Source organism: Sciurus vulgaris (assembly GCF_902686455.1).
Source record: "Sciurus vulgaris genome assembly, chromosome: 9".
Lineage (NCBI taxonomy): Eukaryota > Metazoa > Chordata > Mammalia > Rodentia > Sciuridae > Sciurus > Sciurus vulgaris.
The window spans coordinates 143,119,709-143,187,642 of NC_136469.1; the positions used below are offsets into that span (position 1 = coordinate 143,119,709).

General features: G+C 63.5%; 2 protein-coding genes across 8 annotated transcripts in view; both read left to right on the forward strand.

The window, feature by feature from the left end:
* The first annotated feature begins 2,815 nt into the window (after positions 1 to 2,815).
* On the forward strand, positions 2,816 to 46,075 carry SH3TC1 (SH3 domain and tetratricopeptide repeats 1). 6 transcript variants are annotated; one of them, XM_079154388.1, is made up of 17 exons: positions 2,816 to 2,976; positions 18,390 to 18,607; positions 24,465 to 24,592; positions 25,395 to 25,500; positions 26,052 to 26,198; positions 26,749 to 26,944; positions 27,851 to 27,927; positions 28,706 to 28,901; positions 30,704 to 30,837; positions 32,422 to 32,463; positions 34,131 to 35,819; positions 39,464 to 39,644; positions 40,643 to 40,793; positions 41,855 to 41,977; positions 42,483 to 42,633; positions 43,416 to 43,612; positions 44,393 to 46,075. In XM_079154388.1, the coding sequence occupies exons 2-17, from the start codon at positions 18,436 to 18,438 to the stop codon at positions 44,648 to 44,650; spliced, it is 3,948 nt and encodes a 1,315-aa protein (XP_079010514.1). In that variant the 5' UTR covers positions 2,816 to 2,976; positions 18,390 to 18,435; the 3' UTR covers positions 44,651 to 46,075. The 6 variants fall into 6 exon arrangements, with proteins under 6 accessions (XP_079010514.1, XP_079010515.1, XP_079010517.1 ...); XM_079154389.1 differs by lacking the exon at positions 2,816 to 2,976 and adding an exon at positions 3,557 to 3,692; XM_079154391.1 differs by lacking the exon at positions 2,816 to 2,976 and adding an exon at positions 10,696 to 13,115 and having other exon boundaries at positions 43,528 to 43,612; positions 44,393 to 44,531.
* Positions 46,076 to 64,446: 18,371 nt separating this feature from the next.
* The window catches only part of HTRA3 (HtrA serine peptidase 3), a 23,394-nt gene continuing 19,906 nt past the window's right edge, over positions 64,447 to 67,934 (forward strand). For both annotated transcript variants that reach the window (XM_079153798.1, XM_079153799.1), the window contains exon 1: positions 64,447 to 64,936. In XM_079153798.1, coding sequence (XP_079009924.1) covers positions 64,552 to 64,936 — 385 coding nt within the window. In that variant the 5' untranslated portion in view covers positions 64,447 to 64,551. The remainder of the gene's footprint in view (positions 64,937 to 67,934) is intronic.

Consider the following 67,934-nt stretch of genomic DNA (forward strand, 5'->3'; position numbering starts at 1 on the left):
GGCGCTGGGCTCAGCAGCTGGCCAGGCTGCTGAGGAACGTCCTTGGTGGTCAGGTGAAGGCCCTCCCGGCCATGACTGCTGGCTCCATGTCCTCTTGACAGATTCCCAGCGGGCTCCTTTGCCTCTGTTCCCGTTTCACAAGTGACCTGCCTCCCTTTGCTTTCTCCTCTCCTTAGGAAGTGTTTAAAGAAGGACCCTGAAGTCATTTGAAGAGCTCAGTGACCACCCCGGCCTGTCAGTGCCCAAGGCTAGCTACTACCTGACCCACCCGAAGGTAGTAGGCTGGGTCCAGCTGGGGCATGGCAGGCCCAGCCCTGTGGGAGCCCAGGATGTGGTGGGCCCCTGCCAAGTCACAAGGGCTGAGTTCAGGTCCTGGGTGGCCCTGAGCATCCCTCAGCCCAGGACGTGAAGCTGCAGTTCTCAGATTGGTCTACCTGTCCCTCCCTGCCCACTGTCCCACGCTTTTTGGGTCTTGCTCTGGCCTCAGGGAACATGCTCACCCTGGAGGCCACAGAGGGGGCCCCAGCCATCCACTGGGGCTCTTGCTCCCCCTGCCCGGGGCCTCGGCTTCTTGCGGGTTCATGACCTGGGATCGCCCAGCCTCTCCTGGGTGACTCATCACTCGGGTGGACAGGTCTGACCCTCGGGCCACCTTTTGCCTCCCACCACCTTGCTGGCCCGCCTCACAGGCCCTCAGTGGCCTGATACTCCTCGGGGACAAGGCTGCCAGAGGAAGCCATGCTTGGCTTGCCTTGCTAAACAAGGTCTCTAAAAGGGTCTTTAAAAGGCGCCATGATGACCTCGCCCTGCGGTGATTCCTGGCTTTGCCCTCTGTCCCCGCGGTGCTGGGGTTGAGCCGGGGCTGTACCGCTGAGTTGCATCTCATTTTTTATTTTGAGACAGGGTCTCACTGAGTTGCTGCAGCTGGCCCTGAACTTGCCATCCTCCTGTCTCAGCCTCCCGAGTTGCTGAGGTGACAGGAGGATCTGTGTGTTTTAAGTGAATTCTGAGCTCCACGGTGCCAGTCCCCACTGGGACACGGAGATGAAGCCCTCATTTTCTCTGTGAGTTCTGGGCCCAGAAAAACTAAATTAAGCTAAATTAAGGCGTGAGGCTGCAGCGTCAGAGCTGCTATCACTGGCCCAGTGAGCGTCCTGGGAAGGAGAGACCCTGGCTCACCTGCTCGCGGGCCCTCAGTGCCCTGCGGGGAGGACAATGCTGTCCCAGCCTGGCCAGCAGGGAGGCGTCTGCCCCTGTGCCTGAGCTGGTCCTGTCTGGAGGGCTGCCCAGTTGGCAGAGGGGAACCTGAGACCCAGAGGGCTGTCTCCGTCGCCCTGGAACTGGGGTGGAAGCCGCAGGCTGCCCACGGGCTGGGCCCAGGAGAGGCCCTGCCAGGCAAGGAGCGGGCAGAGGACAGAACGCGAGCTTGGGTCAAAAGAGTTTCTGGTCTCTGGAGTGCTTCTTCTGAGCCATGGGGCATCCTTGGGGGTGTGGCCTGGGTGCAGACCCCAGCTCCAGGACTTCCAGGTGGCCTCCCAGCCAGCTGCAGGGCTGCCGGGGCTGCAGGCCCTGTAGGCCTGTGCGTCCAGGACCGGCCTCCCCTGCTCTGGTGACGGAGTGGCTCCAGGGCCACCAGGTGGGTGGTTCTGAAGGTCGGCCCGGGGCTGAGTCAAGCCTGCCGAGCTCACCTGAGGGAGGGCGCGGTGGGGCCCCTGGCATCCCAGGCGCTGGGTGGCCTGGGGGGCAGTGCCTCAGGGCCTCTGTGACAGCACTGTGGTCCCTTGAAGCAGCAGCTGGCCTCAGCTCCTGCCCGGAGGCAGGGTGGGAAAGCCACCTCGGGAGCCGATAAGGAGGAAGGGCCTGGGCTTTCAAGACCAGCCAGATGTCTGGCCTTGTGAAATCTCCACTCTCTGAAGGCACCGCAGCCGAGGCCGGGGCGGCCCCAGGCCCTGGTCCCAAATCAGCGCCAGAGCCTCGGACGTGTGGTGAGGAATCCTGCGGGAAGGAGGCCCGCGTCCCCAGACCACGGGGGCCTGCAGGACCCTGTGGTCATCGCAGCAGGCACCGACGAGCAGGCTCTGTGGGCGACACGAGGCTCTCAGAAGCAGAGGGCAAGTGAGGCAGTGCCACCTAGCCACACAGCCACCCTGAGACGCTGCCCACCCGCTGCTGCGGCTTGGGACGGAGTGGGCCCCAGGTCCCTTCACAGACCCCAGGTAACTGCCCACCTGGGGTATCTGAAGGTACAGAGCCATTTGGAAGGAAAGTCCCTCGACCTGCCCGATGACAGGATCATTCGATGAGTCCTTACAGGTTTCTGGGCCCACCCTGGGACAGGCTGCCCAGTAGGGGGAGAACTAGTGACCTCTGACTCCAGGGACATCCCCCGTGACTCTCACCTCTAGCAGAGTAAGGCTAAGGCACCAGTCTCTCTGGACACCACCTGAGACACCCTGCTCATCCTTGCTGGCCGTACTGGAGGCCTGGACACACACAGCACATGCTCAGTAGATGTGTGCTGAACTTTCTAGGCAGCTACCCCGAGGCCTGGGGAGGGTCAGGTCCTGGCTGCAGAATCCAGGCCCTGGCCACAGAGGCCAAGCCATGCACGTCCCAGCTAAGAGGTGGCCCTGGAGTTGTCCCACAGACTGGGCCTCTTTCCTCTATGAAGGTAGGTGTGCCCATCCAGGTCCGGCCCCCTCCCCAGCCCAGCCCCTGAAAGCCCAGATAAACCAGGTGGGGCTGGAAGCTCCACTCGGCTGGGGCTGCTTCTCCCCGCCCTGCTCTGGAATGCTGGCCCAGCTGATAAGGAGGAAGGTCAGGAGGCTGGCCCTGCTCAGCAGGCGGGCCTTGACCACCTGCTCCAGCCACCTGATGGGCACCTGGAGCCCCAGCAGGGTGCTGCCCCCACCACCATCCAGAGGGCTGGGAGAGCAGCAGGGGTCCTGGGCCTGGGCAGCTACGGTCCGGTGGCAGGTAAGTCCCAACCCTGGGCTGAGACTCTGTGCTGGGCTTCAGAGTCTGACATCCAGGTTCACCTGTGTGGACAGGTGAGGCCAGGGACAGTGGGCACAAGTCGGGGGGGCAGCTGAAACCACTGGAAGGGCAGGATCTCTCTCGGGTGACCACAGAAGGGCAGCCTGGTGTCCCCGACTGAGAAGTGACGGGCCGTGTGCTGTGGGGCGGGCTGCCATCTCCCTGGAGCTGACACCGGCCAGCAGGGCCTGCTGGAAAGGGGAGTCTGGAGGCCTCTTTCCTGGCCGAGTGCCTCGGGCGGCGGCTCCTCCAGAGCCTGGGTTTCCTGTATATGAGGTGGGAGCATCTGGGGTGTTCGCAGCTGTGTCCCCGGGGCTGCAGATGACGGTGCAGTGCTGGTGGCCCTCCGAGGATCGGGAGCCCTGGTCTGTGGCAGGGTCGTGTCCCCTTCGCGGCTGCCCTGCCTCCCTGGAGCAGCTCCAGGGGCTCCGGGATTCCAGAGCTCCTTCCTCCCCATCCCCCACGCAGCCGTCCCCTGCCCTGAGGCCAAAGTCCCTGCCAGTAGCTGGGGGGCCTTAGAGTGGCAGGGGCTGGCCAGGTGAGCAGAGGGGCCTGACCTGAGCAGCAGAGGGGCGGCTGCCCCTGTCCCCTGGCCCCAGGGATTCTGAGGCCGGCCCTAGCAGGGGAGTGTAGACTTTGTGCAGGAGACCCTGCGGGTGAGTAGGCAGCAGGACAGGCCGTGGACATCTCTGAGCCTGTTTCTCCATTCTCGCAGTGAGCCTGGGGCCCAGGGATTGGCCTGGGCAGGGGTGGACCTTGGTCTGGATCTGGGTCAGGACTGCGTGGGTCCAGGGGCAGTTCAGCTTACCATGAGGGAGTGGGCCCTCCTCCCCAGGGCAGGGGTGGCCCGGGGGTCTGGCACCTCAGGCAGGCAGCTGCTGGAGGTGGGGTGCTGCTCCAAAGACCTGCCTCAGTCTCCTTGTCCTGCTGGACAGTACGGAGAAACCAGGTTCACCACGGAAGCAGAGGGGGCGCCGGGACTCCTGGGTCATTCCCAGGCTGGGAACGAAGGTGGCCTGGGATGTCAGCCCTGCGCTGAGCTCCAGCCCGGCTCCCACCCACAGCGTGTGTCCTTGGGCCTTAATGGTTTGCCCTCCAGACATCCAGCTTCTTCTGCCTGCTCAGTTCTCATTACTATTATCATTTGTTGTTGTTATTATTATTATTATTATTATATCGTCATTATTATTTTGCAGTGCTGGAGGTTGAACCCGGTGCTCTACCACTCAGCCACACCCCAGTCCCGTGTGTTTTATTTAGAGACGGGTGGGGTCGGCCGAGTTGCCTAGGCCTCACTAAGTTACTGAGGCTGTTCGGACTTGCGATCCTCCTGCCTCAGCCTTGGGACCTGCTGGGATCCCAGGGGCTGGGCCTTTTCTGCAGTTTTGTCGGGGGCGTGCACTAGGTGTGCAAGGGGCGTGCACTAGGCGTGTGAGGCAGGGGAGCGGGCGGGCGCAGAGTTCTCACACCTGCTGGGGCAGCTCGCGAAGCAGCAGGAAGTGTGTGCTAACTGCCGTCCACACTCTGTCAGGACCCCTGCTTCCCACCCGTCGGGTTCCTCCTTTCCTGTCCCCTCTGATGGGTCGTCCCACACATCGGGAACGCAGGCCACCAGCTGCCTTGTCACCCTGTACCTCCTGGGGCGCTGCCCACTCCAGCTGTTCCTCTGGACTTTCCCTGTGCCCTAGGGGTCAGGGTCTTTGGAGAGACACTTGGTGCCACGGGTCTGCCCTCACCACATGATCCAGAAAGTTCCACAGCCGCCCAGTCCCCGGTGGTTGCTGGCCCCTGCCCGGGCTGGGGTGGGTGCTGTCCCTGGTCTCTTTCACCCTGAGGCCCTGAGAGGAGGCTGTGGCCGGTGCCCCTTCTTTGGCTCCGTGTGCTGCAGAGGTCTTTCCCTGCTGGCACACGGGGCAGGTCCTCCCTTTCTGCTGCATGGGGCAGAGCTGGGGAGATGCCCCGACACCTCGGTGGCCCTAGGGTGTTGGCCTTATCAACAGACCTATCGCAACCTCACACACAGGCAGCAGAGAAGCCGGGAGAGGTGCTGGTCAAAGGGTGAACACAGTTGTGGTTTTCAAGGTGTTGATTACCTGCCTGCAGGTGGCCTGACAGCACCTTGCTCCCTGCAGCCTGCCCAGGGTGTGCGAGAGATGCAGGGTGAGCAGGATCTGCGCCGCCAGCCCAGCCCTCCCTCCCCACGGAGGGTGGGGACCCGGCCCTGTGAGGCACGCGGCAAGGGGCCCAATCAGGAAGTGACCACTTAGTTCACACTACTAAGACTGAGTCTCGTTTCATGTATCTCAAGACAATAGACGGGAACTGGAGCGTCCCCATGCTGGGCACTGCTGGCCACACGTCCCCTGGCTGGGTCCCTCCTGCAGCCCCATTCCTTCCCCTCTGCCCACCCTCCTCCCTGCTACCCCGTCCAGTCTGGGCCTTTCCCAGGGCTCCAACCTCCCCTCCTGCTGGACACCTGTCCGTGTGCCAGCCCTGCTCAGGAGTCTCTCCTCCAGGAAGAGCCTTCCCTGGCTGCCAAGCAGAGTTCATGTCCTCAATTGTCCCCAAGCCACCCGGCCACACCTGTCCTCACACAACGGGTTTGGGGAGGAAGCCAGGGTGAGGTGGCATCCCTGCCACAGGTGTCAAGGTCACAGGCTGCGCAGGACTCTCCCACTGGTGGTTCACCTGGGAGGCGTGCCTGTCTGGTGGCCGCAAGCTGGCCTCTGCCCCGCACGCCGCACCCGCCCACTGTGAGCCACAGGGCAGCTGCCCGCCTCAGGCCCCGCAGCCCCCTGGCTCCTCTGGAGCCTGCGTGGAGCTGGGCTTCTCCCCCTCCCTAGGTCATCCAGCCACCTACACAAACCAGTGTGGGCTTGGGGACATTCATGCTGCACGTGGGGCTGGGATCTAATACTGCGTTATGTCGTTATTCCAGCCATCCTGGCTGAGCCCATTGGGAGCCTCCGTTTGTTTGTTTGGAGGTGCTGGGGATGGAACCCAGGGTCCCACACATGGGCGGGAGGTGCCCTACCACTGAGCTACACCCCCAGTTCCTTATATTATTTCACTTATTTTGCAGACCTGGGAATGGAATCCACGGACTGGAGCATGCTAGGCTAGTGATCTACCACTAAGCCACCTCCCCAGCCCTTTTTAAAAAATTTATTCTGAGATGTGGTCTCCCAAAGTGACCCAGTCTGGCCTCAAATCTCCAATCCTCCCGCCTCCCCGTCCTGAGGAGCTGGGACTACAGGCATGTGCCCCACCCTGGGTATCCGGAGCTCTCTCAGTAGCTCCTACGTCCTCAGAAAGACACAGTCTCATCACTTTAGGGTACAGTTGGTCTATCATCAATCTTCCATCCATCCGTCAACCAGCCGGCCAGCAGCCGGCCCCCGGCGTAGCCTGTCCGTCATGCTTCTTTCTTCCTGCACTGCGGAATGCTCCAGGTCCCTCCTATGTGCCTCCTCCTGGGGACTGTGTCCCACAAGTCCTTCATGCTCCAAGGCTGGCTCACAGTGCCTGCCTGCTGGGAGCTCCGGAAGGCAGGGCATCTGCTTCAGCCGTGTCCCAGGGCTTAGTGCTGGGCTTGGGCTGGGTGAGGCCACCTGCCAACCCTGTCCCTGTTGAAGACCAAGGACAATGTGAGCCTTCCTTGGTGGAGCCCCTTTCTCTGTGTGGGCGGGTGTGGGGCCGGGCAGACAGCCAAGGCAGAGCAGGGGAGCCACCGCCCGGGGATTCCAGTCTGGCAGCTGTTCCAGAATTTGCTTCACCACACACCTGGGTGCCGAGCCAGCCGGTGGAGGTGTACCCAGGTGCAGACCCGCCATCTCTGGCCGCCAGCCACACTGTCCTCTGTGCACTGAGGGGCTGGAGGGTATGCACCCTCCTGGGCAGTGAGGGGAGCCCTGGAGGCCCATTCCTGGCCTGGCATCAAAGCAGTGCCCTTGGGCCATACCCTGTGATGTCACCTGGGAAACATCACAGCTGGGCGCCAGGGCGTGCAGGTGTGGGTGTGCCCGCCCAGGGTGTGCAGCTCAGAGTCTGCTGGGAGGGCCTGCCAATGAGGACCACCCTGTCCCTCTCTCCAGAGACCCCATGGGAGCTGCAGGGGGCTGGGGCCAGATGCTGCCCAGCACCGTCCACTGGCCTCATCCCGGGCCTCACGCAGGCTCCCCCTGCCTCATGAGCCCCCACACCTGGCTCCAAGTGACTCCCTCACAGCTGCCCCCGAGGAGCAGGAAGGATGTGCATGGAAGGGGCATGTCCGGCACCACTGGCCTGGCATGCCCACTGCCCGGGAGCCGCCGAGCCATCCAGAGAACATGGGCCATCTGCTGTCATCAGCGTGGTGGCCTTTGTGCGCAGACATGGCCAGTCCCCCTTGCTGGCAACTCTGCTTGTTAGTCATTCCCTTAACCCTTGCAGAGTGCTGTGCTGTGCCAGGCTGGGGCAGCGGGTGCGGACCCTGCCAGCACACTCCCTGGAGGGCCATGAGGGGCGTTAGGCATGTGCGGGCGGTCGGAGGGCCTGGCCACCACACAGAAGACGGGCCTCCAGGCTGCGATCACTGGCTGGCCTGGTGTTAGGGAGTCTGGAGAAGTGAGGCAGGTGTGGAGGACGCTGTGGGACAGAGGGCTGAGGGTGGCCGGGGGCTGGACAGATCTGCGTGGGGAGGTGAGGGTCCTGCGCTGGGTGCCTCCTGGTGCTGGGGGCCTTGCTCCATTCTGGCTGCAAGACACCTGTCTGGGGAAGCCCAGGAGGTGCGGCCTCCAGCTTTCGGTCTGAGTCAGAGCCCTGGCAAAGCCAGCAGGGTGGGTAGAAGGTTCTAGAAGTGCCTGCCTCTGTGCACTCACCCCCAAGGAGCAAGGACCCTAGAAGGTGACTCTGTGGTCTAGAGGAGAAGGTATACAGCAGGGGCTGTGGTTGGCAGGGTGGACCCTTGAGAGGCAGGTACATGGTCAGGCAGGAGCGTCAGGCTGTGGCAGCGTGGACAGTGCTGGTGACTGAGGCAAGATCGTTCTGAGGCACGGGGGTGGGTGGTTGACTCGAGCTGGCAAGGGTCACAGCCCTGGCCAGAGTGGACAGCAGCTGAGGGAGTGGAATGGGCAGTACCCCACACATGCCAAGGTTGCCTGGGATGCCCAGCAGCTCTGCCCACACTTCCTGTAGCCTGAGGTGGGCTGAGGATGCAGTCTGCAGAAGTCCTGCCCAGAGCTCCTGCCCACCTGGCAGGTAGTGGACTGGCTGGGAGCCTCAGCTCCAGGGAGAGGTGCCTGGCCTGGGAGGACTTCGCTCCCCACAGAGGGGTCTGGGTGGCCAGTGCTGGGGTCAGGTTAATGTTTGCACAAGGCAAAGTCAAGATCAACAGGGATGACTGGGCTGCGGGACTGTCAGGAATTCCAGTCGAACTCCCACCCCGACTCAGGAATATTGGAGTCCTGGGGAGTGAGAGCCCTTGGGATTGGGGCGTCAGGGTCTTGTCTATGATCTGGGCCCCTTTCACATGTTCTTGGGGAGAATGGCAGCCATGAAGCACCCACTGTGGCCCCCGTCTGGGGCCTCCTACTCCTGCCTCCTCTGGGCCCCCGCAGCCCGCAGTCAGGTGGCCCTCCCAGCACTGTGGGCTGCAAGCCTGGCCCTCGCTTCTCCATGTCCTGAAGAGGCTGTGGCATTGCCTGGGTGCACAGCCCGGCCTCTCCTCTGCAGGCAGAGGGGCCTTTCTGCTCACCCTCCTCCGGCGGCCACAGCTCTGTGTTTGGGGCGTGAGGAGTCCATGTCCCTCTTCTAAGAGCCCTGCCTATGGAGCGGCCCACCTTCCCGTCACCCCCGAGGAGAAGCTCTGTTCTGGCCGTGCTTGTCCAGGGAGGTGCAGAACCTGCTGGGCTGTGGAGTCTGACTTCCCAGGCTGGAGGGCCACCCCTGCCCTGACAGCTGGCACGCCCTGGTCCTGCGGTGCTCAGGGTTAGGCCAGACGGCGGAGGGCGCCCTAGCTGCAGGCGGAGGCGCGGGAAGTGCCGGCTGCTTCCTGTAGGCACGGAGCCCGCGCCCAGCCACTCATCCGGGGCCAGGGGCCAGTAGTCATCTGGGAAGCCTTCAGCCTTGTCTTGCAAACCGCAGTTCCTGAAATCGTGGTGCTGGGTGCGTGTTTTTGCTGGTTTCAGTGCTAAGCACAGAAATCACTAACGGACCAAGTGCCGCCCACGGGGCCTGTTCCGTCCTCTCTGTGGACCAGCAGTGGACGCCCACTCTTCTGGTGCCAGCCTGATGCTGGTCCAGCTGGAGGCTTCCAGCACTGTCCCTGGGGTGCGAGCCTGGGAAGGAACCTCAGGGCGGGTTTCTCCTCTGTCCTTAGGTCTGCAGGGCTTGCTTGGAGTCACGTGTGCCAGGCGTCTTTGCCATTTGGGGGACACCTCGTTCAGAATCTGGCCAGGGGCTGGTGCCTTAGAGTCACTTGAAGTGAAAGCCCCGTGTAGACCCCAGGGGCTCCCCTCCCAGCACATGTGGGTGAAGGTCTTTCTGAGCCTCTGTCTCCCCGTTTGTTGGTGGGGGCGTCCTCACTGAGCCCGTCTCCACTTCTGAGACAGGGACTCGACTGCTGTGCTGTCTGCTCGGTTCTCAGCAGGGTGGAGCAGAGTTGGGAGGCAGTTACACGTCACACCTGCAGCCTGCTCTGCGGCCAGAGAGCTGAGGCCGCCCACTCCATGCTCCTCCAGGGACCGTGGCCCTGGCCCTGCCTGGTGGCTGGGCTCTTCACTTCCAGCTCTGTGTGACCAAGGCCAGTGACTCCGGGCTCTCGAGGTGCGAGCCACTGGCCCCTCACCTGCCGTGGTCCAGAGCTGCCTCCCCATCACCTGCAGCCCCTCCCTGGCCTGCAGCCAGGTCCACAACCACATCTGTGGGCCCAACCCAGACCCTGCTTCCTAAAGTCGCCCTGGTGGCCACCTGGCCTGCCCATTGACTCCTGTCTGCCTGCCTTCTCGCTAGGACGGCAGAGCCGTGAGCAAGCGTCAGCCCTACATTGAGGGTCACCATGTTTTAGAACAACCAGGGGCTCTGGCAGGCCGTGTCTGGCCTGGAAGGCCCATGGGGAGGCCTCGGCTGCTGGAGCCATCTGGGGCCTCTGCAGTCCTGGGGTGGGTGTTGATGGCCTGCTGCAGACCGGCCCTGGGGCCAGGGTGCCAGGCCTCTGTCCTGATGCCTGAGTGGCGGTGGAGGCTCTGGCTGTGCGTGTCTGGGCACAGCTGTCTGAGCTGTGCCGGGCTGCATGCTCTCCTGAGCCTCCCTGTCCCTGGCTGCCCTGTACCCTCCCTCTTCGCCTGGTATTTCCCTCTAAGTTTATCCAAGAGCCTCCACTTCCAGGAAGACTTCCGGGACCTCGCCCTCCCCTCCCTCCCTGGCTTCCTGTGCCCTCTTGTCCATGAGACCTGGCGGGACTAGGAGGAAGGCTGGGGCAGTGCGGCTGCCATCACGCCAGGCTGGGCAGCTCCAACCCCAGAGCTACCTGGAGGTGGGGATGGGCCCGCCGTGCAGGGGACCCCGGCATGCTTGTGGGGGGCTGAACCCCTTTCCAGCAGGACCCTCCACAGGGTGCAGCTCACAGCTTCATAGCTGTCCCAGAGACCTGCTCTCAAAGAACACCATCAGAAAGGCCATTTGTCTTTATTTGATGGCAGTGATCACCGTTTTCCCTACTGGACTAGAAAACACGGAGACAAGAGCCGTCAGTCAGCAGGAGGTGGAAGGCCGGGGCCCCCTCCCTTGGAGCCCCAGGGTGCTCGGCCACCAAGCAGGCCTCCAAAGGGCTTGGGGACTTGGAGGCCATACTGGGTGCTGGTGCGTGGGATGGGACTTCCTCAGGATGGACTAGGGACAGGTTTAGGCCCTTCCCAGTGCCTCCGGGCTGGCACATTTGGGCATGTTCCACGTGGACGGTGTGGGGGGCGGCAGGGGCAGCAGTGTGCGTTGGAGGAGGCCTGGCCCAAAGCCCGGTCGCCCTGAGGAGGTGGAGCTGGCGCAGCCTCCGCCTGGGTCTTCCCAGAGCCTCTGCTCCTGTGGCACTTGGAGCCACCTTCCCAGGTGAGCTGTCTCCTGTCCTGGGTGTGCCCTGCCCTTGCGTTTAGTCTCAGGAGAAGCCCTGGGCACTGTGGCTCCTGCGTTGGCTGGGCGAGGCGCCCTCTAGCCTGGAGTGCCAGCCTCTGCAGCCTCCATGCTGGGCAGGAGCTTCTCCTGGCGCATGCTTGCTCCTCGCAGGGAGCCCACCCTCGGGGCTGTCGCTTCCCACCCAGCTCCACCAGAGCCTCCTGGGTCCTGCCTGCAGGTCACTGGCTGGCAGGCCTGGTAGAGTCAATGGCACCAGCTGGACTCTGTGACGAGGGAAAAGGGACAGAGTGGTCTTTGCTTTGGGGTTTGGTGCTTGAAGGCATGGGTGCTTGGTCACTGGTGCTCTGGGCAGGGACAGCCTCCTGGGCTCCTGGGTGGGCAGGTCAGGCTATAGGTCAGGCACCGAGAGCCTGGGACAGTGAGGAGGCGGGCAACAGGGACTCGGGCATCTGCTCAGCTGTGCAACAGTCACGAGCATGTTCACACTGGCCAGGCTGCTGTGGAGACCCACAGGACGAGGACCACCTCAAGGGTCTTCCTTACAAGTCAACTTGAGCTCACTACTGCCACGTCTGGGGCAGAACCACTGAGCTGGGAGGCACTTAGAGAGCTCCGTGCCCAGAGCTGCCACCTGCAAGGGGGCACACTGAGCTCCGGAAAGGGACAGGTGGTCACAGAAATGCTAGCTGTGCAGGGCTGTAGGCAGCCCCTGACGGGCAGGGCCCTGAGCTTCTGCCCTGCGTCCAGCAGCCCCAGGAGAGACCCGGATGGAAAGCCCTGGACCCAGAACACCTGCTCCTTTGTCAGGAGGGCCACAGAGCTGGGAGGAGGCAGGTGCCCACACACAGTCAGAGAGGCTCCCGGAAAATCCCCCGGGCTGTGGCCAGAGCCCAGCTGTAGACAAACAGGATACTGGATCTTGGGCTGCAGCATGGGACAATGGCCGGGAGAGGAAATGCCTCCAGACCCTGTGTGGACAGGGAGCCCATCCGGGACCTCTTCCAGCTCAGCTTCCAGAAACATAGGCCTCAGGGAAGGTCAGCACGCCTGGGGTCTTCACCCTCCAGAGATGGGCAGAGTGTGGTTGGCATGCATGCCAGTGCGTGGTCCCTCAGAGAGGGAGACAGGAGTGAGGAGGAGGATGCTCCCAGGCCTGTGGCCAGGGCATGGCACAGCCAGCCCCAGCCGGAGGGACGTGCACAGAGAGGGCAAGGGGCAGGAGGCTGACCCACGTTCAGTTCCTGCTTCTTCCTGAGCTCCCAGGGAGAGGACCAGGGGTTCTGTCACAGCCCCAGCCTTGGCCAGCTAGGAAGGTTCCTGCTCCCAAGCCCCCAGGGCTGCCCCCAGAAGGCAGGTAAAGAGATGGACCACTGGGCCAGTCCCCCCAGCGGGGGACGCTGGCTAGCTGAGGAGCACGATGTCCCCTCTCCTCTCAGAACGTTCCTATGACCTGGCGCAGGAGTGAGGAGCTGTAAATGTCTGTGTGCCCACGTCTGCCCTGCCACGTGGTCTCTGTGTCCTTATGCCCACACACGTCTGGGCATGCACACGTGTGTATCCACGTGTGCAGAAGTGGAAGGGGAACAGAGAGCAGAGCCGGCAGTGCTGAGGGCCACTAGCTAGTGGACTTCCCCAATCCCAGCACCAGATGGGAGCCTGGGAGCCCCTGGCCTCTACCCCAGAACCCGGGGCTGGTAGTGGGCAGGCAGAGATAGGGCCTGGCACCCGCCCAGGAAGGGGCTAATGATCAATCGCAGCCAGCGGCTGCGCCTGCCTCTCCTCACTGGCCCCAGGCCCTGGAGGAAGTGGGGCAGGAAGCAGGGGCGGTGGCGGCTGCTCGCAGTCAGTCTGCTGTGGACTGCCCCGGCCAGCTGTGGACAGCCTTGTGGCCCGCCAGCAGTAAGCAGAGCCGGGACAGGCCCCCTGCGTCCTTGGCCTGGTGGGCTGAGAGGTGTCTGTGGAGCAGAGCTCAGGTACAGCGGGCCCGGGCAGGGAGGCGGTGGACCCGCCGGCAGCTTTGATGGCGGAGACACAGTGGCCGTCGTGTCCAGGAACAGCTTCCCACCGTCCACTTTCTGGGAAGCTCTTCAGACTTGTCTGGGAGGGGCGGGGCAAGGGAGGCAGTCACAGAGACCCCCAGGGTGCTGCTGGACCCTCTCAGGGATTCTCACACTATGACTTTGTTTGACAAGCCCCTCGGGCGACCTCGCGATCACACTGACCCTCAGGGGTTGTGCCCCAGGGTCTGGGTGGGACGTGGGAACAGAGCCAGGAGCAAGGGATTCTGGGGCCAGTGGGTCCCCAGCGTGCCCTGGCCCTGGGTCATCGCAGGTCACCCTGGCATAAGTGCTAGCGTGGCACCTCCACACCACCAAAGTGCCACTGTGGTGTGATCAGGCCACTCCGAAGGCACCCTGGGTCTTTTCACATCAACAAACAGGTTGAGTGTCTCGACCAGGGCCTCCAGCCAAGAATTCCTGGGGAGACCTGGGCCCAGGTCCACCCCCACCTCCCGCCGGGACATGCGCTTGTATGCCCTACTGAGACCTCTGCAGGCCTAGGGTGACGTCCCCAGGGGCCAGGACCCCACCCTGTCTGAGCTCAGGTGAGACAATGGCCAGGCAGAGTCAGGGGAGTTGGGGGGCCGGGGTTGATGGGCTGAGGCCCCCTTGCTGGGCCCTGTGCCAGCATGTCATGTGAGAAGTCACTGACTCCCCACCAACGCCATGACGTGGGTACCCGCAGCCCCACTTTGCAGAGAGAAAGGGATGGGGTTGGTCCTGTCCCTCAGCTGCCCTAACACGTCGTGACCCTCTGGTGACTCCCAGCAACACAAAGTGCCCTCAGGGTCCTGGAGTCCAGAAGGTGGAGACAGGAAGCAGCAGGGCCAGGCGGCACCCGGAGGCCCTGCAGAGGGTCCTGCTCTCCCTGCTTCTGGAGACCGGGCTGCTGGGCCTGTGGCCGACCACCCAGGCTCCGGCTCTGTGGGCACGTGATCTCCTCTGTGTGTCCACCTCTTTGCCAGGCACCGGGTTGAGGGCCACCTTTGTCCAGCATTAACTTAGCTCAGCTGAAGATGAGCTGCAAGTGAGGGCTGTCTGAGGTCCCAGTGGGCATGAATTTGGGGTCATGCACTTTCTCCTGTCACTCCAGTGTGCAGGGTGACCAGGCCTCCCTCTGGCTGCTTCCTGGTGAAGGGGACAGGGCTGGAGGGTCCCTCAGAGTATGTGTTCAGTCCAAGCCCAGCGATAGCTCTGGCCAGGCCTCCCGAGTCAGTCAGGGCCAGCGGGCGGCATCTCCTCCCGGGTCCAGCCCAGGCTGGCTGAGCTCCAGGAACCAGCATGCCCTCTGCTCAGTCCACATGATCCCTCGTGGGCATTTTCATTCTCATCTGGGTGGGTAAACTGAGGCACAGAGCATCCTCCTCTCCCAAAATTGAACCTAGGTCTCTATGTTCTGGCAGCAAATTCTGGGGTTGGATGCTGGACAAGGCCTGGGGCCAAGGCTTTGCTGCCCAGGCCTGGGGTTGTGTCTCTGAGGAACCGAGAGGAGTATGGCAAAAGCCAGGAGGAGGCAGTCCCTGCAGACTGTCACTGAAACTCAGCAGCCAACCCCAGGGAGAGCGAGCTCCTGCTCCAGGCCTCCCTCTGGGGTGCCTCTGCTATGGTGAGCAGCAGCCAGAAGGCCTGCGGCCAGGGGAGGCTGCTTCGTGCAGCCCCAGGGCAGGGAACCGTCCTGCAGAGATTGAGCCCACTTCCTCCTCTGCGTAGGAGCCTCATGTGTGTGTTGACTGCTCCGCTTCCCTCGCCTAGCAGGCAGGAAGTTCCCTGAGCCTGGGGAGCCTTCCCTTTTTCTCGGGAAACTGTCCCTGAGCACCAGCTTTGTGCCAAGCCCGTGAGGCCCTGGGCCCTCCTGGAATGGGCCACTTCCTGACCGGGGGAGGCAGGCAGCCTGGCATCGGAAGGTGGTGCCAACACCTCCTGGGTTGCCGGGACACCAGCTCTGCCTGCAGCAAGGGCATTCACCTGGCTTTTGAAGGGAGATGTGGCAGCGGCCCGGGACCCCAGCAGGGTGGGGTCAGAAGCTACAGGCCCTGTACACATCAAAAGGCTGCAGTCAGGGACTGGGCACAGTGGCAGAGCGCTCGCCTGGCATGTGGGAGGCACTGGGCTCCATTCTTAGCACCACATATAATACATAAATAAAATAAAGGTCCACGGAAAACAAGAAATATTTAAAAAAAAAAAAAAGAGGCTGCAGTCAGGCTCTGTGGAGGTGCCTCTGCCGGCTTCTGCCCGGAGGACAGCGGACAGCCTGGCCTCCAGTCGTGAAGACCTGGGCCCACAGTGGGCGTCACCACGGTTGGAGCCAGCGTGGCAGCTGGGCAAAGTGGGCAGGGGAAGAAAGCAAAGCTTGAGGCTTGGGCTGGACTCAGGGCTGGGGGAGGTGGCCAGGGCGTCGGGCTAAATCCTAAAGGGTGCCGAGGAGCCCCTCAGGCATGCCCAGGAGAGGGTGGCTTCCAGCAGGGGGCTTGTCCTGGTGGACACAAACTGTCCAGCGGCCCATCACCTCCATGGCACTCTGTGCTCCCAGGGTCCAGATCCGCTGGCCTCTTGGCTCTGTAGTGGGCCTGTTCTCAGGCCTTCACTGGCCTCTCAGGGCTAAGCAGCTCCCCAAAGGGGGCAAGGGGTTTCTGCAGGCATGAGGGACCCCACCCTTGTGTGCCCTTTGATTTGATGTCCCCTTTCCATCTACCCACCCCAGTCCCCATCCCTGCCCTTCAGAGATGGCTGGGGACAAGAAGGACTTGGGGACAAGAAGGACTTGGCCACAAGCCGACCATCAGGTTTCACACAGGACTGGCAGGCAGGAGACAGCTGGGCAGGTTGGGAGCTCGCGGAGGCCACCTCCCAGCCTCGGGTCTTCTGTAGGCCTTGCCAGCACCTGGCCACCCTGGACCAAGGCCCTTCACCACGAGCGCCTCCTCCAGAGAGCCTTCCCTGACTACCCAATACCCTTCCCTCCATCTCTGGGGCTAGGTGACCCTCAGTTCCCATTGTAGAACCTGCTACCTGGAACCATCCAGGGCTAAGGATGGGGACATGGTCTGTAAGTACCTGATGTGGGATGGCATCCATGCTGCATCTAGAGTGGACTCAGCTGCCTCTGCTTCGTGACAATTCGAGGTGGGCAAAGGCAAGCCCCCAACAGCCGCACCTCCACAGGAACTCTTGAATACATTCCTTTCTGCAGTGTTAGGAATGGAACCCATAGGCATTCTGCCACCAAGCCACGCCCCCAGCCCTTTTTAACTAGTTTGAGACAGGGTCTCACTGAATCGCCCAGGCTGACCCTGAACTTGAGATTCGCTTGCCTCAGCCTCCTGAGTTACTGGGATCACAGGTGTGTACCACTGCAGCCAGCATCTCTGGTACAGACACTAAAACAAACTTTCAGACATTCAGAATCGAGCCCCTTACTACTGGTTAAAGGCTTTGGTGGCCCTCTCTGCCCTTAGGGGCACACTGTGCCTCATTTGTTGCAGCCTGTGTCCTGCATACTGGGCCCCAGTCCCCAAGTGCCTCTGCAGTGGCCCTGCCTGCTCCTTCTCTGTCCTCTGCTGAGTTCCTGGCCTGGGACCAGGGTAGAGACTGGAGACTGCAGTGCAGCTAGCTGTCCCTGACTGGGGCCGAAGCACGTCTGAGCCCAAACCCCGTGCAGCTGGCCCTGACATGATCCAGGTCTGTCTCCCACATCTACCAAGAAAGGGGCAGGTCACAGGAGGCAGACTTGCACTTTGGTCTGTAGAGGAGTCATGGTGGAGTTACCTCGGCGCCCGGGGACCACTATGCACCACCAGGGCTGAAAGTCCTGGCTCACAGTCAGCAAACGGTCAGGCTCGAAATGTGCCAGGCCTCAGGGCTGGGCGTGCCAAGCCAGGTCTTCCCAGCCTTCCCTGTGGGGGAGGATGGCCATCAGTCACCTGCTGCCCTCCCTGAGTGATACAGCTGACCAAGTCCCAGTAGCCACAGTTAGGGGTCTGCCTGGGTGGCAGGGCTAAGTGTCTCCTATGCCCAAGTTTGAAGCACGAAAGGAGACAGTGTGTCCTAAGATGAGTGACAAAGCCACAGACCTGGGAGCAGGGACTGCCTGGCTATAAAGCCCTTGCTCAGCCTGACCCCAGGAACGCGTGAGGCATAATGACCAGCTCCTGACCAGGTGTCCCACCTCACCTGCCTTCCCAGGGCACCTGTGTCCTGGGCTCTCTGACTAATGGGAGCCTCAAAGTTGGAGGGGCTCCAGGGACCACCGAGCAGATTGCATGGACCTCTGTTGGTGGGAGAGACTGAGCCCCCTGGGGCCAGCTCCAGTAGGGAGGGGCTGTCATTAGAAGCATGGTGATCCCAGGCCAGATTCCCGGTGCAGCTGAGTCCCAGACCAGAACTGCAGGCTGGGCCAAGGTCCCCTTCCCAGGGGCAGGTGGGTGTTTGGAAACAGACGGATGGAGAACACTCATAGAGAACTCCAAACTTGATTCTATGTGGCGGCCCAGAGGAAAAACTCCAAAATCTGAGCCCTGGTCCACAGTGTCTGGCAACATTTACAGGTTATTCGGCATCTTCTTAGGCCCGTCCCGTCCTTGGGGATCTTTTCCTCTTTTAAAGAGATTCCTAATCTGCAAGGCCTCAGGCCTCAGGTGGGGTCTCTAACCTGAAGCAGCTCACAGAACAGGTGAGAAGAAGCGGCCCTGGGGCTGTGGCTCAGTGGCAGAGCACGTGTGAGGCCCTGGGTTCCTTCCTCAGCACCACATACAGTAAACAAACAACATAAAGCTATTGTGTCCATCCACAACTAAAAAATACTTTAAAAAGGAGCTGCGGCTCTGCTCTCAGGCTCGTTACTTTCAAGAGGGAGTCGTCAGACCCCTGGGGCAGTTACCTACAATCCAGAGGGCGGGGACCACGGCCAGTTGGCTCCCTGGAAAAAGGCTGCGGGTGGGGCACGGACCCTCCCAGGCCCTGGGCTCTTACTGTATGTTTTTATGACTTCATTTCACAACCAGCTCAGCTTCGTCCTCACAGGACAACCCGCGCACCGTGCTGGGGACCCTGTTAGGCCTTGGAGGTGCCGGACACTCTGCAGTATGGGCTCTGTCCTCCTACAGTGACCCTGGCAGAGACGTCCAGGTGGGTCTTGGCAGCCTGACTCTCGAGGGCCTCTGCTGATGTCTACTGCTCTCTCCACAGGCCGGCTGGGCATGCTGGGCCCTCAGCACTGGGGCTGGGGCTGGTCATGAAAAGCCCCAAGGAGGTGACCACTGGGCAGCCAACCAAGATGGGCTGGGAGCCTGCAGGGCCCTCTGGAGGCTGTGGCAGCGGGCGCAAGGTCCAGAGTGAGGCCGTGAGCTCACCCTGCAGCCGAGAGCCAGCCAGGCCTCAGGAGGCCCCTGCGACGGCGAGAGGCGGTGAGTGCGGCTTTGGGACACACACCCAGCGTACCCTCACCCACCCTGCCTCCTGCAGGCCACAGCACCGGGGCCATCACGCGGGCTCCTCATTTCCTGGTGTGTTAGGAGACTAGCCGGCCCGGCGAGTCATTCTCCTGTTGAGAACCAGCTCCTGTCTCTTGGGGGCACGTCAGTGATGGCTGCTGGGGAAGGACCCAGAGGCTGACCACTCTCCAGAGACTTCCTGGAGGCTCCTGGTGGCCAGCCTTTGCCACCTGCCTTGTTTTCATACCCTCTGCAGGACAAGGTGTCCCTTGCTCCTCCTCAGGGGGCAAACCAAGGCCCAGAGCATGAATGACTTCCATTTACCCTCCCAGTGAGAACACTCTCTCCAAGACCCAGAGACAGGAAGACACTGGCCAAGCCACAAGGGGACAGTGGCTACTCCAGGACTAGGATCTCCTGAGGCCCAGACAGAGACACCTTCTATGTGAGGGATGTGAGGAACGGTGGTGGGCAGCCAGGCTGGCCGCACCCAGAAGACCTGGCTCCAATCCTGATGGTCAGTGGGCCATTGTTTGACCTGGGCCTATTTCCCCACTTGGAAATCTGAGGGGCAGCCTCAGTGACCATCAGGAGCCCTCCCTCCCCTCCTGGGAGAGGCGTGAGGACAGGCAGGCATAAATTGCCCAGGGCCCCTCCTTCCAGGCTCCCTCCTCTCCCTGCCAGGGGTCTCCAGGGATTGGCACGTGGTAGAGGCTCAAAGGCTATTGGAGGAGCCAATGGATGAATGACAGACTGGGAATGTGCAGTGGAGACCTGGGCTCCTGAAGGGTCCACACCCGTTATCTTGGTCCTTCCGCATGTGGGTGGAGATGGGGAGGGATGGGGTGGCCTTTGCACACGGATTCCCAAGGGATAATGGTCCTGCCCAGAGGGTGGTCTAGAGAGCTGGGGGCGGGGCCTAGCAGCCAACCCTGCCGCCGTCATCCTACTCCTGCCGTGGACCCTGTGCCTTGGGGGACAGGAGGGCCTGGGTCCTGCCTAGGCCCACAGAGTGCACAGAGGGGCAGGGAAATCCGGACTTACGTGTGCCAGAGCAGCAAGCAGAAGGGCCACCCCACCCAAGGAGTGGCTTCGAATCTCAGAGGGCGTGATGCTGTCCCCAGCCCTGCGGCTGCCAGGGCTTCCCCTGCAGGCTGTGCAGACTCGCTGCCCTCAGTGTCCAAATTTTGTCTCTGAGCCCAGCTGGAGGAGTCCGTGGACTTCCACCTCAGGAGGCTCAACCGGCAGCCCACAGCAGGGCCAGCTCGGTGGAGAGGACTCCCCACGGGCTCCCCACCTCCTGGTGTCCCTCGGACAATTCCAAGTCATAAGAAACAGCATGAATGATTCCCATTTACCCTCCCAGGGAGGACACTCTCCGTTTGCTTTACCAACCCTCCACCCATCCGGCTCCTGCCTACTTGCACTTACTGTTTTCTGATCTGTTCAAGAGCAAACATGACACCCTCGCCCAAAGCGTCCAGGTTTCCTAAAGCAGGACGCTGCCCTCTGGAACTGCAGTCGGGTATTTGGCGGCGGCTTTCAGGTTTTAATGACACTGTCTTCTGGTCTCCAGAGCTCATTCAGAGCTGGCTGGTAGGCACAGGACAGTCCCCTGTAGCACATGGACATCCTGGTCACAATTTGCATGTCACCGCCACCTCTTGGTGACCTTTTGATCCAGAGGTTTTTCACTTTGAAGGATGCGGTCTGTTGCCTGAGAATGTCCTTGGCCGGCTGCTGTTTGCCCTCGCCCTCTGGGTTTGCCGCTCCTCCCCAGACTCATTTTTCTGTGTGGCTGGTAGACCTTTAACCCAGTCTCTGGACGTGGGTTGTCTCTGTTCATTTGGTTGGTCAGAGGGCCTTCAAGTTGTCCCCATCCCAGGCGTCCCCACTGGGCCGTGAGCATGCCCTAGTCTTCTGGGACTGCACATGTCCATCTTGTGCTGGCCCCGCCCTGCCCTGCCATTCAGCCTGGACACCTGGCCTCTGAATTGGAGGTTGGTGGTTAGAATCTGCCACCTGGGTGCCACGTGTCTTTTGACTTGACGGCCACTCCTGAGCCCTGCTGTGTGCCCGGTTCCAGGCTTGGCCTTGGGGATGTAGAGTGGAGTCTGTAAAGGGGTCTGATGACAGTGGGCCACGGGACACTGCCACCGGGATCAGCAGATGCTGTGTGAAATGAGCACCGTGGTGCTGAAGAGCCATGGCCAATGTGGCCAGGCTGCACCACACCCATGGCTCCAAGCGAGACGTCCCCAGGGCCACAAGGACAGGCACGGGCTTGCAGGGTGGCAGGGGAGGGAGCTGGCTTCAGACATGGAACCCAGACCCAAAGAGTTGAAACCTGGGGTCTACGTCTGGCTGAGGCTCGGGCAGATGTGAGGCTGAGCCCCTCCTCTGACCCCTTACTTCTGGGCTCTCATTTTTCTTCAACCAGCCTGTGATCCCCATGCCCCAGCCTCATGGGATGGAGCGGGGGCACATGGGTGTTGCTGCAGACCCACCAGGAAGCAGTGCTCTCTGTCCTAGGCCCCAAACAAGGCCGCCAGCCACTCCCGTGGTTGGCAGAACAGTGGTCCCCAGAGTGTCCATGCCCTAATGGCTAGCACCTGTGACCACATGACCTCCTATGGCAAAAGGTCTTTGCAGATGGGATTAAGTTAAGGATTCTGAGATGGAGAAATATCCCGGATTATTTGTGAAGGGGCTTTCCAGGGGACACAGAACACAGGTGGTGTCAGAGTCCCAGGGTTGAAAGTAGAGGGTGGCCCCTTGTGGAGGAGGCCAGGCTTGGTCCTGCACTGGGGCTTCCAGATGGAACTGCCTGGCCACGCCTTGACCGGCCATGTTCAATTCCAGGCCAGATGACGCAGTTGTGCTGAAGCCACTGGTTTTGGGGGCAATTTGTTACAGCCGCCCTCCTTGCTGGGCTAAGAGACCTGGGGAAGGAGGCCCAAGGCAAAGGAGGCTGGGCAGGTACCAGTCCCCTTTTCCACCGGGGAGCCCTGGGTGCTGGGAGAGGAACTTGGAGAGAAGCTGGTCCCCCTGAGCACAGTCTCACGCTGTGTTGCAGCTGAGGCTCTGCCCCTGGCATGCCCGGGCCAGCTGCTGAGACCCTCACTGGGCAGCTGGTGCCGCATCCCACAGGCGAGCCTCCGGGGCCCTGTGCTGGGCCCTGCGCTGCAGCCCCGTCAAACACGAGTGCTGCCAGTTAACTTTCCACCACAGGAGGCACCCTGTAACTCCAGACTCAGGAGGCCAAGGCAGGAGGGTTGTGTTCAAGGCCAGCCTCCGCAACATAGTGAAACCCTGTCTCAAAAAACGAAAGGGAAAAAAAGCCCGGGATGTGGCTCAGTGTGACGCTCCCTGGGCTCGACTCACAGAACCAGAGCCGCAGAGCGAAGCTGCTCCGGAGACAGTGGGCTTATGAAGCAGGCTCATCTTGCTCACAGGCTCAGGGCCAGTGTGTGCTGGCCGGTCCCACAGCCAGAGCAGGTGGCGGAGCCAAGTTGCTCACCCCACCAGCAGGGATCAGGCGGGAAGAGGAGGGGATGGGCCGCACAGTCCCCTTCACGGGCGCATCCCCAGTGGCGGAGCCCCCATTAGTCTCCACCTCCTAAAGGTCCCGCTCCTCCCGCAGCACCACAGGCTGGGGACAAGGCCGTCACCACAGAGGCCGGTGGGGCCGCCCCAGGTCCACACCACAGCAAGGGTGAGGCTCTGCACATTGTGGGATGCCCGTCCCGGGCTCCTCCTCCACAGGCTGTTGACGCAGCGGCTCAGGCCCCAGCCCAGAGCTTCTGGCTCTGGACTCCCCCCATCGCCCTGCTACCTGCCTGCCCTCTGCCATTTTGGGTGGGAGCCCTCTCGAGTGGGAAGGGGATTTGGGAGCTTCCCAGGATGTTGGGAAGTGCTGGGCAGGTGCTTCGCCTTGGGGCGGGGCCCATTCCAGATTCCAGAAGTCTCCACACTGCTCAGCACTGGCCGGGCCTGGGGTGGAGGTGTAGCTCCTGGGTCCTCAGGCAGAGCTGGAGGCAGGTGCTCCAGGCTTAGCCCAAGGGTGTGGGGAACCTCCACCCTCCTCCCCCGCCCCTCCCTCTCTGAGCAGCCCCACTCTGTAGAGGACTGAGGACCACTGCCAGCGGTCTCTAGCTGGCCTTGACCTTGAGGGATAGAGAGGGCAGATTTTCTTAACATTCAGCACCTGATGGGTGAAGCAGCTGCCCGGGGCCAGGGTAGCAAAAAAAGGCCACTGCTGCAGGGTCCCTGTCAGCTGAGCACAGCCGGAGCAGGGCCCCGGGGTCAGGCTCCAGCTTCTCAGCGTCCAAAGCCAAGAACAAGCTGGACCCAAAGCCTGGGGGCCAGGCAGAGGTGTGCTGGAAGGGAAAGTGACTCCGGGAGCAGAGGGCGGCGCTGAGGAGGGCGCCTCCGTCTGCAGGGGCTGTGGCGGGCAGTGAGAATCCTCCCCTGGGTGGCTAGGGTCCACTGATGCTGATTGACAGCTGAACCTCACAGGCTTTCTTTTATTGCCCATACCTGACGTCCCTCCCCCCGAAAATGCACGGGGGAGGGGTGGGGGGAGCAAGCTGCACTGCTAGTGACAGTCACTAGCAGGAGTTAACCTCAGGGGTCTCTGGAGCCACTGCAGCACACCCAGGCCTGGGGCTCTTCCTCCAGGGTCTCCAAATCCCCTGCTTGGTGGAGATGAGCACCCTAAGGGGTGGTCCCTTCCCGTGCTGGTCTCCTGCTAGCATTAGGGCTGGGGTGTGTCTGAGCTGGGTGCTGTTCAGGGCAGCAGCCGCCAAGGCTGGCTTGGAAGCCTGGGCAGACAGGCCCTGGGAGGTGAAGGCCTGCGGTGGGGCTGTGCTGCCTGCTGTCCTGGGCAGCAGAGAACAACAGGCCAGGGCCGGGAACCTGCACTTTACTCTATCTGGGATGGGAGGCCACTGCTGCTGCTGCCCATAGGCAGCCCTGGCCACCCGTGGAGACCTGCCTTCAGGTTTGTCTTCTTGGTGAGTGTGAACTAGGCAGAAGGGCGGGTTCCACGGTGGCTCATTCATGCTCACTAAGAACCTTCGGATCAACCTTCCCCCTCGCCTGCCACCACATTTCACAGAAATGGCGGGGAAATCCCACCCGTACTTTGCACGGACCAGCTCTCCAGAGCTCTGCAGGCCCCTCGGCTGCTGGTCTTTACGTGGAACAGTGCGGACAGAGGCTATGTCCACCTGCGGAAAGTTCCACTGGTCGGTGCTGCCCCAGAGGGTCCAGAGCCTGGCCAGGTCAGAGTGTGCTGTCACAGGGTGACTGGCCCTCTGTAGACCAGAGGACCAAATGGGGCAGGGCCAGGACAGGCAGCTGGCCCATTCGGACCGGGGCTTAGGCTGTGCTGAGCAGTGGGTGGGCGCTGAGGGTGGAGCCAGCAGCACAGGCTGGTGGGCCCATGCCTGGTGGGCCTAGGCTGGTGACGAGAGAGGGTAGAGTGGGCAGGTGACGAGGAGTCAGGTGGAAATGAAAAGCCCTGATGCCCCTGGGGTGTCGCAGGAGGTTGGAAACCACATCTGGAGACGGACTTCGGGAGAGGTGGGGGCCGAGGTGGCGGGGCCCTGCTGGATGACTGCCCGAGCTGGCCTGTTCTGGGTGGGATGGAAGTCCACGTTCCCATCCTCTGCAGGCGTGGTGGGTGTTTGGTTTGGACTTTGACCTGGGCTCTGGGATTCGGGCTTGGCAATGCTGGCCCAGGCCTCCAGCGAGGCTGGTGGGAGGGGAGCACCCCAGAGCCAGGTCTGGGCCGGCAGACCACCTGACCTCCATCTGCACCTTCCAGACCTGGCCTTGCAGCTGCGGGCCGTGCGGAGGAAGAGCGGGCTGCCAGATCCCTGCCTTCAGCAGGCCCTGCGGGGCCGGCTGCGTCTGCTGGAGAACGAGAGCCAGGAGTTGGCCCATGTGCTGGGGGTGAGTGCGGCCCGGGCGCCTGCGGGAGGTGGAAGGTGTCCGTGGAGTAAAGCTGGGGGCACCAGGCCTGAGGAGGAACGTCGCAGAGATGCAGACAGCTCAGGGGACGGGGCTGGGCATCAGCAGGGGCTGCGATGGGTGTTGCCAGCAGAGACTTGGGGTCAGACTGGCCTGACCGGGGCCCCTAGGGCCCCTAGCCTGTGTGAAGCCACATTGGAGACGCTTAGAGGTGAGGTCAATACCTCACTGGGTGGCCAGCAGTGCCCAGCCCATAGCGATTGCTCAACAAACAGGGCTCTGCCTGGGATCTGGGCCACAGGGGAGGGCCCGAGGGCTCTGGGCCCTGAGTCTGAGCCCCGGTCAGTCAGGTCTTGCTTTTGCTCCGTCAGACGGAGATGGTGCTGGCGTCCCCTGCTTCAGTCGAAAGCGCTCTCCGTGTGGTTGTTCCCAACACCCGTCACCGTGGCTTCAGAGGGAAGGGGGCAGGAGGCAGCTGGGCTCAGCCGCAGTGGGTGCTGCGGGTGCCCAGGAGGCAGGGCCGCCCTTGGGCCTGAGGGCAGAGGTGTGCAGGGTGGAGGACGCTGCTGGTGGCAGGGATTAAGAGAGGAGCAGCGGCCAGGGGGAGGCTCAGGACGGGAGAGCAGAGCAGGGAGGCCTCGTGCGCTCTGCAGCTTGGACTCGGTTCTGCAGCGCGGGGGCCACCGGAGTAGGAGGGAAGAGCCCAGGGCTGGGCAGGGATCTGCTCTGTGTGCGACACCCAAGTCTCTGGGAACGTCTCTAAACTTTATTTCTTTCCTTTAAGGAATTGTCAGCCAGGCTGCTGTCCATCCACAGCGACCAGGACCGGATCATGGTGACGTTTAAGACTTTTGAAGAGATCTGGAAGTTTTCCACCTACCACACCCTTGGTAATGTGCCACGCTCCCAGGGCTGATCATGGCTTCCCTGGGGGACCCCTGACCCGCCCCGCGTCCACGGCACTGATTGGTGCTGTAGAGTAAGGTGGTGTCACAGCAGCTCTCCAGAGAAATAGTGAGACTGGCACTGCCTGCTGCTGAGGCTGTGGGTGCCCACCCAGCACCCTGAAGACAAAGCGCTGTCTCCGTGGGAGTGGACACAGCTGGCACTGGCTGGCAATGCCAGGCCAGGACTTCCTGCCTGTTCTGTGTCCATCTTACTGATGTTCAACATGGCCCTGTGACGGCCTTGTGGTCTCTGACTTAAGAATGCAAACACAGAGACTCAGAGAGGCCAGTTAACTTGACCATGGTTGTGGTGGGTAGGTGAGGGGCTGGGCATGGCCACTGGCAGCCAGGCCAGTGCTCAGACCAGTGGACCACGGAATGTGGAGGCAGCATGAGCTACCAGTACAGGGCGGCTTCACGGGGGGCCAAGGCTGGGACCTCGTGGGCCTCCCTGCCCCTTCCAGAGCCTGCTGCTGACCAGGCCTGGTCCTCAGGTTTCACTCATCACTGCTTGGAAAACCTGCTCGTGGACCAGGCCTTCTGGCTGCTCTCGCCAGGCGAGGAGGAGGAGACGGCCATCCGGGTGCACGTGGAGGAGGGTGCCTTGAAGCTGACGTACCAGAGCCTGCTGGCCCAGGAAGGTAGGTGCTGTGCGTGGCACCAGCAACCTTCGCTAGGTCCAGGCCGGGCTGGGGCCCCTGGGGCTGTGGCGGCAGGCAGCGCTGGAGGTAGAGGTGAGGTATCTGGGAGGGAACGGAAGAGGCTGTCCGGTGCACGCCAGCCCGTCCTGACCCTGGCTGTGCAGTGGGGCCCTGATTCTGCGGAGGGAGTGTAAAGCTGCCCTTTCCCCCTGGTCTCCGGGCTGGGAGGTGCCTAACGGGACTGGCAGTCCATGCAGAAAGTGCAGGTACACCTGTCTGGCCCTGGATGGTACAGGTGGGGAAACTCAGGCCCAGAGGGAGTCTGAGGCTAGTGGAGGCAGAGCTGGGACACCCCAGGTCACTGGCCTCTTGTCTGGGCTCCTTGGGCTTCCAGAATCTGCCAACTGGTTCCTGGGGTGGAAGTGGCTGAGGTGGGGTCTCCTACTGGGCTGCCTTCACTGTGGGTCCTGTGGGGGTGGAGGTGGTCCTGCCTGGCAGAGTTCAGATGCCCTGGTCAAGCCATTTGGATGACCACCTTTGTCCTTTAAAGGGCCTTTCTTCGTCCTGTGTCCCGACCACCATGTGAAACTGACACCTGGCCCGTGGAGTATGAGGAAAGGCCCCCGGGTTCTCAGGAAGGCTTCGGGGGGCCCCCTGGAGGATATGGCTCTGGAAGTGGACTCGCCCACTACATCTGAGGAGGTGGCAGCTGCGGTCACCCTTGAGCCCCTGATTCCATTCCATCAGTAGGTACCGAAATCTGCACTGTCCCTATGGCTCTGGGTGGTGCTGGACCTTGAAAGTCCCTGGGCCTGGCCCATCTGCAGCCCAGTGGGCTGGGAAAGGTGCCTCTTCTGCTGCCTCCTCTTGGGGTCTCGGGCAGCTGCCTGCATGGGGGACCAGTGTCTTCTCCTGGCAGGGCTGTCCCGGGACTGGCAGGCACGGGAGTGTGCAGCGCACAGCTCTGGTCGCACTTGCTCTGAAAGCCTTAGAGGGAGGTTCAGAACCTGGTGCCCGTGGAAGGGAGCCACGTGGGGTTTGACAGATGCAAACTGAGCTGGAAGGCCAGGGGCGTGAGGATGGCTGACATGCAGGCGCTCCCGTCTGCTCGCTGAATGGACCACAGACTTGGCTGCGAGTTTCTGGAAGCCAAAACCAAGAGAGAAGCAACCTGCTGACTGACAGTGATGGTGTGGCGGCAGGCGGGGGCTGATGGTCTCTCCCTACGGAGGCCAGAGGAGCTTCCAGTGACGTCCTGGTGGGGCACAGAGCTTGTTCGTGGGCCATCTCCGTGTCAGGTTCCTGATGTCAGGTGGCAGGGAAGGCTGTCAGTTTCCCATCCAGAAATCCAGTGCTCCCATCTTCTGTCTGAAGGAGAGAGGCCCAGAGGCCCAGAGAGAGGGATGGTGGGGTCAGGGCTACCGCCAGGCCCCTGCAGCCCCACTGTGCCGAGCTGTCCTGGGAAGCGGTGGGGCCGGGGCCTTGGGCGGGAGTCTGCGGGGATCCAGAACAGTGATGATGTCCCCAGACCCCAGCAGCTACAGGCGACAGGGAGGGGGGTCTGCTCAGGTTGCTGGGGGCTGGACACCTGCCCAAAAGATGCCTGTCCCTGGCGGAGGTCCCACAGCACAGACCTCCTCTCCCCGCTCTAGGTGGGTCCTTAAGGCGCCCTGGGACCCCACTGATGACTCCGTGGGTGGACCTGTGACACCTGGAGTTTCACAGATGGGTAAGAGCTTCCTCTGGCCTTTCTTTCCTGGGGGAAGTTGGTCCATGACTTGGTGGGCACTGGCATTCTGGAATTTTCTGCATTTGCCCTGAACCCCCCTTGCCAAGTCGGAAGACAAGGCGAGAGTCCCCTCCTGCCTGCAAGATGGAGGCTGAGGCTCAGAGAGGTCCAGGGGTGAGCCAGACTTCACAGCTCTTGGGAAAGTGAACTGGCGTCCTGATTGCTGTCCTCAAGAGCCTGAAATGTGGCTTCCCAGACACCTCAATGACACGCCCCAGGTCTCTACTCTCTCGGGGGCTCCACAGGGAACACCTTGGGAGACCCTGGGATGAGGTGGGCTGGGCCTGGCTGAGTCTGTGATGGGTACTGAAGCCCACCTGAGGCTGGGGTCTCGGCCTGGCTCTGTCCTGGTCTTTGTGACAAACTGGTGCCACAGCACCCTGGGCCAGGGGAGGGGCCAGAGCTTTTTGCTGGGCACCAAGCCAGCTGGTGTTGGGTGGCCTCCTGTACCTGCTATGTGGACATAAGGCCCTAGGGGCAGGAGGGGGCATAGCTGCCTCGAGGCTGACGGCCAGGCTGTCAGTCAAAGTCTCCGCCCGTTTTCCATGTTTAGTTTAGGATAAAAATGCCCCCCTCTGGGGTCCACTTAGATGTCCAGGCTCCATGCTGCAGGGACCAAACTTCCCTTCAAACCCCTGATGGGTGCAAGACAACTTTCTGCCAGAAGCACCAGCCTCTGCCCACCGCCCAGCACTGTCGGTTCGGTCTCCGTCCACAGGGCTTGGCCTGGCCTCGGCGGTGGCCGACTTCCAGGGCTCGGGGCCTGAAGAGATGTCCTTCCATGCTGGCGACCTCATTGAGATTCTGGGTGCCCAGGTGCCCAGCCTGCCCTGGTGCGTGGGCCGGCATGTGGTCTCAGGCCAGGTGGGCTTCGTGCGGACCAGCCTCATCAGCGTGCAGGGCCCCGTGTCTGAGTGAGTGGATGAGCCCCTCTTTCCTAAGCCGGTCCCCACCACTCCCAGGGACCCTCACCGTCTGCCCAGCTTCCCAGGTGACAAACCTGGATGCTGCCTGGAAGCCCTTCTCCCTATCTCTGTCCCCGTGCTCCTCTCTTCCTGGGCTGCCAGGAGGGCATCCTCTGAGATACGATTTGCCCGCGCAGGTCATCTCCCTGGGTGCTTGTCCATGGGCAGCTGGCTCACAGTCCTGGAGCCAGGGGCAGAGGGCAAGGTGTGGGCAGCCCCACGCTCCCTGCAGGTCCGGGGACCCTCTGCCGGCTGAGCTTGGGCTGCTCCCTGCAGCCCAGCCGGTGCCCATGGCCTCCTCCTCTGTGCCTGCAACTATTTTCTCTAATAAGGACGCTTCTCTCACATCACCCCCACATGCGTGGTCTCACCTTAACCATTGCACCTGCAAAGTCCTCATGTCCAGAAAGTTACCTTCCCGGGTTCTCCAAGCTTTGAGTTTTGAGGGACACTATGTGACTCAGCACCCCAGGCCAGCCCTTCACGTAGGCCTTCCACGTTTCCGGCCTGGACCTGAGGCTGCTCAGCCCCGCTGCCTCCCGTATTGAGGGCCCCCACTGGGAGTCCAGCTGCGTGGGGCGGCTGGCTCCAGCTTCCCTGGCTCGCTCAGGTCCTGTGTCCTATCTGTGACGGGGGATGCCCTTCCTGTCCCCTAGCCCCCACCCCAGCTGAGGGACTCCCAGGGAAAGACGCTGGTCGCTTCTGTCACAGCTGCCCAGCCCTGGCCATAGCAGGGGTCCTTAGGGAGTGGTCAGTGGGCACAGCTGTGCCTGTCCTGCAGAATCTGTTCGCTGGGTTTGGCCGGATTGTTAGAACCTGGCCTGGAGCCTGGAGAAGTGTCCCTTCCTCAGGCCCCGTCCCCTCCTCTGTGGGCCTCACCTCCCACACCCACAGGTGAGACTCACGTCTTTGGTGGCCCTGCTCTGAGTTGGGGGCTGTGGCTGACCAATAGGATACATTCCCAAGTCTCATGTCCTGCTGGCAGTTTAGTCCTATAGGTGAAAATCGCCCTTCCTCCCTCCTCCCTCCCTCTTCCCTGCCCCTTCCCTCCCCCCTCCTTTCCAGTGTCCTCTGCTGGCTTGGTGGGCTGCAGGCAGCCCTGTCTCTGGGACACATTGCAGAGGCTGTGTGAGGATCAGTGTGGTTGGCACGGCAACTGCAGGGGACGTTGGAAGTGGGGCTCTGGAGGCTGCAGGACCTTCCCGACCTCAGCCTCAGGGCAGAGGCTCTGTCTGCACTCCCGGCCTCTCTGCAGCCTGGGGATGCTCATAAGCAGGAGGAGCAACGCTTCTTACTGCGAAGTGTTTCCGCCAAAGACACGATCACAACACATTCAGCTGTAGATCCAATTGGCCGTGTCCCAGAGTCACGTGTCAGGCAGCTGCCTTTGTGCAGAGCAGGACTGGTGTCCGGCGGGGGGCGGGGGGGCAGGTTGTGAGCAGGACTAGGGAACAGCAGGCAGGCCGAGCCTTCAGTTAGTGCAGGTCCCCACAGGCTACCGTTCTGTAAGGGTAAGGCAGAGGGCCTGCGTCCTCATCCTGCCCCTAAAACCAGCGCGTTGGAGAGGTGGCCCTCTCGCCTGCTTCCCCAGAGGTCAGAGGAGCACCAGTCCCAGCATGGTGACCCGGAACCTTTGTGCCCAGGGCCTTTAGGTAAAGTCTTTGGGCCACTGCCGAGCCGCCCAGGTCAGTGGCCTCCTGTTGATTGACACCTGGGAAATGCGTGATTGTAGACGAGACTTGACTTCCCAGGTTGGACCGCGTGGTCTTCCTCGACCAGGAGGAAAGGGCGTTCTTCAGCAACGAGGGGCACTTTTCGGAGGATGACGCCAAGCAGTTGCTGTGCAGGATGGCGGGCACCGAGGTCTGCTGCGTGCACAGTCTGGGTAGGTGTGGGGCCAGTGAGGACGCCCCTGCCCTGCTCCCCCTGCTCCCTGCAGGGACGTCTCAGCCGGCACTGAGTCCACTGTCTCTCCCACCCTGTGGGCACTGGGTTCACGTTTTCACCAGTGAGTCCTCAACAGGGCAGAAGTTTCTGCTCCACCCACCTTTCCCAGCGGCCCCAGGTGCCCGCTCTTCACCCCTTCATCTGTGGGCAGTGAAGGCCAAGCCCTGGGTGTCCAAAAGGGAGTAGGTAGATAGATGGTGGCTGCCACCAGGCACGTGGGAGCACAGACAAGCCAGGCACAGAGAGAAGAGGGGGTGAGATCTGGGGCCTTGGGAGGTGCCTGCGGCCCCTGCTGCCCAAGGTCACGAGGAAGTGTCTCCTCCACGGGGCCCAGGTCCCACCCAAGGCATGAGCACCCTCAGCCTCTGCTGGGCCCCGGGGAGTGTGGCCTGGCTCTGGCTGGACCAGCCCCTGTGGGGTCCTGCCCTGGCAGCCCCGGCACCCTGCCACCCCCTGCAGAGATGGAGCCCAAGCTCTGCACCCTGGAGGGTCACCCCAGCGGCAGGCGGAATCCCAGGCGGCCACCTGCAATGCCGAGCCTCCTCCACCTGCCCCATCACCTCGTGGGAAAGCTGTGTGGGCACGGGCAGCAGCCGTCCACAGCAAGAGCAGCCTGGCTGAGCCAGGGACGTGGGCACACTGCGGTGGGCCAGGCCTGCTGCTCTGCACCTCCCACTCACACATGCACCCACACGTGCACACTCACATGCATACACACACTCGCGCATGCACACGGGCTACAGCTGTACATGCAGACACACTTGTACACGCCCACACGTACACATGCGTAGCATGGGCACACACACAGAGACATTTTTACACACATTTTTCTTCCTGCTCAGGGACGTGCATCAAAAGACTTTTTCCTGCCAGTATTAGATTTAAGCATTTTAGACCCTACAAAAGAATGTCCCTTTCTAAGTGGACAGCCTGGCCTATCCAGGTTCCAGCCCACCCTGACATGTGCCTGACTTTCCTGGGGGCAGAGCGGGCCTCTTCTGCAGGACGCAGTGGGCTGGGGCACTGCAGGGGCCCTCTGTGACCCTTGCCTGGCGCCCAGAGCACATGCCTGCCTGTGTGGTGTCCGCAGCGCCTCATGCCCACATGGTACTCTGGGGTTCCAGCAAGCCGAGCAGCAGCCCCTTCTCGGGAGTGGCAGCTGATTGGGGTGCCTGCCCCGTCTGAGCAGGGACGGTGCTCACAGTGTGTGGGTCCAGTGGCTCCGTCCACCCTGCTCCTAGTGGAGCTCATGGGGCTAGGGCACCCCTCTGCAGTCACCGTCTTCTGCTCCGGAGGGCAGGCTGCAGTCCTGCCAGGCATGGGGAAGGGCAGGGACAGACCCCTGTGCTGTCCTGGTCTGTAGGGCCTGGGGGACGTGGACTCCCTGGCCCCCGAGCCACACCTCCACCTCACGAGTGCTGGCGTCAGAAGGCCCCTGCCCTGTGTCCACAGCCCAGGACACGACCTAGGACCACAGGGCACTGTCTGCCGTTGTGATGGCCTCTTTCTCCTCCCTTCCCAGACCACCTGGAAGAAGCAGAGGGTGCGCGGCCTGAGGAGCCAGGTGGGTGCTGTCCTGCGGTGCCGGTTCTGTGGTCAGAGGCCGGGCCTCAGTGGCGGGAGTGCAGGGCAGAGGCAGCAGTGCGGGTAGCGGGTGCTGGTGGGGTGCCACTCCTCTGCCATGCGGGTGTGGGCTGGGTGGGGCTATGGCGGGCTTCTGAAAAGCCCCTTGCAGCTGCGCGGTGCAGGGGACCCACACCTTGTCTGATGAATGTGTCAGCCCCACTGGCCCACAGGGCAGATATCCGGCCCATGGCCCAAGCCCACCCTTGGCTGTGGCTTCCTCCGTGTGACCCAGAGCAACTGAGGCCTGCCCTTCTGTGTGCCAGGTGGCCTGGGCACACTGCCCACGGGGGCGGCAGGGACAAGAAGGTACGGATCTGGAACCTGGAGCTGGAGAGGAAGCCCTCCCTCAACTCAGGGCCCTGTAGGTCCTTCCTGAGGGCGTGGTTCAGGGACACCCTCTTTGCTCCCCTCTGCAACTCAGCTCACCTCCCCATTCCCCTGAATGGTGGGCTGCGGCATTTGGAAATTCCTGGGAGGACCCAAATGCAAACTCGCAAGGGCCTTCTGGGCCTGCCTGAGTCTTGCCTGGAGCCTCTGCAGGAGGCTGTACAGCCTCCTCACTCCTGAGCAAAGGCCCTGTGGGTCCCTTAGCTGCCCGTGCTAGGCTAGCCATGGAGGCCAGCAGAGGAAGCCAGCTGTGGGGGCCTCTGTGGAGGGCAGATTCTTAGCTAATCCAGTACTATTGGGTTGGCAGCACCTTGGAAGCACTGTGCCCCTAAACTGTGTTTAATTTTTTCTTGTTTCGAGGCTTTACCAACTGACAAAGAGTTTGCTTTAAAAATATTTCTCACATGTGAGCTTGAGACCCAGAGGCTGTTTAACCCTGGCTCTTTCCGAAGGGCTCCCTGGTGGGCCCTGCTTCTGCAGCTGGGGGCGTGACTGGTTTGCTCTGGGTTCTGCTCCCACCCAGGCACATTCCACCAGTGCCAGCACCTTCTTCTTGACCCTCTGGTCTCTGCAGGCCTCAGACTCCCGAGCCTCGGAAGGCAGAGGTGGGAATGGGATCTAGGAACCATTCCCGGTCTCTCTTGCCAGAGACGGCTCCTCCCTGTGGTGGAGCAGGGCAGAAGGCCCAGCCCTCTCCTCCAGCTGGCTGCCATCGGCCTTTTTATTTCTATGGGGTGCTGGAGTGGAACCAAGGCCCGACTCGCGCTAGGTGAGCGTGCCACCCCTGAGCTGCGCCCCAGCCCACTCTGTGTGATGACGTCAGCCGGTAGGTCAGTAGTTCTGACTGGCAGTTGTGGCTTCCTGGATTCTGGCATGATGGGGGAGCCCAGCAGGCTGACCAAACCACACCTTTGTGGCCAGCACAGAAGGTGGATGGGACTGGCTCTGCAGCTTCCATTCCTTCTAAAGGGAAAGGGACCTGCCAGCCACGGCTGAGCCCTGATGCCAGGTGTCCCCCACTGCCCTCAAACAAGCGGAGAGGGGAAAGGTGCTTACGGGGATGAGCTTTGCCAAATGGGCTGAGCTGTCCCTGGAGTCACCACTGGGTTCCCACTGCTCCTGGCAGCCTGCGGGGAGGGGTCACCTGGGGAGCCGTGCAGGCCGGGTCACCTTCACACCCAGACGCTAATACTGCTGGGATTTTTCTGTGACTTGCAGAAAGGCCTCTACCTGACCTCACCCCAGATTCCCGAGAGACCCTGTGGATGGTAAAGGATGTTCTAGAACAATGCAAGACCCTCCCAGGCTGCCCCAAGGAGGAGCCCGAGTCCAGTGGTCTCCAGGAGGCTTCCAGCAGTGTGTGCTCCCCAGACACCGAGGAGCCACCCCTCTGCCTGGATGCCGAGGACGGTGGGGCCGACCCAGAGGCCCTGGGCTCGCTGCTGCAGTTCCTGAGCGCCCCTGGGTACCAGGCCTGCTACCGTGGCCTGTACGACGCCTCGCTGCCGTGGCTGGGCAGCACGTTCCGCAGCTTCGCTGATGAGGAGGAGCTGGCCGGGCTCCTGGCACGGGCCCGGGAAATGGCCAAGAAAGCTGGCCTTGGCTCGGCACTGGCCAGACTCTGCTTCCTGCTGGCACGGCTGTGTGCCCGGAAGCTGAAGCTCTCCCAGGCCCGCGTGTACTTTGAGGAAGCCCTGAGGGCCCTAGGGGGCAGCTTTGAGGACCTCTTCCTGGTGGTGGCCGTGTATGCAAACCTGGCCACCATCTACCTGAAGCAGAAGTCCAGGGAGAAGTGTGCACAGGTGGTGCCCAAAGCTGCAGCCCTACTCCTGGGCACACCCAGCCACCCCTGCAGTACCGAGGTGGAGGCGGAGCTCCTGAAGTACGCACTGCGGAGGGCCGTTGGTGCGGGGAGCCTGCAGGCCGAGGCCCGGGCCTGCTTCCTGCTGGCCAAGCACCACACCCGCCTCAAGCAGCCGGAGGCGGCCCTGCCCTACCTGGAGAGGCTGCTGCTGCTGCACAGGGACCTGGGCACCCCGCTCGCCTCGTGGCCTGTGAATGGCTACCTGCTCCTGGCGGACACCTACAGCCGGAAGTGCCTGCCCCACCTGGCACTGAGCTGCATCAGGGTGGCCTCGCTGCAGACCCCGGGCTCACTGGCCAGCTCCCTGAGGAGCGTAGACCTGGTCCTCTGGAACGCACCCCGGCTGCACGGCCAGAGGAGGGCGGCTCACAGCCTCCCTGCCCAGACCGCCCACTACCTCAGGCAGGCGCTGGCCTCCACGGCTTCGGGCACAGGGCGGGCCCTTCGAGGTCCCCTCTATGCCAGCCTGGCCCAGCTGCACAGCTACCACGGGCAGCACGGGCAGGCCATCGCCTTCATGATGCAGGCGGTGCAAGCCGACATCTTGGCCAGCCTCCGTCCCGTGGTGGACCGCTTGGTGGTGCTTGCCTGGCTGCACATGCTCCACGGGCAGAACCTGGTGGCCCTGGACATTCTGCAGGCCATCTTGGATGCAGATGTGGCCAGTGAGGACCAGGAGGGTGTGATTGCCAACATGGCAGCCATCGCCCTGAGGAGGACGGGCAGGACCCGGCAGGCGGCTGAGAGCTACTACCGTGCCCTGCACCTGGCCCGGGGCCTGGGCCAGCTGCGGAACCAGGCGGTGGTCCTGGCCAACTTTGGGGCCTTGTGTCTGCAGGCCAGCGCCACTGGGTTGGCCCAGCACTACCTCCTGGAGGCCATCAGACTCTTCTCACGGCTGCCCGTCTCTGAGTGTGGCCGGGACTTCACCCAGGTGCTCCTGTGGATGGGCCACCTGTACACCCGCCGGGCCCTAGCCCAGCAGGGAAAGTGTTACTACCAGTGGGCCCTTCTGGTGGCAGTGGAGACGGACCACCTGGAGAGTAAGTGGTGCCACAAGGCCACCCGCGTCCCTCCTTGTGCTCCGGGTGTGCTTTAGCATGCTGGCTCCCTGGAAAGAAAACTCCCCAGCTCTGTTCAGAGCACAGGGGTGTGAGTCAGAGGCCAGCGGCCAGGTCCCACGGAGAATTCCGAGTGCAGAAGCTGCAGGTCCCCACACTGGGCTGGACACGATGTGGGGAACAGGCTGGTGCTGGCTTGTGTGGAAGTCCTGCACCCTGGAACCCTGCAGGCCCAGCAGATGGACAGTGGGTGATCTGGAGACAGACCTGGAGACGAGGGCCCACTGAGCCAAGAGGAGCCGTGCATGAGCGAGACCTCAAAGGCCGCTCCAGCTCTGGTCACCATGGTGCCCCAGACAGCCCTGCACATCCCTGCGCAGGACACAGGCGGGTCACCCAGCCTGCAGAGCAGCTAGTGCATGTAAAAGCACCTCTGTGTGCAGGCTGGGGGCCAGGCTCAACAACAAGCAAGACCACGTGGCCCTTGCTGGCTGGTGGCCAAGCACGGGAGGCAGATGACCAGTCAGAAAAGCCACGTGAGGGGGTGGTCAGCGTGACATGGCAGCCCCTGGCCCCAGCTGTGGAAGATCTCTGGTCTGGGGCTGGACAGTGGAGGGGCAGGCAAGCGGGGTGCTGTGAGGCCTTCCGGGGCCCAGGAGTGAGCAGCCCGGTGCTGCGCGGAAGGACAGGTGGAGGAGGGGTGGCGTGCTCCCTGTGGGGTGCGGCCAGCAGCGGGCCCGAGGGTGGACCGCCCTTTCTCTGAGTGTGCAGGCAGCACCCAGCGCTATGGAACCTCGCTGTGGCTCGTGCAGGGCTGGTGATAGGCTCGTGAGCTGGCGGGCAGCGGGCGAGGTGCGGAGTGAGTCCTGGAGGGAGCCAGCGTCGCTGGCTCTTTGCGGTACAAAATCCGTGGATATTTGTCACCGCCTGCAGCAACAACTTGCACGGGTCTTATGGGTGGTGGAGTGGAAACTGAGGCACTTCTACCTTTCTCTTTAGTGCACTGCTTTCTTGCTTGTTCATAGAGAATAGAGGAAATGAGGCTTACTTGCTTTGAGAGGGGGGAGAGAGAGACTTTGCTTATCAGAGAGAAACTTGCTACGCCTTAAAGTCCTGCATCCTGTGAACTAAGGGTACGTCTGCCTAAGGTGCCCTAGTGATGCGTCTCAGTTCTCTGGTCCGCGATCTGCCTCCCGCCGCTGCCCCTACACGATGCTGTGTTCTTTCTTCTGGCTTTTGTGCTAATGGCTGCTGTGGCGTGTCTTCTCTGGCTGCTTCTAATGGCTGCTGTGTCTGTCTCGCTCCGCCCACGCTTATATCACCTCCAGGACGCGGAGAGTAGGGCCACGCCTCTTACGCAAAGATTAGGCGAGATGCTCCGAGCAGGCAATTAGTGCTCGAGAACACATGCGTGTACATTGTGTGCGTGGACGAGAAAATCACCTGAGTGTGCTTATGTCTATTAACCTCCTCGCTGCCAATGTGATCAGGCGCGATCCTGGCACTGCCAACATGGCACAGCCCCCAACAGCCAGGACACAGGATGTCCTCAGGCCCTCTGCCCCAAGGCACCTGTCCATCTACCAGGGTGGCCTTCAACTCAGAAGCAAAACCACTCCAAGGAGCCTCTTGCCGCCCATCCAGAGTCCCAGGTGCTGCAGCCACGTCTGTCCTATCTCATTCACAGGCCCAGCACACATGCGTGGCCCCTGAGGAACAGGGTTTTTGGAAGTGACCACATGAAGGGGCCCAGAGAGGGGAGGGAGGTTTGCCGTCCAGAGCTTCCTCCCCAGCAGATGAGGCCTCCACAGAGGGCAGCTCTTTCTAGATGGGCACCCTCAGGACCTGCAGGGAAAGCAGACTCCTGGCCTCCAGCAGATCCTGGCCATAGTGCCCAGTGGCACCCTCCATGAGTCCTCCCCAGGCTGGGAATTAAGACCTGAAAACACCAGGCAGGGCACTTGGGGTCTCTTCCCTCTCCCTTTACACCAAACTTTCAAGGAGGCAGGCAGGGGTGCACCCCCGGGCTACCAGCTGCACACTCAGGTCATGTGTGAGCCCTGGGGGTGTTGGACATGTCTTCCTGGAAGCCGGTCACTTCACACGGTCATCTGGCTTGTTGGCTCAGTGCTCATGGTTCTTCTTACAGCCTCCATCTCTCTGAGGGTGTCAGCCATATCCCTCTTCAGTTCTGATTTTTGTAATTTCCATCTCTTTTTTTCTTTGTTAGTCTGGTGAAAGATTCATTAATTTTGTCGATCTTTTCAAAGAACCAATTTGTGAGTGGGCATTGAGGGTGCACACCTGTGATCCCAGCTACTTAGGAGGCTGAGGCAGGAGGATCTGAAGCTCAAGACCTGTCTGGGCAAGTTAGTGAAACCCTGCCTTGAAGTAGAGTTGGGGGCATGGCTCAGAGGTAGAATGCTCCTGAGCTCAGTCCCCAGCATGGCAAAAAGCAAAACAAGCAAAAAACAAAGAACGTCAGATTTTTGTTTAGTTGTTTTCTATATTATTTTGTTATTTCCACTCTGGTCATCATTATTTTCTTTTTTGTTTGCTTTGGGATTTCTTAACTCTTCTTTTTCTAGTTTCTTACAGAGGAAGTTTAGGTATGGGCTTTGAAATTTTTCATTCTTAATAAAGGCATTCAGAACTATGAATTTCCCTCTACACTCTGCTTTAGCTGCATCCCCAAGGTCTTGGTATATTGTACTTTTATTTGTGTTCATATTAAAATAGTTTCTAGTTTCCTTTGTGAGCTCATCTTAGACCCACTTGTTATTTATGAATGTATATTTTAATTTTCACATGTTTTTGAATTTCCCAAATTTCTTTCTATTACCAACTTCTAGTTTCATTTCAATGTAACTGAAGAATTTATTTCTCATAATTTCAACCCTTTTACACTTACTAAGACTTGCTTTGTGGTCTGGCATGTGGACTATCTTGGAGAGTGTTCTATGAGCACTTAGACTGTACTCTGCTATTGTTGGGTGGAGTGTTTTAAAGTACCTATGAGGTCTAGCTGGCTTATGGTGTGGGTAGGTTCTACTTCTGTGTTGACCTCTGGATTATTTTTGACAATTGGAAGCTCTCCATAACTCCCAGTCCCTGGTTTGAGGAAAGGCCAGCAGGCCTGTGGTTTGGAGCCTGGCCTGCTGGACAGAGTGCAGGCTTTGTAATACCAGAGCCCAACTGAATTCTATTCTACCATGTGCCATGTGCTCCCGGCAAACACTTTGGATTCTGTGTCCATCTGCAAGCGGAGGTGCTGGTGACACCTTACTGTCAGTTCAGGGTAGAGGCAGCCCCTGTTCTGGCTGGGAGAGCTTGGTGAGGCAGAAACAGGAGGCCTGATGCAGTAGGAATGCCTGGACAGAACCCTGGCCCTGGGGTTCATCAAAATGGTCAGTCGGTCTCTGGGGCGTCCACAGTATGCTGTTCACTGGGCACTCCATGCTGTGCCCCTGAGGAGGACACTTGGACTGTCTCTGGCTCAGTTTCCCATCTGCAAGGACCTGGCTCAAGGAGGTGTGGAAGAGACAGACATGCGGCAAGGGCCTGTGACCCCTGCGTGCGGCCACTGTGGAGCCACAAGGGTGACATCCTCCTTTTGTTCTCCTCAGGCCAACTTCAAGCCGTCCAGCAGCTGTGCCACTTCTATAGCAGCGTCATGCCCAACGAGGCTCAGAATGTCATCTACCACGAGTTCCAGCTCAAGCTGGCCCGCAGGGTAGCCGACAAGGTGCTGGAGGGCCAGCTCCTGGAGGCCATCAGCCAACTCTACCTGTCCCTGGGCACCGAGCGGTAAGGGTACTACCACAGTGGGGATAGGGGTGGCATGGGATCTGTGCCCTGCCCCTGGGAAACTTCTCTCTTTGGTGACCACGGGTTTCCTTGGCATCAGCAAACTGACCTGATGGGCCTGGGGTCATGCTGCCATTGCTCATGACTTGCGAGTGGCAGCTTGGCCTCCCTGATGGGTGGGGGGCCCTCGCATCTGCTCTCACACCTCCCAAAAGGCATCTCTGCCCCACAGACCCAGGCAGGCATTTCTAGGTCGCCCTTCCTGCTGCGGCGGCTTCTGTAAGCTGAGCTTTGCTCACCCTGAGTCTCCAGTCACAGGGTGATCTGGCCTCACTTGTCCAGACATGACAGTTCCCAAGGTTTTGCACCCAAAGAAGCAGAACCGGTTGTCCCTCCTGCTTCCCTGAGGTAGCACCTCAGGACACGACCCGATGTGGCTTCCACTGACCAGCCCACAGGCCCAGTGGGATCACTGCAGTGAACACCCCTCTCATGTAGGACTCGCCGATGGCTGGGCAGGAGCCAGATGTCCAGGAGGACTTGGGGGGCGGGCTCCTGTCCAGGTGCAATGGGCCAGTGCTCCAGAGTGCTGGTCCTCCGAGTGTGGACCCTGGGCCGGCAGAGCGGCATCGCCCCGCCTGGAGGCCTGCTGGAGGGGCTCAGCTTGGCTCCGCCCAGGAGCGGGGTGCAAGTCTGAGAACCGCCATGCAGATAGCCTTTGAATTTCTGCCTGTGCTGATGGATCCCGGTGTGTCCAGAGAAGACGGAGCTGCTTGGGCAGACGGGTGATGGGGGAGTGATGGGAAGCAGGTCGCTCCTGCTGGGTGGCCGCGCTGACACCTCTTCCCTGACAAGATGCCTTTTCGGTACCATGACGTGTGTTCGCCCATGTCTGCTACAGCCCGGGAGGGGCAGGCGCTGCATGTGGCAGGGTCCATCGGTCAGCAGACCCACAGGGAAGAGCCAGGCTGCTGTCTGACACCGGTGTCTGATCCCAGGGCCTACAGATCCGCTCTGGACTACGCCAAGCAGAGCCTGGGGATCTTCATCGACCTGCAGAAGAAGGAGGAGGAGGCCCGTGCCTGGCTGCAGGCTGGCAAGATCCACTACGTCCTGCGCCAGGATGAGCTGGTGGACCTGTACATCCAGGTGCCCCGCCCCGCCTCCCTGCCGGCACACCCACCTCCATCCACCACCTGTCCACACACCACCCACCTGCCATCCATCTACCACCCACCCCTCATCCACCCATTCCAGAGCCACTGTTGAGCACCTGCTGTATGCCAGGGGCCCCTGTCCCCCCTCTCTGCCCTCGGGGCTCTCTCCTAGTCTCCCCCAGGGCCCAGCATCTCCAACAAGGATCTCAGCTCCCCGAGGGCAGCATGATGGGCCCCTCTGCACTGGGACCCAGGAAGCGCTTAGTCAATGTGCAAACGGTGTGTCCACTCAGTTGACACCCAGAACTTGCTTCAGCGGCATGAGGCACGGTTCCTGTAAACAACAGTTACCATACAAGCTGTTTCTAGACACTCCCCTAACATGCCGGAACACATGGGGAGTCCGTGAGCCTTTGCTTTTGAGCACCACTGTGTGCCTTCCCTGAGCCCAGGCTGAGGACTCAGGAAAGGAGCTCTGGCCGAGAGGAGAACCCGTCCTGCTCTGGGCACCAGAAGGCTGGGCTCTGGCTGTTTGCTGGCAAGGGGGCCTAGAGCCCCCGGAAGAGGGGTGTTCCGGGCGGCCAGACTCACAGATCCAGCAGCCCAGAGGTTCCGGGGACCTGGCACGTCCCCGGAGCTGCGAGCAGTAGCGTCTGGCTGGATTCAGGCAGGGGCTAACCTTCACTCAGGGGTCCACTGAGCACCTACTGTGCACCAGGCAGTGGACACAGCTGTGGCCTCAGTCCCCATTCCCATGGAGCTGGACTTCCAGGAGGGAGAGAAGGTGGAGGTGGCCGGGTCAGGGTAGCCGAGGACCTGAAGGAGAAGTGGAGACAAAGGGGCAGCAAGTGGAGGGAACACAGTGACCTAGGACACATGGGCAGGAGGGAGGCCAGGCTGGGCCTCTGTCCTGCACCCGCCCATGCCCAGGCTCTCAGGGGCTTGGGGCTGTGGCCCCCAGGGGCCCAAGGGCACAGGGAGGGAGAGAAGGCCGCGTCTGGGTGTGGTGGGAAAGGGTGTCCAGGTTGGTCTCCAGAGCCTCCCGTCTTGCAGGTGGCTCAGAACGCTGCCCTGTGCACAGGGGACCCCAACCTGGGGCTGGAGCTGTTCGAGGCAGCTGGAGACATCTTCTTCAATGGCACCTGGGAGCGGGAGAAGGCCGTGTCCTTCTACCGGGTGAGCAGTGCCCAGCGGAGTGTGGCAGTGCGGACTCCTGCTTGGCTTCTGGGGGTGACCTTGACGCCCCAGCTGGGCAGGCGATGAGGCCCAGCATGGTCTGAGGATCCCTGGGGGAGGTTTTGTCTGCATCTTAGGATGAGGAAATAGCTTGGAGGCATGGGAGGTGTCAAGGGACCTGCCGTGAGACCTGGCCTTCTCCTGCCCGTCCCCTGGTCCCTGGTGTGCAGCTGGCCCTGGTCCTTGCAACTGTGTGCTTTTAAAGCAGAGAATGCTGGGCCTGCCCACTCAGGCCCTGTGGTGGCCCGGGAGGAGCTGTCCGAGGCCGTGGGGGTGGGTGGGCGAGGGGATGGCCCAGCTCCAGTGCGGGTGCCAGGTCCCCTCTGGCGCGTGCTCTCCCGGGAACCACTCTAGAGCGGGTGGGGTGGGAAGGCCCACGCACCCAGAGCAGAGGGGCACTTTGCATGCAGCCACTGAGGCCTGACCCACCTCCCCGCCGTGACAGGACCGGGCGCTGCCCCTGGCTGTCACCGTGGGGAACCGTGAGGCCAAGCTGCGGCTGTGCAACAAGCTGGCGGCCCTGCTGGCCACGCTGGAGTCGTCGCGGGAGGGCCTGGAGTTCGCCCACGAGGCCCTGGCCCTCAGCATCGCCCTGGGTGAGCCCTGCCTGCTGTCGGGGCCCAGACCCAGCCTGTGCCCACCCCAGGCCCTGTCTCACCAAGGGCACAGGCCCCTCTGGGGTGCAAGCCCATGTGCCCCTGGACACGCCCCTGCTCTGCTTGCTGATTGTGGGGGCTGGGCCTCCATGGGCGCCGGTCCTCTCCTCTGGTCCCCTGCTCTGGCAGCCGCTACTGCTCCCTGGCTGGAGAAAGCCCCGCCCCCTTTCCAGAAGCCCCTCCCTTAGTTCTAGGTGTCCATCTGCCCAACACCCAACTGTGCTGTGCCAGGCCACCTGTCTTTCTGCAGAGACAGGGAGCCCCCGACGACTGACCAGGGCTGGTGCCCCAGGCCTGGCCCAGAGCAGGTGGGCTGCAGAGCTTCAGGGCTGGCCCTGCTGGGGAAGGACGCTGGGGACCAGGAGGCTGGCCTGCCTCTCCAACAGGCAAAGTCCCCAAGGCCGGAGGCTCTGCTGGTGACAGACCCAGAAAGGGGCCACGCCTGGTCTGCAGGGGCCTGAGCCTTGTGCCCAGAAGCACATGGACCTGGGGGCCATTAGGGTTCCTGGTTAAAGACAGCAGCCAAAGGCACCCCATCCAGGCGGCTCGGACCTGCGCAGGGTGTCCAGATCCACCCCTCGGCCAAAGCCCGTGGTCCAGGGGAAAAGCCAGCTGGAGCTGCCCAGTGCCAAGAGGCAGGGCAGGCGCTGCAGGGTCTGCACTTGCCCCAGATTGCCCTGCCCACCCCTCAGGGCCATGTCCTCACGCCCGCCCCTTCCCAGGTGACCGGCTGAACGAGCGAGTGGCCTACCACCGGCTGGCCACGCTGCACCACCGGCTGGGCCACAGCGAGCTGGCCGAGCACTTCTACCTCAAGGCCCTGTCACTCTGCAGCTGGCCGCTGGAGTTTGAGGAGGAGACGCTGTACTACCTGAAGGTGTACCTGGCGCTCGGACACATCCTCTTCTGTGACCTGAAGGTGGGCCGGTGCTCAGTGCGAGGCTGTGGGCCTGGGCCTGGGGTCCGGCCCGCAGCACTGAGGCCAGCCAGGAGGTCATGGGGTGCAGGACGCTCAAGCATGGGGTAGAGTCGGGGGCCCCCAGCGGAGGAGACACTAAGGCAGGGGACGTGTTGGGTGGCCCCAGTGCCCCTGAGACCCACACATCCAGCCCACCGGGCCCCTGCCCAGGAGGCCTGTCCAGGAGGCCAGCCTGCTTTCAGGGATCCCTTGCCAGAGTCCCGAGAGCACTTGACCTTCAAGTCACCCAGGCAGGGCTTCCCAGAGAGGTGACCGAGGCTCGAGGAGGGGTGCAGGGGCCGCAGCCCGCTGTCCTTTCTGGTCCTTGAGCGGGCCTCTCCCACTGCCTGCCTCCTGCTCCCAGCCTCAGCCCAGCACGTCACCAACAGCGCAGGTTCTCCTGCTGGCAGGGGGCGGGGGGAGGGAGCCGCAGCTGGGCTGACAGGAATCAAGGAGCCCACCGCTCACCTGAATGCCCGCCTGCCTGGCACCTGGGGCCCTGCTGCACGCTGGCGACACCTGGTGGCCGGAAGTGGTCCCTGCAGCCTGCCGCTGGGGCTGGGTCCCCAGTGCCCAAGAAGGGGCCTTGATCTCTTCCTGGGCACACGGCCGCCTGCCCCGTGCACCTGGGAGGAAGGAACGGGCCGGTTGCTGCCTAGAGCCAAGGCCCAGGGCCTGGTGGGGTGGCTGGGGTGGCCTGGGGCTCGGGCTCCCCCGGTCAGAGCCCATCTCCACCCGCAGGACCCGTTCGACGCAGCTGGCTACTACCAGCTGGCGCTGGCGGCAGCCGTGGACCTGGGCCACAAGAAGGCCCAGCTGAAGATCTGCGCGCGCCTGGCCACCATCTACCACCACTTCCTCATGGACCGCGAGATGTCCCTCTTCTTCTACCAGAAGGCGAGGACATTCGCCTCCGAGCTCAACCTCCGCCGGACCAACCTGGTGCCCCAACGCTTCTGCGGCCGGGCCCCCTGGCTGGCCCCCGGCCACCTGCCCTGACGCCCGGAGGGACTGGCCCTGAGGAAGGGCGAGGCTTGAGGGAAGGGTGCTGTGGCAATAAATATCTCCAGCAGCGTGCTGGCATCTGCCCTGTGGCCTGAGCCTCCCACTTCAACCTCAGCCTCCTTGCCTGTCGAATGGTGAGAAGGTGGTGGACGCCTGTGGGATCGTGAGGTGACCCCATCTTCCCTGGGAGCCTCCTTGGCATCTGGTGCTGCCCTGTGACTTTTGTTCTCAAAATACCAGTGTGTGAGGAGGTTGGAACCATTATCACTCCAGTTAAAGAAACAAAGGCACAGAGAGGTTAAGTGTGTCATCCATTGTCACAAAGCAGGTGGAGGCCAAGCCCCAGAGCCCAGGGCAGTAACTACACCACCCTACCAGCCTGCCTCAAGTGGTATGTTGCCATTAGGCCTCGCTGGTGGCTCCTGGACTTCTCACCCCTAGAGCGTCACAGGCTAGGGGAGGGAGGCCCAAGTACTCCCTCCTGAGCCCAGCCAGGACAACCCCAGCCCCCTCAGCCCTGCTGGAGGTGGGCAGTCGGCAAAAGCCCCCACCCCTCCCCTCTTGCCACCAGCCTCAGCCCTGTCCCTAGGAGCTCCAAGTGCCACCTGTATCCTGGCCCCTGGGAAGGGGGCTCAGGTGGTGACCTCACCAACCTTCGGGTAGGGAGACGGAGGCTGGGGTGGCTCAGAGGCCACAGGCTCCTGGTCGATGGCCCCCAGCCCCACCGTCCTGCTCAGATCCTTCTTTCAGACGTGATTTCAAATGAGGTGGTTGGGAGCAGACTGGACCCTGAGGTGCAGCCAGTGGCCCCTGCGCCAGCCTCCCCACGCCCAAAGCCTCTCCAGGAGAAACCTCACTGCCTCCCTCAGCCTCCTGTAACAGGGAGGCAAACCAGGACTGGGGAGGCAGGGACTCAGGGCAGAGCCCAGGGCAGAACTAGCCGGGATGCTGACCCCAGGTCTTGCCCAGCCTTGCTCCGCCTGCAGGGGCACCCAGCCTCGCCACCAGGGGGCAGCAGAGAGCATCCAGAGCCGGCCACACCTGGGGAGCGCTTGGCTGGAACAGGCGCTGAGGTCGCTGCCCCTGGATAGCATCCACCGCAGGGCCTGCTGCCAACACTCCACGTGGGCTGGGATCCCAGGCCAGGCATCCTCGGCCACCTGCCTGCGAGCACAGAGCCTCAGGGAGCTGCTTTCTCTGAGCCTCAGGTCGGTCACCAGGGAGATGAGGGCGACAGGCACGGAGAGGTGGGCCATGAGCTCAGGCGGGCCGGCCCTGCCCACCGCTGCTGCGGCCCATAGCACGTGGAGCTGCAGCCCGACCCAGCAGCCACAGAGCACTGGACCAAAACTGGAGGGATGGCCAACTTGCTTAACCACCCAGGCCTTCTGTCTCTTCATCCATAACCAGAGGAAAGCCCTAGCTCACGGTCCCAGGAAGAAGAGAGAAGGCGTGAACAGGGCCACATGCAGGCCTGGGAGCAGCATCTCCCAGGCCTCTGGGCTCTCTGAGGCTGGGTGAGGAGCGCTGTTGACCCCTGGGACTCAGCTGGCTTGGGCCAGGCCCACTGGACTCCAGCCCTGCTCTGCCCAGGCCACAACCCCCACAGCCTTCCTGCAGCAGAGGGGGCGTGAGGCCAGCCACAGGCCTGGCAGGGGCCTCGGTGGTGACAGACCCTCGGTGCAGAGCAGGGTTCTGGAAGGAGGCACCCTGCCTACCCTGTGCTCGCTGCCCACTGACCACTGTCAACTGCTGCAGGCGGCCAGGAGCGGGCGAGCCACGTCCAGGGTGCCCAGGGCTGGGGCGAAACACTCCTTCCCCGGCTCCCAGGAGCTCATTCTCTGAACAGAGAAGGACAGCAACTGCCCAGGCCACAGAGCCCCGGCCCCACACGGCTGCGGGCTGAGCTCTCCTGGGAGCCCACATCCCCGCAGCAGCTTCCTCCCCGGCACACGTCCAGGCTGGCCTCGGGCTTCGGATGTGGACTCTGAGGCTCGGCGGGGACGTGAGCACCTAAGCGCGTCCACCACCATCCTCCCCACCACAGGGAGCCGCCGCGGCCTGTGGCCTCTGGATGGGCAGGTGTTGTAAGAAGGTGGCCGCAGTCCAGGGGGCGTCCGACTCTCTCAAGGGCAGGTGGGGGTCCTGGAGGAGGAGCGAGTTCCCAGTCCTCAGAGTGCGTCTGGTGACCCCGCTGGGGCTGGGAGCTGCCCTCAGGCTCTTGCCTGTACCACCTGGGCTTTGCTTTCCAGGGAACTTGGTGGCTGTCCATTGGCAGCTCCTCAGGTGTCCAGGGCCTGGCCAGGGATGTCAGTCACAGGCTGCCCCTGACTGGGTCAGTCCACCAGCAGCAGGTCAGGCTGCGTGGGTTCAGGGCAAGAAGCCAGCTGGATCCCAGCTCTGCCTCTGGCCCCCTGCTGGCCCCCACGGCCTGTTTCCTTGTCTGTCAATGGGCTGCGCCTTGCTGGGCAGCTACCCGGCAGCATCTGAATCAACCAGCCTGCTCTCCCGGGCTCATCAGCCCCTCCAGAGTTGGTGCAAGAGGGAGAAGCCCAGGAGGGGCCTTCGCCAGGAGGGAGGCCTGTGGGCAGCGTGGCTATGTGGCTCGCACAGTGCCCTCCCCAGCGTGACCCCTTGGTGAAGATGACTGGTCACGCTGGTGGCAAAGGTGAGGGTGTTTGTCGGTGTACTCAAGGTCTCTGATCCACTGGCTCTGGGCCACCCCAACGTGGGCCTGGGCTAGACCGGAGTCCGGCTTCTGTGCGGGGGGACAGTCCTGCAGGCTTTGGCCGCGCATGGAAGTCAGCTGAGGGCTCCTCCAGAAGCCAAGAAGTGCCCACTGACCATCCACAAGGACGGGGAACCCTGGTCCTTCAACAGCAAGGACTGAGCTCTGCCAGCAGCTGCAGCGGGCAGGTGGCCCTGAGCCCTGCTGACACTGTCACTGGTCCACTGAGACACTGGGCCTGGGCCTCTGGCCCACAAACACAAGCCACTGGCCAGCCCAGCACGGGGTTTCATGCCTCCGCAGCCTGGGCTGGATTTCCCTCCAGGCCTGGGTGTCACCAGGAAGCAGGGGCACTGGGGACAAGCGGGGAGGCTCCAGCTTGGTGATGGCCTCGGTGCACTGTCTACAGGGCGAGCGCCCTCCCTGGGGCTGGGCAGGGCGGGCCGGGGCAGGGAGTCTGAAAGTGACAGCCCAGCAGCCCCACCCAGCCCGGAGCCCAGCTCCGAGGCCAGGCTGAGGGGCCTCCCCAACCTTCCCGCCACCTGCCTGGGCAGCCCCAGTGCATCCCACCTGCCAGGCAGCTGGAGAAGCCCGTCCAGAGACACTCACACGGGACAGCGTCCTCCAGGGCAGAGGCCAGCAGGAGGTCTGCTGAGGGGGTCGTCAGCACAAGGAGGAGCTGCGGACACACCCATTCCCAACACAGCCTGGAGACTGGCCAGGCGAGGCCGGGCTGGCCCTGACTTACCTCTAGTGCAGAGGGCTCTAGAGGGGATCAGGTGACAGAGGAGGGGGGCCATCACCTCGGTGCCTCTGCCCTGGCCCCTCTGGCGAGGGCCTCCCTGGCTGCTGGATGGAACCCAAGGTCCGTGGCCCTCTGTGCGTAGGTGCAGTTGCAGGCTGTGGACAGACCGTGGGCACCCTGAGTTGGAGGCCCCAGACAGCAGAGCACCCGTCCCTGACCCCCGGCCACAGGCAGCCGACAGGCAGCGGCGTGGCCCGCCTGGGCCTGGTGGGTCCTGCCACAGCTGACGTGGACACAGGAGCAGCAGACGACGCTGCGTGGCTCCGGGACCCCGCCATGCTGGTCCACAGCAGGCCGAGGGCCCCGCCCATCACAGCACAGCAGAGAAGAGCAGAGGACACCCAGGGCCATCCTGGAAGCCGGGCAGCATTCACAGGGCATCCGTCACTGATGTGGAACCCCGGAGCCCCGGGTGGCGGCTCACGGCCGAGTGCGTGGAGAAGGCGCCAGGGAGGCTGGACGCTCGACTCCAAAACCAGAGTTGGGACCATCCATGGCCACACAGCCTGGAAGGGCACCCGCCAGACTGTACGCGCTGTGCTCAGGAACAGGCCGGCAGGACCGTGAAGGCAGCTGCCTCCCTCACACTCGTGGGCAGCGGATGCCAGTGACCCCCTCGGGCCCGCGTCAGGCTTCAGAACCGACCCCAGGCGCCTGCGGAAGGCGCAGCACAGGGTGTCCATGCCCCAGGCCCCAGGAAGGGCACGGGAGGGAGCCTGTGCTGCTGGCCAGCGCGCTCACTGTGACCAGGCCTGCACCAAGCCACGGGTGAGGGAGGCCCGGGGTCCAGGGCTGCGGGCCGGGCTGGAGGAGAGGAGGACAGGCTGGGCGTCCGTCCCTTCCAGGACACGCCTGGCACCCCAGAACGGCCGCACGGGACAGGAACCCTCACTGCCCAGCTGTGGGTGCAGGACCGCCTGGGCGACGGGGCTTTAAGGAGGACCCGAGGCGGGGAGGCCCTGTCGCCCATGTGCCTGCCCCGCCTGGACAGGGGCCCTCCAGCTGGCACCACAACGACGTGGCAGCAGGACTGGCTGAGACCTCCTCAGGCCCCACCGATGCCAAGGGCTGGACCCAGGACCTGAGCCGGGGAGCGGGTTGTGGGCAGAGGGCAGCCAGGAGCAGCGGGGTCCCGAGGACACCAGGCGGCCGGCACAGCCCGGGTTCCCCGCTGCTGCACGTGGACGTGGCCTCCAAGCCAGCCGCCACTGGGCCCCAGCACTCAGGAGCTGAGGCCATCAGGAAGGGCCATCACACTAGCCGGGGACACCCTGTGTGGCGTCCGGCAGGCAGCGCGTGCTGGAGTATAGCGGCTGACGTTCCAGGGGCGGAAGGCCTCCCACTCGCACACCTGCGTGTGGCGCGGTAGCCCTGGGACCCCAGCAGCCCTCGTGGGGCCCGCTGTCACACACGTCCACCGCCTGGTCCCTCGCTCATGCAGGGCCTGCCGAGGGCTTCGTCGCCCTCCTGTGCGGGGCATGGGCCAAGGGCTCCTGGAGGTGGGCGTCTGGGAGGAGGATGCGGGGGGCAGGCAGCGTTGGGCTGGGGCTCCCTGGGGAGGGCGTTGGGCCCAGGGGAGGCCCTTGGGAAGGACGGCCCGAAGGACCCTGGTCTGAGGGAGGTTCCCGCCTTCACCATTGCCAGTTACCTGCCTGTGCAGGGAGCAGGCGGCCCCGTGGGGGTCCCTATCCCATCGGCTTGTTTCCCTCTAGGTGGGCACCAGGAGTGTCCCCCAGTCCTGTAAGCTGGGCAGGGCGGTCCTTGCACTGTGGGGACAAGTGTCGGGCTCTGTTTGTGGGACTGTTTTGCTGGTGAGGCATTACCGGGGCGGGTGTGGGCACCTAGGAGCCAGCAGTCCCTGTACCTGGTCTCTGGGCCCGTCCGACTCGGCACCCTCGGGCTGTGCGGCGTGGCGCAGGTCTGAAGCACTCCTCCTCCCCCAGCTCGCAGACTCGCCGAGGCTACGTCCTCACCGCAACGATCAGGACTGTGACTTGCAGTTACAAGGGATGACCACAGAGAACGCCCGTCCTGGGAGAGGTGGCAGCGGCAGTGTCCGGAACGGCGGCCTTGCCGAGCCCTCCCCACGCTCGGACCTCGTCAGCAGCATGGCGGAACAGCCCCCGCCACTGGGCCGGGGCCCCCTGCAGTTGAGGCCCAGAGAGGTCAGTGGGCTGCAGAAGCAGAGCAACCCAGAGGCCCCAGGGGCCTGGGTGGCCAGCCGCTGACTCGGGCAGCTTGCCCTGGTTGGGAGGTGGACTGGTTGGAAGCCACCAGGGTCCAGTCCCTCCTCACCTGCATCCCTGGGGCCTGCTCAGCTCCCTGGCCCTTCAGTGGTTCAGCTCTTGCATGAAGACCCTCAGGGTGGCCGGGAAGAGGACGCTGGCGTGCTGTTCGGGGAGGCGTGTGGGAAACCCTCCTTGCCTTCGCCCCAGCCCTAGCTCTGAGTCGGGGGCTCCCTAGTGCCCCAGGCTGGGGCTGAGCCAGGTGTCGGGAGTGCGGTGGGTGGCCCACGCTCTGCCCAAGCTCTGCTTCCTGGCCTCCGGCTCCTGGGGCGCCAGCGTCCCTGGCTGGTAGCTGCATGGCTCTGGTCTCTCCCTCCGGCCACTCTGGCCTGTGTGTGTGAGCTCTCCCTCTGCCCCCTCTGACAAGGACACTCCTGACACATGCAGCGCCCAGCTGGGTCACTCAGGAAGGTCGCCGCTCTCCGAGCCTCACCATAATCTGTCTGCAAGAGCTGTTTCCAGGGAGCTGACCATGGCAGCGTCCAGTGACCAAGGCCTGATGCCCAGGGATTATTTTCTGAATGAGGAAACAGAGCTGGCATGGCAGAGCCAGGCTGTGCCCCCTTCCTGGCTCCCATTCACCCCAGAGCAGCCCCTGAGGGGCCCCAGAGGGTCCCTGCTTCCCCACGCTGGGAGAAGGAGTCCATGCCCGAGCCTGCTCTGGAGCCCCAGGCAGTGGTGCCCGTGCCCGGGTGTCTGGCAGACGCTGGTATCTGGGGCCTTGGGAAGGAAACCAGCTAGGATCACAGCAGCTTCTGACTCGGCAGGTGCAAAGGGCCAGGGGCAGGCCTGGTTGGTGCTGAGACTGAGGAAGGCAGCCAGGGCGAGGGCTGGCCGCACATGGCACGAACACACGTCCACACAGCCGGGGCGAGGGCTGTGTTCTGGAGTGGACTCTGTCTGGAAAGGCCGTCTCCAGGGGTGGCTCACCTGTGGCACCTGTGAGGCTCCTGCTCCCACGGCCTGTGCACCCTGCCATGGAGGGCTGGCACCTCCGGGCACGCTGCCTGGCCTGGCTCCCCTACCCGCAGCCCCTGGGCATGCTGCAGCCTGGGCGGCTGAGAGCCAGCGGAGACTTCTTGCAGTTCTGGGGGCTGAGGTCTGTGGGAGACGGAGGAGTCTAGGGCCTGTTCCTAGGCAGAGCTCTCGCTGTGTGCTGGCCGGGTGCCGCCATCGGCCCCAGACTCCCTCCTACACCACCACCTCGGGGCAGGAGCTCAACCCAGACATCGCAGGCAGCCCATCTGTCCACTGCAGCCACTGTCCACCCCACTGGCCCGTTTTGGTGGGTGGCTCCTTCTGGCTGCTCACTGCTGTCAGGCCTCTGCCTTCCCCTCCACCACACCCAGGCTTGAGGAGGCACCTGGAGGGGCTTCCCTGCACAGAACTGCAAGCTCCTGAGGCCGTAGGGACCCCAGGACACTCACTCCTGTGGGGAATGAGTGCTGAGCAAAGGAGGGGGTATTCCGGGCAGGGCTGACTCCATAGCAAGGTTCTCTGGGACAATGAGCTGTAGGGTGTGGGCTGCAGGGAGGGGTTGATCAAGCAGGCTGCCAGATGAGAGAACTTTGTCTATGAGTGGCTGCTGGCCAGGCCCCACAAGCGTCACGCTGATGAGAAGCAGCCTGGCCCCCTCCCAGGGCTCTGCTGCATCCCCACAGACACTCACGTGGCCCCACAGCTGGTGGCAGTGAGGTAACAAGACAGACGTCCTCTCAAACCTGATCAGGTGCCACAGTGCACTGTGTTGAGCAGGCTGGCGAGAGGACGAGCGGGCGGCGCTGCTTCCAGGAGAGCGGGGCCTCCTGCTCTGCGGCAGCTCCCCCCAGGCCCGCCTCCCTCCCACCACTCTGGGGGGCTCTGCAGGATCTCAGCCCTGGGGACCCGCCCAGTGAGTCAGTTCCTCTGAGCGTCCTTCCATCCTTCCGTCCTTGCGTCCCGTCTGACCAGGCCCTGTGCTGCCTCCTCTCTCTGAATGCCTGGGGCGGGTCTCATGGCCCCCCAGGATTACTTCTGCTTCTGACTCTGAAAAGATCGTGTTTACAAGAAGGCCCAGAGGCCCTGTGGAGGTCCCCGTCCCTCCCGGTCTCCCCCAGTGACCCCATTGCACGGACCTGCAGCCCCCCAGCCAGCCCCTGGCGCTGCGCCATGCCCGTCCGAAGTCCCAGGTCACTGTGTCACAGTGGGCTCTTCTGACCACCACCGCCACCCAGAGGCAGAACCGTGCACCCCCCAAGGACGTCTCTGCACCGTCCACTCCGCCACCGCCCCGGGCCCCACGGCCCACGCCCACCTCTGTGGCCACTGGGTTCAAGGTGATGCGGATGGAGGCTTGTGGCGTGTGACGTGCGGGCACCACCTGGGCACACGTGGGTCGGAGGGTGGTGCCCTCTCTGGGCTGGGCGGTGGCCCCAGCCTACCTGATGGGGAGTGGCCGCACCAGGGCTTGCTTAGCGTCCATCGGGCACCCTCAGCTGCAGCGGCTGTGTGGCCTCCTTGCCTCCGTGGGGCTGTGGGCTTCCATTTCCCTGCGGGGGATCCGCCGCCCGGGTGTATGGGTGGCTTTTAAGGAACCGCCAAGCCTTGTCTGCGGCGGCTGGACCACTGCATGTCCCCTGAGGGCTGTGACAGCAGAGCAGACCCAGGAGAGCCACCCAGAAGGACGCGGTGGCTGTGGCTCTTGCCTGTCCCTGCGTCCCCCAGCTCTTGGGTCCCCAGCGCGTGTTCTGCTGCCCAGTCGTGGACGCAGGGGAGACTGAGGCAGCGCTGCGGTCACACTGGTGGAGAGCAGGGCCTGGGTGAGGCCAGGACTCAGGTGCCACACAGGCACCCCAACGCCCACATGGCCCCTCAGGTCCAGGGAGCGCCCGCGTCCAGGAGGCTGGCCAGCAGGTCCCAGGAGCCCCGCCCCTCCTGCTCCCGGGCTCCCTCAGGTCAGCACAGAGCTGCCCCAGGCAAGGTGCGGGCAGGACCCTGCTGCCCTCTGAACTGTCCACAGGAGGTGCCCGTTTGACCATCAAGAGCAAGCCGTGACCACGCCACCCACACGTGAGTCGGGAAAAGCACGGCTCTTCTTTTCTGTGAGACATGGAAAGGAAGCAGTGGTTGACAAGTGACAAGTGACAAGTGACAAGGAGCGGTGGTTGACAAGTGACAAGTGACAAGGAGCAGTGGTTGACAAGTGACTGGAGTGGCGTCTGGACCAGGTCCCCCGGGGCAGAGTCACTCTGCCCTGTGAGCTGACACCCCAGCAGCCCTGTGCTGCTGAGTAGAGTCTCACCATCCATGGGCACCGGTGTCTCTGAGGGGACAGGACAGGGATGGGGACACAGGATCAGCAGATGGAGGCCGTGGCTGCTGCGTCGGGGACCATCTGGCAGTGCTGTGCAGAGTTTCCTGGGCTCATGGCCCTTGCTGAGCTCCCTCCACCAGGCACAACTCATGCTGGCTTGTCCTGCCTCGCTGTCCAGCCCGAGCAGGCCGCCCTGGGGACAGGGAAGCAAGCGCTCCTCCCAGGCCATGGCCTTCCTCCAGGAAGAATCCCAGGACGGCAGAGCGCAGGGACGTCCACCCCAACCTGGACATGGCCTCCTGGACTCAGCCTGGGGCGGGATGGTGACAGAAGAACAGACACGGTCATGGCCTCCCCAGGGCCTCACGCCACATGCACGACACACGTGCACACACTGTGCATGACACACACAACACACACATCCACACGCAGCACACACGCATCACACACACATCCACACGCAGCACACACGCATCACACACACATCCACACGCAGCACACACACGTCTACACACAGCACACACATGTCCACATGCAGCACACACACATCACACACACATCCACACACAGCACACACACATCCACACGCATCACACACACATCCACACGCAGCACACACGCATCACACACCCAGCACACACGCATCACACACATCCACACACAGCACACACACATCCACACGCATCACACACGCAGCACACACACATCACACACACATCCACACACAGCACACACACATCCACACGCATCACACACGCAGCACACACACATCCACACACAGCACACACACATCCATACACGTCCACACACAGCACACGCAGCACACACACATCCACACACAGCACACACAGTGCAGGCACCACGCCCACGTGACACACGGCTTTGCTGCCACCACAGGGAGAGGCCGTCAGTGCGAGGAGGGTCCCCAGCCTGCGGCGGCCTCACCCAGACACACAGGGACACACTTCCACTTCACAGAGTGGCATCACCTGGCCCCGCGGTGTGACCTGCTCCTTCCGCTGTGGCCGTGCGATGGCCTCCTGCGGCCCCCTGGGGCGCTGGCCGCCACGGGAGCTCAGGGCCCTCGGGCACTCTCGCCTGCTGGCCCCCCACCACCACCCTGTCCTCCTCGCCATCCAGCTGCCCAGCCCAAGGCCAGAAGATGCCCCACTGGCCGGCTGGGGGCCAGTCACTCCTGAAGCCTCTCCCGGCCCCACTGATGTCCAGGCAGTGTCTGTGACCAGCTGCTGGCTGCAGCCGAGTAGCCCCTCAATCCCCAGACTGTGGCTGGGGGGCCGTGGGGGCGGCGGGCGTCCTCCCTGCGGTTCTTTGGGGAGCCCCTCCACGCGCCCGGCCCGAGCGTCCTTCCTGGGGCCAGTCTCCCCGTCCAGCCTCCTCCCAGTGGCTGAGTCTGCTTTAACTGTGTTTCTGGACCCTGAGCTGCAGCGGCTACAGGCAGGCCCAGCTCCCCAGGCCCCTGCCCAGTGCCCAGCAGCAGCCCAGCCGCTGCCCCAGGCACCTGGGAGAAACTGGCCTGCCAGCTCCTTCTGTGCCACCAAGAGGCCTGGGCAGCTGGGGTAGCCGCTGTGTGGGGCCCTGTGTCCCTGCTGGACGCCCCCCGGCCCTTCTCCGCGGAGCTCAGAGCTGGGCAGGAAGCGGGCACCCTCCAGGGCTCCTGGACCTCTAGGGGAAAGGAGCTGTCCCGGGGCCGCACCCCTACTGTCTGTGCCCGCAGCCCCTGCACTGGGTCCCCAGGCACGGCCACGTCCTCCCAGGCACTAAGCAGACGAAACAAGACCCGCCACACGGGGCCAGCATGTCCAGCAGCCCCTGAGCTCCCAGACGCTCCTGGAGACTGGGGTGGCCACGGAGCGGGCAGGACACCAGGCAGCCAGGCCTGCCTGGGCAGATGGGCTACAGGCATAGCCATGTAGGTGGGGCTTCCTGGACAGTGGGGGCCATCCAGAGTGGGCAGCCAGTGCAGGGACATTTGTCCAGTGGGCTGCTCAGGGGAAGCCCAGGGACAGTGAGTCCAGAGGCGATGGCGGTCCCAGGCAAGGGGAGATGATGCCCAAAGCAGACGTTGAAAGATGAGAATTCCCGCAGAAGGAAGGGAGGAAAGGGCCTCAGGGGCAGGCGCGGGGTGGCAGGCAAGACGCCGTCGCCCAGGAAGCGGAGAGTCAGGAGGCCCTGGCCCAGGAGCCCGGGAGCCGCAGAGCGAGGACAGGCCCTGCGCCTGCCCCAAGGGCCCAGAGCCTGTCCCACACCCAGGCCCAGGCGAGTCCCCGCTGCCCGCTGTGCTGCCTCTGCAGAAGCCCCTTGGGCAGTCGCCACCGTGGCCACGGGCGAGGCTGCTCCCGCACAGGACGTGGGGCCTTTGTGGGGGCACTGAGCCCGCCCCGCACCGTCTGGGCACCCGCCTCCTGAGCCCACGTGCACGGCCCAGGGCTCTGTCACGACCACAGGCACGCGGGGCATCCAAGGCCCACGGGCCTGGCGTCTGCAGCCCTAGGCGCCACAGAAGCGCCTGGGCCCTGTCCCCAGGGGCTCCCGGAGCCTGCCCCACCCTGCGGCGCACTTGATCCGCAAGGATGCGCCACCCTCCCCAGCCCCAGCCCCACACGCTGCACATCCAGCCGGCTTCTCCCAGTCCTGCCTCCGACCCTGGTCCCCAGCCCGCCCTGGCCACTCTGGGCCTGTCCCGTTCCTCCTAGGGGCCGCCTCCCTCCTCCCAGGAAGGTTGCTCAGGACCCGCTCGGGCAGGGGCGAGGCCCTGGGAGGCTCGGGAGCTGGGACCTTGGGGCAGCCACAGTGGAGGGTCAGGGCGTCCTCCTGGCCCGAGGTGCTGGTGGAGGGCTGGCAGCCCAGTGGGGTCAGAGGCTCGCCTGAGGCGAGGGGTCAGGCAGGCGGAGCCATCAAGCTGGAGGCAGGCGGGGGGGGACGGCAGCGGACACTCCAGGGCTGCCCTGGTCACAGCAGCCAGGACCGTCCAACCTAAGGGCCACAGCTGACGGTGCAGGCCACACCGCAGCCCTCTCGGCCTCAGAGAGGGTAAACTGGTCATTTGCCACATGACGGGTAAGCCTGGAGGACCCTCCACAGAGTGGACGGAGCAAGGGGCAGGAGGACCCGGGCCGTGACCTCCGGGTGGAAGGCAAGGAGCTGCTCTCGCAGACGCGGGGAGCAGAAGGGCGGCGAGGGAGGGGCTCCTAACCCCGGAGCAGTGGCTCAGATGCCGGGATAGGCCTCAAGATCTGTGTGGCAGGTGGCGTGGTCAACATCCCCACAGTTCACAGTGGCCGAGAGCAAGCTTCCGACATCTCGCCATAAGTCAACAGGTGGGTCATGGTCTTCCCTCGGCCACGGCACCTCGCACACAGGGACCAAGGCACCACCCTGCCCATAGATGTGCATCAAAAATAATATTGCTGCTGGGCGCGGGGGCCACGCCTATAATCCCAGCCACTCAGGAGGCTGAGGCAGGAGGATCTGGAGTCCAAAGCCAGCCTCAGCAATGAGGAGGCGCTAAGCAACTCAGTGAGACCCTGTCTCTAAATAAAATACAAAATAGGACTGGGGATGTGGCTCAGCGGCCAAGTGCCCCTGAGTTCAATCCCCGGTATCCCCTGAAAATTGCCAATGGACAATAATATTAATATCTGAAAATACGAGGGGATCCCAGCCCCCGCTGAGCGTCGGGCAGGAGCAGGGGCTGTGGGGCGAGGAACCCCGAGGGGCTTCTGCCTGACCCATGGAGTCAGGGAGGACAGTAGCCTGAGGCTGGTGGCCACTGACCCCCACTCGGTGGCCCCAGTGTGACTCTGGCCAGGAAGGATGGGGAGGAGGCAGCGGCTCAGCATTGGTTAGCCAGTGACCTCGGCAGGGACGGGGACTCACAGTCCTGCTGGAAGAGTGGACGTGAGGTCCAAGCTACCCAAGGAGGGGAGAAGAGGGGGCCGTGGCCTGACACCTGTGGGAGGAGAAGTGTGACAGGGACGGGCAGCGGGCGGCGCTGGGACCGCCCAGTGGGGAAATGCGTCCACATGCAGACGGACAGAGAGGCCCCTGGCCCCACACCCCACGGATGTGAGGCATGCAGCCCGTGCAGCCACGGATCCCCTGGAGGGAGACAGGGGACTGAATCTCTGTGACGTGGGTTGGGCAGGGTCTTCTCAAGAGAGGACGTTGGAAGTGCCCAGTGAGGACTCCGTAGCTATGCTGGCCTGCCCTCGGCGAGGCTCCCGTGCCGGACAGGACCGCGAGGAAGGGCTGGAGCCCACAGGGCGCAGGGACGCAGGCGCCACCCTGTGTGGTGAGGGGCTTTGGCCCAGAATATATAAAGAGCCCTCAGAACTCAACAATGAGAAGACGGACAACCAAAAAGACGGACAGACCAATGGCCAAGGAGCTCACGCAGGGGCTCCGGCCGGAGCCGTGAGGGAAAGGCACACCAAGACCCCAGCCCGACACCACACCCCTGGACGGGGCCTCGGCAATGGCGAGCTGGTCAGGGCCCCTCGCACTGCGGGTGAGCCTGAAAGGGCGCTGCCGCTGCGGGGAAGCCCTGGTGGCCCCTGGAGCTGTGTGTGGCCACCTCAGCACAGGGGCCAGCAAGTCCCCGGGAAGTGGAGACGCACATCCCAGGAGCGGCCCTGCAGCGGTGTCACAGCCTGCATCCACCAGACGAGGGACAGGGACCAGACCAGGCAATGGAATAGTATTCAGCCATGAAAAGCTCCCTCCACAGGGAGGGGCTGGCCAGATGTCCCCAGCACATGCACCCTGGCCAGGGGGCAGGAGGGTGGCCCTCAGTTCTGGACGTCTGGTGTGGCCAGGCTCTGGTCCCAGGGCACAGACAGGTTGCAGGCTGCCCAGGGAGACGTGACCACATGGGCTCTGGAGGTGGACACGCCAGTCATGGTTGGGCTGGACAGTCCCTAAAGCCACCTGGGCTGCAGGCGTGGTCCCCAGCGCAGTCCAGAGGCAGGGCTTTGGGGAGGACAGACACGACTGGAGGGCTCCATCCACCCCGCGTGGACGTGTCCTGAGGGGACTGTTGGGGGCCGCGCTGCAGGGTGTGGGGCCTGCTGGAGGCCCAGGGCCACCGGGAGTCCTGAGTGGGGGCGTGCTGTCCCCGGGGGCCCACGCCGCCCTCTGCTCCCCGCCCACACGCCCCACGGTGACATGGCCCTGCAGGCAGGGCTCTGTGGCCCTGCCTGGCCTGAAGCCCAGCCGAGACCAGCCTCTGCTCCCTGAAGGAGGCTTCCTCAGCTGCCGTGTCACAGGGACAGGGAGATGACCCACACGGCCCATCCGGCCCTCGCTCCCTGTGCACTGTCCTGCCCTGGCTTGGGCCTGCCGGCCACATGCCGTCCAGTGCCACTGTCCCCTGAGGGCATCAAGACCAGAGAGGTCTGGGGTGGCCCGGCCCTCCACCATTTCATGACACAGCAAGGCGGCCTGGCCAGGGGGGCCTCCACCTGCGCTCCCAGCCAGACGGAAGGAGTGGGTTTCTTACGCTTGCGAGTCTGCCTACGGCCTCCCTGCCTCCCTCCCTCCCTCCCTCCCTCCCTTCCTCCCTTCCTTCCTTCCCTCTCTCCTCCCTTCTCTCCTTCCTTCCAGTACTGGGGATGGAACCCAGGGGACCCAGGTGCATCCTGTCAGACCCTTTGGTCTGGGTCTCACTAAGTTGTCCAGGCTGGCCTCCAAATTTTGGTCCTCCTGCCTCAGCCTCCTGAGCAGCTGAGATTACAAGTGTGTACCACTGCCCATCTCGACTTCCCTTCCTCGCGAGCCCCCCGGCCTGTGGTGCTGCATGACAGCAGCACAGTGGGCACCAGACGGGGCAGGGGAGGCCGCCCAGCACAGCAGGCACTCTCTGTTTGCCTGCTCCACTCCTGGCTCTTCCCTGAGTGGGCTCATCTTGGGGTGGCTGGGCACAGCTCCCCTTTACAGTGATCTAACTTCAAACAACCACAGTTCAGCAAGTCCCAGCTTGGCCTCAGCAGGAGAGGCTCGGGTCCCTGCCGCGCTCCAGTGCTGCAGCTCCCTGCTGTGTGACTGGGGGCAAGCTTGTAACCTCTCTGGGCTTGCTTTCTTTGCCCAGGTCACACACGGGTCAGTGGTGATTCCTCCTTCGGAGGCCAAGGCAGCTGACACGGCAGAGCCTCCATCAACATGACTGACTCTTACCAACCAGCCTGGCTGTCCGGGCGGCCATGTCCCTTCGTGGCACTGGGCATGGCCGGCACCCTGGGGTCAGACTCAAGGGCTTCCCATCGTGGGCCTGTCACATACGGCTTCCTGCCTGTGGTCCTCTCCATGCCTCCCCTCTCCCCATGACCCCTGTTCCGGAAGGGCTCAGCCTCCTTTTGTTTTCTAATTTACTCCAGGGATTGAAGCCAGGGGTACGTAACCCTTTTCCTTTTTGAGAGGGTCTCACTAAGTTGCTGAGGCTGGTTTTGAACTTGTGATTCTCCTGCCTTGGTCTCCCAAGCTGCCAGAATTACAGATGCCCGACAGTCCCGGCCCCTTTTTTGAGGGCTCATCTGATAAGGTCAGGCCCACCCACACTCCCGAGAAGAGGCTGTGGACACGGGGCAGGGGTCTCGGGGCCTCCTAGTTAGTGTCTTTGGTACTTCAGGACCGGAGGAAGTTTGCTTCTCATTTTCCGGATAGATGGGAAGCTGAGGGTCGTCGGCCCCTGAGAGCTAACAGACAGCAGCAGCTCGGGCAGGCTGACTCCACAGCCTCCTTCCGCAGGTGAGGGCAACGTGCTCCCCACGCCCCTAGGGTCCTGCCACCTCCAGAGGTTCAGGAGCAGAACGTGGTTCCAGGAAGGCACAGCCTCCTCACCATGCAGGGCCCGTCTTGATGGCGGTGAGCTCCCTGGCCCCAGAGGTGTGCGAGCAGAGGCCAGCCCTCGGGGGGTGGAGGCACGCCCGCCTTTCCTGCTCCTGGTCCCCGCATAGCTTCCGCCCAGTGAGTCCCAGCAGGAGGCGATCAGGGGCCCTACAGGAGCTGGACTGGAGGCTGCAGCCCATGTTCTCAGGGGTGGACTGTGCGCCAGGGCCCAAGGGGACTCATTTCCTCTTGCTGGGGCCTTGGGGCAAAGCCCCTCAGAGGCAAGGGTCTGGGCAGTGGCAGTGGCTGACCACTGGAACCTCAGATTGTGACCAGCACCGAGGGAACACAGTCCAGAGGGCTGGAGCACGATGAGGGCCTGGATCAGGCTGCGCCTGAAGCCAGACCCTGGGACCCAGCCGGAAGAGGTCCCGCTAGATCCTCTGGCCACCACCAGTCTGAGCTGTGCTGTCGCTGGGGCTGAGGCCCCTGCAGCCCTGCCATCCCAGCCCTGGCATCCCCCCCGGCTGGCCGCTTCTTCCACAGCCGAGCACTGGCCCTGGGGACAGACTCTCACCCTGGACCCTGCCTGCCCCTCCCGCCCCTCCACTCTTGCCCCTCTGGCCCCGGCAGCCAAGGCCCAGGCTGGAGGTCCTCCCAGGGAGGGTGCAGTGAACTCCCTCCCTGCTCCCCGCCCGGTTCCCTCTCAGACGCCACTCACTCCATGGCCCCATGTGGTGCTCAGTCCCTGGCTTCCTTCCACCACAGCATCCGCTGTGCGTGTGTAACGGTGTGGCAGCCAGAGATGGACGGGGGCCGGCCCAGGACAGGCGTTCTGGAGCCAGGCATCGGGGTCCAAATCCTGCTTCTTTTCTTGTGGAACCAGGCTGTGTGGCCTTGGGCATGTTACTCCACCTCTCTGTGCCTTGGCTGCCTCACCTACAAAATCCAGAGCATCACATCACCTACTTTACTGGGCTCCCGGGGCTGTGATGAGCTCCAGTTGTGGCCCTCACAGGCAGGGATGGCTTGGTGGGCACGGGGAGGGTGTTCGGGACTGTTAGCAGGAGGCCTGGATGAATGGGAGGAGGGCTTGGAGTCTCCCTCTTGGAGGGAGTGCCCAGGGGAAGGGGTGGCAGACGGCCCCACGTCACGGCTTCTCCACCCCAGCCCTGAGTCACCCCCTGACGTGGACCAAGGAGTCTTATCGCAGGCCAGGGTGTGGCCAGGCTGGTGCTTGTGGTCCCCAAAGTGCTGTGAGCTACGACTTCACCCCTGTGGGTCTGGGCTCGGGGAGGAGCTTGGAGAGGGCATGTGTCCTGCCCGGGGCCGGCTGGGGGGACGGGTGAGACCCTGGAGGGAGGCACACCTGGCCCGGCCTGGAGGTCTCCGTGCGGCTCAGTGGCGTCCCCAGGGGAGCGCACACCAGGGGGCGTCTGCATGGCCACAAGATCCCCACCATGGCCCGAGGCGGGCGGCCGGCCAGCATCAGGGAGGGCCTGCCGGGGCCTGCACGTGCCAACCGCAGCGGAGGCCGTCACATGCCCTGTGTCCCGTGTCCTGAGAGCACCAGGACCCCGGAGGATGCCAGGTCCTCGGGACGGCCCTGCATAGAAGGCCAGGGCTCTGGGGAGACGCAGGGCTCTGGAAGGGTCCGAGGTGGCCTGGTCGGCTGAGCCTGAGGCAGCAAGGGGTGGAGCAGCAGGGGGCGCCACTGCCCCGCCATCTGCCCTGGGTGCCCAGGAGCCGGCAGAGCATGGGCGCCTCTGGCCGAGAACTACGCAGCCTCGGGAGTGGGAGCGGGGCCTGCTGAGAGGACGGAGCTGGAAGTGGCCCGCGTCCTTGCACTCGGGACTCTGCCTCTGCGTCAGACCTGGGGGGACAGTGTGGTCAAGAGGGGAGAGCACGCACCCGGCCTGCCTGAACTCTGAGCCCGCCTGCCCTGTCATTCTGGCGCCTGCCTCTGAGAGCAGGCGGGGCCGAGGCAGATGTCCACCCGGCCCCTGGGCGCCCGGAGCCAGGAGCATGCCGCCTGCTCCGGGAACACCTGGGCGTCCGCAGCAGCAGCCCTGGAACCCAGGACCCAGCTTCCCCACCTGCAGGTGAAAAGGTCAGAATCAAGGAGCGCTCTGACCCTCTGAGGCCCCTGATCGTCTGTGTCCTGGAGAAGCTGGGAGGGAGTGACCCTCCGGGCCCAGCACCTGCAGGACCACAAGGCCCCAGAGCAGCCTGCCCGGGAGCAGTGCCCACAGGCACACTGGGGGCTGACTTCCTGGCCCTCGGTCCCTCAGGCCCGAGTCGCCCTGTGGAGACAGGCCAGGAGCCCTGGTCAGGGTCAAGGGTCGCCCAGCCCCGACCAGCCCTGAGATCCCCAACACAGGGCATTCACACGGGGGTCTGGACTGTCCACAGCCTTAAAGCAGCATGTACTTCATGTATTCCGAGGCAGAAGTGCCTGCTGTCAGCCTTCCTTTGCCGAAGGCCCTTTGGAAAGGGGAGGCCTGGCCCCACCGCCCGCATCCCCTGCCTTGGCCCTGAAGCTCACCTCAGGCTCCTGGCCACTGCGGCTGCTGGGCCCTCGGGGGCTCACGCCCGTCTGAGGGGCCATTCCCCTGCCTGAACGCCAGCAGAGCCCCAGCCTCCAGGGACCAGAGGCCTCAGGAGCCTGACCCGCCCACTCCGGTGGTGCCCACCACCCCTCACCTGGGTGTCCATAAACTTGGATGGGAAAAAATCTTCATCTTCACCCGCTCCGAGGGCAGACGAGAGTCCCGCCATGGCCGGTAGGCCCAAGCCACTGCTATCCTGGGACCCTAACGCCTGGGGGCCGAGGGGTCTCCGGCCACACGCTAGCCACCGGCCTCCCACCCCCAGGCTCACTCAGTGCTATTGGGAGCCCCAGCAGGCACCTGCGGCAGCTGCGGGTGCCCAGGGTCACTCCATCCCCATGCGATGTGCTGCTCCCTGCAGCCTGGCCGCTCCCCTGGCAATCGCGGGCTCCGCAGGTCACAGGCTGACAGGGCCAGGGTGAGGCCCTGGCGCTGTCGGCCTCGCACATGCGCGTGGCCTCCTGCCCTGCTGGCTTCCTCCCCGGGTCTCAGAGCAGGCGGTGGCCCCTGGCCTGCACCCTGCGGCTGCATACCCGCGGCCTCCACAGCCCAAGGCTCACCTCAAAGGCAGGTGCCCTCCCTGACTCCCGCAGCCTCATCAGGCCTGACGGCCTGGCACCAGAGTGAGCCCTTGAGGCAGGTCTGAGGTGGCCGTGGGGAAGGCATGAGGGACAATGAGAAAGGAGCCAGCGTCCAGTCCCCAGCACGAAGGGTCAGCAAGGTCAGAGTGGACCCCAAGGCCTCTGCCATGTGGGCGGTGCTACCAAATCCTCCCGATGGAGGGGCAACTGAGGCGGGGGTGGCAGGGTGGCAGAGGAGGGCGGGCAGAGACTGGCACTCCCACGGAGGACAGACTGGCACAGACCCTGCCCCCCTGGGAGCCACAGTCCAGCACACCTGGGATGCTTCCCAAAGCTGACCACGTGTTTGTCCCCAGGGGCAGCGGGGAGCCGGGAGGGAGACCTGGTGGTGGCCCCAGGAGGGCGGGGGAGGGCGTGCGGCAGCTTCTTGACTTGTGGCTGCCCTTCGGGGCGGCCGCTGGCCGCCCTGCGCGGATCCCTGCCCCGTCCTCACGCACCGCACCGGCCTGTCACTCCGAGTCCGAGTTCCAGCTGGCGGGCAGCGTCCCAGGCGGGGGCGGAGGCCGTCGCGGGGCGGGGCGCGGGGCGGGCGGCCTCCAGCGAGGGCGGGCCGGGCGGTCGCCTTAAGCGCGGAGGCGCCCGCGGCCCGCAGACTCGCCGAGGGAGCGGCCCTGCGACCGCGCCATGCCCCAGCGCTCCGGGCACGCGCCCGCCTGAGCCGCCCTCGCTGTGCCCTCGCCGCAGCCCTCGCCATGCACACGCGCGCGCTGCTCCTGGCCTCGCTGGCCGCGCTGGCGCTGGCCCGGGAGCCCCCTGCCGCGCCGTGTCCCGCGCGCTGCGACGTGTCGCGCTGCCCGAGCCCGCGCTGCCCGGGCGGCTACGTGCCCGACCTCTGCAATTGCTGCCTGGTGTGCGCGGCCAGCGAGGGCGAGCCCTGCGGGCGGCCCCTGGACTCGCCGTGCGGGGAGAGCCTGGAGTGCGCGCGCGGCGTGTGCCGCTGCCGCTGGTCGCACGCCGTGTGCGGCACCGACGGGCGCACCTACGCCAACGTGTGCGCGCTGCAGGCGGCCAGCCGCCGGGCGCTGCAGCTCTCCGGGTCGCCCGTGCGCCAGCTGCAGAAGGGCGCCTGCCCCTCGGGTAAGCCTGCGCGGTGGGAGGGCGGAGGCCGGGAACGGAGGCCGGAGGGACCCGGCGCAGGCCCGCGCCCTGCGCCCCAGCCCTTTAGAAGCTGTCCGACTGCCTTTGACCTTCCAGAAGGAAGGAGACACTGAGGTCCAGGAAGCAAACGGCTGCCGCTAGGCCACACAATGAGTCAAAGTGAAACCAGACCCCTGGACCCCGCTCATGGGCCGGGCTCCCAGCTTCTGGCCTGGCACATTGACCTTCCTGGCTCCACATGCAGGACTCTGCCAGGGCACCCACTGTGGGCAGTCTGTCCTGGTCTTCGGTCTCCAGTCTCCGTGCCTTGGAGGGCAACACCGGCACTATCTTCTGCTGGTGGCTTCCTGCTTGTCTCCAGCTGGCTGTTTGGGAACCTGAGGTGTGGGCTCCCTGGGGAGAGGAGTCCCCTGAGTCCCCCAAACAGCATCTTCCGGCTTGCAATCGGTGCTTCTCACCGCGCCCCCCAGATGGCCCTGAGCGTGAGGAAGGTGCTAGAAAACCCTGCCGTCCAGGCTCTGCTCTTGGTGGGAGGGGTGCTTGCTGGTGGCGATGAGTGGGGGCCCTGGTCACAGCCTGCAGCCGGCCCAGCAGAGACGGGGTGCGGCTGGGACATGGTCTAAGGTCCCTGGAACACCCGCGAGGCCTGTGGAGGGCCTTGTGGGCCAGATCTGGAGGAGGAGGACCAGCCTTGCAGGCGCAGGGGTTCTGGAAGGAGGGACCTGCAGGAACACACTCCTGGTTCCGCTGTGCGAGGTGACCCTGCGGGGTGGGGCAGATGGCTCAGAGCAGCTGGTGTGGAAGCCTGGGGTTGACACCAGAGGCTGGACAGGACCAAGTGGCCGACAGGGTCAGGCCACTGTCTGAGACCTCATCCCGAAGGCAGGAGCTCCCCAGGTTGTGTCCGGCACTCTGAAAATGAGGGTCTGGTAGCCCTGAAAGATGGAGATGGCACCCTCCCGGCTCGGGTCTGCGGGGTGGAGCAGAACCTGCAGTAAGGAGCCCCGCCCTGCGCGAGCCGGGGTTCCCACGAGCGCTGGGGGCGCCACCGCGCAGGGCGGACCCCTCCACAAACACCAGGTCTGGGAACCGCTTTGGGAAGCAGTGGGACTCTGGATCGTGTGGGAGAACCTTGAAGGGTCTGGCAGGGCGCGGCCTTGCCGGGTTTGTGGTGGTGCAGCCAGGTGGCCGAGGCTGGGTCGCTGGCCAAGGCCGGGTCGCTGGCCGAGGACAGGCTGTCTCCCTGTTCTGGAGGCTGGAGTCCCACATGGAGGCACCCGGGTGTCTGGTGGGGCTGTGTGCCCTGCGGGTCCACACGGGCTAGGCAGAGGGCCAGCTGCTGGCAGTGGGGAGGTGACCAGAGCGCCAGGCTCCCCGCTAAGGGCCTCAGCCCTCTGTGTGGGCCCTCGTGACTGACCTCGCACTGGGACGTTGAGCCTCAGTACCGGATCTGGAGAAGGGGGTCACACACAGCGAGCTGGCAGAGGGCGTGGCTGGGAGTGCGTTTCGGCTGCCCAGGACATGGAGCGTGGGGCGGGCACTGTGGCTCCAAGATGGTCCTGCAGCTGAGAAGGTCCCCTGCTCCTCGAGGCCCCCCACCCAGCAGGCTTGGCTCCGGGTTCCTCCTGGACCTCGCTGTCCAGGGGCAAAGGCCCGGGGCCTGTGGGCGAGGGTTTGGAGGGGCCCGGGGCCGGGGGGCTGGCGGAGGTTGGCCTTGGGAGCACCCCTGCTGCTGGGTCCACTCTCATGAGGCTCCTGCCGTGTGCTGGCTGGCCCTGGGCCAGTGATGGGGCTTGGCACAGACCACCGGGGACACGTGCTGGCTGCTCGGGACGGCAGGAGGCTGTGGGTGTGGGGTCTTGGCAGACTGGCTGGCCCAGAGCCCCTCACCGAGCCCGTCCCTTGCTCCCTGTGAGTGGGGTGCCGGCGCACCCGAGGACACCTCCCGGGGCTCCGTGTGCCCGCCGATGTCGGGAGAGCAACTCCTCACTCAGCCCCACGGCCGTGGCCCAGGCCCTGGTGGTCTCCCGCGCGTCCTGCTGCCAGCATCCGCTCAGTCCTGGGCGTCAGGAGGGCTCCCGAAGAGGGGCCCGAGCCGAGCCGCTGAGTGGCCACTCCCTGAAAGGGGCCGGTGGGCCCAGGGCCGCAGAGCCAGGGAGACCGGGCAGCGGGGCCAGAGGGCCAGGATCGGCTTCCCTCTGCCCCAGAGGCCCCGCGTCTGGGCCCGTGTGCCAGGCTTGGGCGTCTGAGTCACATCTTTGGGCATTTGCATCACGAACTTCAATCGTTATTTTTGCAGTCCTGGGGACTGAACCCGGGCGCTTACCACCCAGCTGCTTCCCCAGTCTCTTGATTTCTTGGTTGAGGCAGGTTCTCGCTAAGTTGCCGAGGCTGGCCTCAAAACTGGGATCCTCCTTCCTCAGCCCCCGAGTCGCTGGGGCTACGGGTGTGTGCCCCCACGCCCGGCCGTCATGGCCCTTTAGGAGGAGAGACCCACAAGCCACGTGAGCCGTCCTCGAGTGGAGGGACAGATGTGCCCCGAGCTTGGCCCCCGCCCGTCCACTTGGTCCCCCCAGCTGGCCCCGCACCGTGAGGAAGGGCACTCTGGCATGGCTGGGTGTGAGCCGAAAGCGCACTCAGACCTTGGCCGGGGTCCCCGGAGCAGCGGGAGCGTGGCCAGGACGTGCACGTGCCAGGCTGGTCCGGCTCTGCTCGGTGCCTCTGCTGCCTGCACCCACTGGGGACTTCTCTGCAGGGCACTGGGGACCAGGCGTCTGGTCCACCTGCTGCCACCGTCCCTCAGCCACAATCTCCCGTCCTGTGCATTTCCTGTGCAGTGTCCACCGCCAGGAGCGTCCTAGTCTTTGTCCCTCAGGCCCGGCCAGCAGTGCCCCCGTGGGGCTCAGCCTCACAGGCCTGTGAACACTCTCTGCCCTCTGGGCCCAGCAGCACCGAGTCTCTCCAGGTGCTGTCCTCT

Bases quoted from the DNA above. Each gene is read 5' to 3' on its own strand.
- SH3TC1 (XM_079154387.1), top strand. From the start codon at position 12,886: ATGATCAATCGCAGCCAGCGGCTGCGCCTGCCTCTCCTCACTGGCCCC. The intron at 27,928-28,705 runs GTAAGAGCTTCC...CTCCGTCCACAG, and splicing joins ACCTGGAGTTTCACAGATGG to GGCTTGGCCTGGCCTCGGCG. The intron at 43,613-44,392 runs GTGGGCCGGTGC...CTCCACCCGCAG, and splicing joins TCCTCTTCTGTGACCTGAAG to GACCCGTTCGACGCAGCTGG.